Raw genomic sequence first — 72,089 nt, forward strand, 5'->3', positions numbered from 1 at the left:
ATAACAAATGACAAATAACTATGGAAAACTGTCACATATTGGGTAGTAGAGCACTAGAAGCAAAACAAAAGTAAAAAGAAAAAAAAAACAATTTATATTAGAAACAATTTTGTATTTTTCTTTAACTATAAATATTTTTCCTTGATTTGTTGATAAATTTTAAAATTTAGGATTAGATTTTAATTTTTTGATTTTCTATGATTTTCTCATGATTAAAATAAGTTCAAGATTACAACAAGATGTTACATTATGTATATAAGTAATCGACATAGCTATTTTCTTTAATGATAACAGATACAAAAGTATTGTATAAAAATACCAACACTATAACTATATATTTGTCCCAAAAATTGGAGCCCTCCTAAAATTTAAGGTCTCATGTGACCACACTCCTCGTACACCCTAGGGCCACCACTTCTTAAAACTAGTATGATAGTTGGTGAGGAACTTAATATTGATGAGAAATATTTATTTATAAGTTACAAGTTTTGAATATAATGTTGTCGGATGAAGCATACACATTTGAACTTCTTTAGACAGCTATTCAAATTATAGAGTTTCCAAAGAAAATTGACATGTTTCCCAATATGTTGATAGCATCTAAGATTTTGTTGACATATTTTTTTTTCGAAATTAAAATTATTGGAATCATATATTTGAAGTACCATGAGTCAAAAAATATTAAACGGATTAGTAATTTTGAGTATCGAAAGTCACTCTCTACAAAGTCTTGATTATAAAATTTGGAATGTTTTTGCTTCAAAGATTACAGGTAGACATCATATTAGATGATTTTTTTTCTATGTTTTTGTTTGTATAACCATGATTTAATTTTATTATCAAATTTATTTCACTTTTGATATAACCTTTTTTATATATAAGAGCCTCTTTTTAGTATCTCGTCCCGCGCATTGAAAGTAAATTGAAAGGTAAGGCGTTGAAAATGTGTATTTCTTAAAGAGTTGTGAATTCAGTGGTGGACAAAAAATTTAGTTTAGAAATAGGATTTAATAGATATGTGTTAGCTTTAATAAAAAATCTCCAGTCTCTCACTATTAAATAGGCTAAGCCCAATAAATGTTGACAATTGATAGGGTTAGTTCATTAGTGCGTTTTTTGCAATAGGATATCTACCGACCACTTTACACCATCATAGTTCTGTTCCTAATAAAGTTCCTCAACTAAACTGAGATTTTTCATTCCAATTTTTTGAGAAATATAAGTTGAACAAGTAATATTCTTTGTTTTCGATCATTTTTCAGAGGAACTAAAAAGTATTCTTGAAGTTATTCTTGGTGTTTGTTGGCTAGCTCGATATGTGGATATCTTAAATCACTTATTTCTCCTTCTCTTGTATCAATTTTATGTTTCGTTCATAGTTTCAGTCGTGATTCATTCAAATTTCCAAGTATCAACACGAAAAGCCCAAGGCCCAATTGTGTTTGTTTAAGAAACAAAATGATCGAATCCAAAGTCTACGGATCGTTGATTGAACAAGTCTTTGTAATATTTCAACATTTTTTCATTCATTTCATATAGTATTTAACTATGGGATCCCAAATGTTAGATGAAACATGTCCTAGTTTTTCATTCATTTTATATACAACCGCATTTCTACTACTAATAATAATAATAATACATTGACACTTTTGATTCCACAAATATCATTTCCATGTGTTAAATCAAACATTTCCCTAAAACACTAAAAGCACCTCCATTACACATACATAATTTTATTATCTAAACACTAGCAAAATACTAGAAAATGAACATTACAAAGAAAACATAGAAAAACATGGATTTTGTAATAAGCTTACTCAATTCATCTTACATTGTTTGTTCATATTCACAGTCCAAAAATGAGATTAAGTGAATTCATAATTTTTTTTTTTCAAAAATCTACGATTTATTAGGTTTTTTTGTTCAAAAAAAATAAAGACATACCGAAAAAACAAATACACCAAATAGCTGTTATAATAATTGCTTGAAACAATTTACGTTTTATGACATTGCATTTTGTGTGATTTAACCACTTCAGTCGTGACAAGGAACCATGATACCATACCATCGACTTGTTTGTAGCCAAATCGACTTCACAAATAGACATTTGAGAATGTGATGTTCAAGATTTTCAACATTTGATTTAACCTATTTACTTTCGTAAGCATCTGATTTAACCTATCGTCTAAGTCATGACATTTTAACTTAATCGAAACAAAATTATTTATTCTTATGAAAGTATTACTGTAAGGTCACGCCTTAAGATCTGATGAGTTAAACACATAACACATTATCCGCCAGCACCAGCAACAACTTCATCAGCGACAACGTGATCCTCATGATCTTAGTGATCATTTTGTATATTAGACTAATAGTTTGTATATTATGTAGATATACTCTAAAATTATAGAATAGATATCTGATTTGTAATCTTAGTGATTAGGATCAAACTTTACATAGTGGAATTTTCGTTTCTGTAATCGTATATAGTATACTATTAGGGTTAAACCCTAATAAAACATGATGCCTCGCTTTGTGCGTGTAACGAACGACCCAAAAATTTTGTTTTAATATTACTAAAAATCGCATCATCGGATAACATAAACAATAAAAACCATGCAATGAGTAACTCAAATGTCATAGTAACTGTGTCCAAACAAAAACTGTATCAATCATAACATAATCCAAATAAAACTCCCAGGATAAAACTGAGGTTATGGTGTGTGCGATGCCATCATCCCGAGCTCTTCCATTTGCTAGCGTAATTACCTGAAACCAAAACTGAAAACTGTAAGCACAAAGCTTAGTGAGCTCCCCCAAACTACCACATACCATACAATAACATATAAAGCACATACTGGGTCTTGCCTACTGCATTAGACCAAGGTCCGGAAACTGCATCGGACCGAAGTCCGGAAACTAACCAGGGTCTTGCCCTCTACATGGGACCGAAGTCCGAAAACTGCATCGGACCGAAGTCTGAAACTAACTGAGACTTTGTCCCCTGCATCGGACCGAAGTCTGTAACTAACTGCATCGGACCGAAGTCCGGAACTGACTGGGACCTTGTCCCCTGCATCGGACCGAAGTCCGGAACTGACTGAACATAACATAGCATAAACACATAGTAACTAGCATAAACACATATATTGTATACTGCATCAGGCCGAAGTCCGGAACACATAACACAAGGGCATGCTTGAATCACAAAGACGTCAAGCACACTAAACTACTGCATCGGGCCGAAGTCCGGTACTACTGCTAACTAAACGGGCCGATATTGTGGTCATAGACCCGTTCCTACTGGAAGGAAACTCACCTCAAAAGTTGGCTGCTAAAAATCTACTCGGGAACTCTCTACTGCTGCTCCGGTATCTCCCCGGCTACAATTCCCATAAACACACTCAATCAAATACTGATAACTAATCTGAAGGTAAAATGACTATTTTACTCCTGATCAAAGTCAACTCCCTGGACAAAGTCAACTCGCCGAGTCCCTGTCTTCCATTCTAGTCCTCTTCCCGCTTCTACTCGTCGAGTTTGGCAAAGACTCGACGAGTTCTTCTTCGATGCTAACCTCAAGTCTAACTTCATCCGACTCGCCGAGTTGTATAAACAACTTGTCGAGTTCTTCTTCAACATATGAACACTTCCAGTCTGTGACTCGCCGAGTCTGAAGAACAACTCGCCGAGTCATGCGCATGCTATTACTACACAGTCGATTCTAATCGATTCCAGTGCCTCCAAATCATAGATCTGAGCTTCTAGGACTAGTTTTACACGTAAAGTTTCCAACTTTACGTACATGCACAAGAGTATGAAGCTAAAATACCCAAAATCAACACATACTAAGCACTTAGGGTTTGGAACAAGGCCAAGATTGCATAAAGGTGGTTACAATGAGCATATGGGGTTCAATAACGTCCAGATCTAAGGTTTCCATCCAAAGGAGAGTCCATATCTCAAGTTTTGAATCATAAAAGGCTCCAAAGAAGGCATAACAAGCATAAAGGAGGTTTTAATGGAGGAACACATAAGGTTATAACTTCATTACCTGAATGAGAAACAGATGGAAGCTAACTCCTAGATCCCCCTCCTCTTCTATGGACCTTCTTTCCTTCCTTTTCTTCCCAAAGCTTCCAAGCTAGCACAAACACATTCAAACTCAACAATGGGGCTAGGGTTTACAGGGGAAATGTTCTGAGGGTGATAGAGGCGAGGTTGGGGCGCATAAATGCGTTTAAATAGGGTGCAAACCCTTAAAATTAGGGCTTCATCCAGACAGTCAGACTCGCCAAGTCCCAGCGTATGGACTCGTCGAGTAGCCGACTCAAATTGTGTGATCATCCCGTCTCTACTCGACGAGTCGGGTCACAGATTCGTCGAGTACCCCTTAAGAAATGAAAATACTTTATTTAAATCACATATCAGAAATGGGGCGTTAGAACTCTCCCCCACTTATCTTAGACTTCGTCCTCGAAGTCTGTTACTGCTACTGTATCTGAAAATAACTTCGGATGATGCTCCCTCATCTCCCCCTCGGTCTCCCACGTCCACTCTGAACCCTTTCGGTGCTGCCACTGCACCTTCACCAACTGAACCACCTTGTTCCTCATGGTCTTCGCCTTCCGATCTAAGATTGCAACTGGTCTCTCGATATAATTCAGGCTACTATCAACCTGAATATCCTCTAAGGGTACAACTGCTGACTCGTCCACCAAACACTTCATCAACTGTGAAACATGGAAAGTGTTATGGATCTGGCTAAGCTCTGCCGGAAGATACAACCGATAAGCAACCCGGCCCACCCGGGCCAAAACCCTAAACAGACCAATGAATCTGGGGTCTAGCTTGCCCCTCTTCCGAAACCTGATAACACCTTTCCAGGGTGATACCTTCAGGAGGACCATGTCGCCCACCTGAAACTCCAAGTCCGAACACCTCCTGTCGGCGTAAGTCTTTTGCCGACTCTGCGCAGTCTGCAGTCTACTACGAACCTGTTGGATCAACTTTGTGGTCTTGAGCACCCGTTCAGTGCTCCCGATGACTCGCTGACCGACCTCACCCCAACAAATCGGGGCCCTACACTTCCTCCCGTAGAGCATCTCGAAAGGAGGGCGGTCAATGTTAGCGTGATAACTGTTGTTATACGAAAATTCCGCTAACGGAAGATACATATCCCAACTGCCACCGAAATGTAGGACACATGCCCGAAGCATGTCCTCAAGAGTCTGAATCGTCCTCTCGCTCTGCCCGTCCGTCTGGGGGTGGAAAGCGGTACTGAAATGGAGACGAGCCCCCATCTCGTCATGAAACCGCTTCCAAAACCTGGAAGTGAAACGGACGTCTCGATCTGATACTACTGATACAAGCACTCCATTCCGTGCTACTACCTCGTGCACATAAATATCAGCTAGCTTCTCAACCGATATACTCTCCTGGATCAGTATGAAATGCGTGCTCTTAGTCAGCCGATCTACTATGACCCAAATCGAATCAACTCCCTGTGCGGTCTTGGGAAGCTTTGTGATGAAGTCCATGGTGATATCCTCCCATTTCCACACAGGAATGTCTAACGGCTGCATCTTGCCGTGGGGTCTCTGATGCTCCGCCTTGACCTTCCTACATGTCAGGCCGCCTTGACCTTCCTACATGTCAGGCACATTTCCACGTACCAGGCTACGTCCCGCTTCATTCAGGGCCACCAATAATCGGGTCGAAGATCTTTGTACATCTTCGTCGCCCTTGGGTGGATGGAAAATCGAGACTTATGGGCCTCGTCCATCAACATCTGTCGTACTCCGCCCCAGTACGGTACCCAAACCCTCCCATGAAGGGTCCACAATCCCCGACTATCATAATCAAAAGAAGCTACTCGGCCCACGATCCTCTCACACTTCTGCCTCTCCTCCTTGAGGCCCTCGACTTGCGCCTCCCTGATCTGCTCCAACAATGGAGTAATCACTTTCATCCTCAGACATATATCCCTGATCGGGGCCGCTGCTGCCTTGCGGCTCAGGGCGTCGGCCACTACGTTGGCCTTCCCCGGGTGATAAAGGATCTCACAATCGTAATCATTTACCACATCTAACCATCGACGCTGCCTCATGTTAAGATTCGGCTGGTCCATGAGAATTGTTCATGAATGAAGCCCACAAGACACGATACTCCATCCATCCAGGTTCTGATAAAATGTACTTGGATATCAAGCAACATTATTGGTGGCCCAACATGAAGGCAGAGATTGCCACCTATGTTAGCAAATGCCTTACTTGCGCTAAAGTGAAGGTGGAATATCAGAAGCCCTCAGGATTATTACAGCAACCAGTAATTCCCAAGTGGAAATGGGAAAAGATTACTATGGACTTTGTGACTAAAGTACCCAAGACAACTGATGGTTTGGATACCATATGGGTAATAGTTGACAGGTTGACGAAATCCGTTCATTTCCTGCCAATTAAAGAATCCTACAAGATGGAGAGATGGACCAGGATATACATCAAAGAAGTGGTGAGGCTTCATGGAGTGCCAATATCTATCATCTCCGACCGAGATAGTAGATTCACTTCGTGTTTTTGGCAATCACTTAAAACGGCTATGGGAACACATCTAGACATGAGCACTGCTTATCATCCACAAACGGATGGTCAAAGTGAGCGAACCATTCAAACCCTTGAAGACATGCTTCGCGCATGTGTGATAAACTGATGCAAATAGAGAAGAGAGGACCACAGTAAATGTCACACCTAAACCGTTATTGGTGTATTCTAGAAAGGGACCAGGGGTAAAAAGGGGAAACACTATCATTAGTTAGTTATGTAGAGAAGAGAATATATATAGAGAGAATAAGACAGTATGAGGTCATGTTTTAGTTGTTATGATTGTATTGGCTCCTGAAGATTTGTTTCAGTGAGAGAGGGATCATTCCCTGGGCAATCTTCGGATTGAATTATCAATACAAGTTCATTCTCCTTTCATTCATTCATCACATTTCATCATTCCATCTATTTCTTGTTTCTTTTACACTTCATATTCGCATCATTGGTCCGACCTGCCCCTGACCTGCTGCCGGGGAATCCATGGTTGGGACTCGTTCTACCTCTCAACGTTTGGATGATCATGATGCAACTCTTTCTCAACTTCAGATAGACATGGGAGAGATGAAGGTGAATATGGAAACTTTGAACACCAATTTTCAGAAAGAACAACAGGAGAACATCGCGTTTCGTAAGCAAATGTTGACGTGGATGGCCAAATTTGAGAAGACGCCGGTTTCGGAGCGATTCGTTGAAACTGGATCTGGATTTGGTCTAGTCTTTCCATCTCCACCACCGCCTACAAGAGAGCCTTTGTTCCCTTCCGGTGGTGATTCCCGTCTTCCTCCACAGTCTGAGCAGCAATCATCTGGGTTACCTTGGTCGGTGAAGAAAATTAAGCTTCCAGAGTTCAATGGGTTCGATCCTCAAGGATGGATCCAGAAGGCCAATCTCTTCTTCGACATCAATGGTACGCATCCCCAATTTCGTTTACGATTAGCTCAACTGAGTATGGTGGGTGTTGCTCAACATTGGTTTACCATTGTTCTTCAACTTCATTTGTCACTTTCCTGGGAACAGTTCCAAGAGGAACTTCTGCAACGTTTCAGTGGATTAGAAGTTCAAAACCCTTATATCCAGCTGGCTCAAATTCAACAATCTGATTCCATTCTGGAATATATTGATGATTTCGAGTATTTGCTCTCTCTTGTTCCCAAGCTACCGAAAAGACAAGCTATCGGGTATTTTGTGGCGGGGCTCCAGGATGATGTTCGTCGTTGGGTTTGTTTGCAGCGACCCCGTACAACAATGGAAGCAATGTACGTTGCCAACAATGGAAGCAATGTACGTTACACATGATCATTGTATCAATTTGATACAAAATCAGGACCCAATTTGTGTTCGTCCGTATCGTTATCCCCACTTACACAAAACAGAGATTGAAAATCAAGTGAAGGAATTGTTGTCCTTAGGAATGATTCATCCAAGTAAGAGCGCTTATTCTAGCCCAGTGATCTTGGTTCGTAAAACAGATGCATCTTGGAGAATGTGTGTTGATTACAGAGCTTTGAACAAAGCCACTATCCCCGACAAGTTTCCTATTCCGGTAGTCGAAGAGTTACTTGATGAATTACAGGGTGCAAATTTTTTTTCTAAATTGGATCTGAAATCTGGCTACAACCAAATTCGTATGCATCCGGACAGCATTGAAAAAACGGCATTTCGCACACATGAGGGTCATTATGAATACTTGGTTATGCCTTTTGGGTTGATGAATGCTCCTTCTACATTCCAAGCCGTTATGAATGATGTTTTTAGATCCCTCTTGCGGAAGAAGGTAGTAATTTTCTTTGACGATATTCTGGTATACAGTGCCACGTGGGAGGCTCATCTCGCTGATTTGGAGTTGGTTTTTCGTTTATTACAACAACATCAGTTTGTAGCCAATCAAAAGAAGTGTCATTTTGCTCAAACCGTTGTGGATTACTTGGGCCACATCATTAATGGTACAGGAGTTGCTATGGATCCAAGTAAAGTGGAGGCAGTGCTTGGGTGGCCGGCTCCCAAAAATATCAAGGCTCTTAGAGGTTTTCTTGGACTCACGGGGTATTACCGTAAATTTGTCAAAGATTACGGTAGTATTGCTCGACCATTAACAGACCTTACCAAGAAAGATGCTTTTTGTTGGACCAAGGAGGCTCAGCAGGCATTTGAGCAACTCAAACAAGCTTTAGTTTCTGCCCCTGTTTTGGCTCTCCCCAATTTTTCGATTCCGTTTGTCATTGAATGTGACGCTTCGGGAAGGGGAATTGGTGCAGTTCTTATGCAAAACAATCGACCTATTGCTTATTTTAGCAAAGTTCTCAGTGATCGGAATCTTTCTAAGTCTGCTTATGAACGTGAGATTATGGCATTGGTCTTAGCGGTGCAGCATTGGCGTTCGTATCTATTGGGCACAAAGTTTATAGTGTACACCGACCAAAAAAGTCTTAAATTTCTTCTCCACCAGCGCATTACTACTCCGGATCAACAAAACTGGGTGGCCAAGCTTTTGGGATTCAATTTCGATATTTGTTATAAGCCAGGAAGGGAAAATAGAGCTGCCGATGCGTTGTCACGTCACGAAGAGGAAGGCAAATTCAATCAAGGGATCCCTTCTCCCGTTTGGGTACAAGGGGCACAGTTAGTGCAAGAGGCACGACTTGATCCGGAAATACAAAAACTCATTGTGGCATGTGAGCATAATTCACCTCATCCGGTGGGGTACACAGTTAAACAAGGAATTCTTTATTATAAGAACAGATTGGTTATTTCTCGGGCTTCTAAATTTATTCCAGCACTGTTACAAGAGTTTCATACGTCTACTTCGGGAGGGCATTCTGGGTATTACCGTACGTATCGCCGTTTGGCTAACAATTTATATTGGCCCGGTATGATTGGGTGTGTAAAGGCGTTTGTGCGAGCATGTGATGTGTGTCAGCGTTGTAAAGTTAGTTCGCTATTGCCTGGGGGTCTGTTACAACCTTTGGACATTCCAGCTGCTATTTGGGAGGATCTCTATATAGATTTCATCACGGGTCTTCCGAAATCCAAAGGCGTTGATACGATTCTGGTGGTGGTTGATCGGCTATCGAAGTACAGTCATTTTCTTTGTTAAAACATCCGTTTTCCGCAAAATCGGTGGCCGAGTTGTTTGTGCGTGAAGTTATTCGTCATCATGGCATTCCCAAGTCCATTGTAAGTGACCGGGACCCTTTATCTTTAAGTGATTTTTGGAAAGAGATTTTTCGATCACAGGGAACTCAATTGAACATGAGTTCAGCGTATCACCCGGAATCGGATGGGCAAACTGAAGTGATCAATCGTTGTTTGGAGGCATATTTACGTTGTTTTGCTATCGATCAGCCTCGTTCCTGGGCTTCATGGATTCCGTGGGCGGAGTTTTGGTATAACACTACGTTTCATGGGTCAACGGGTGTTTCTCCTTTTGAAGTGGTCTATGGTCGTAAACCACCGTCAGTGGTGCAATTTGAGTCAGGTGAAGTTCGTGTGCCAGCAGTTGCGATCGAATTACAAGATCGTGATGAGGCATTGAAGCAACTGCGTTCTCACTTGTCCCATGCTCAGGCGTTGATGAAAACAGCTGCGGATAAGAAAAGAAGAGAGGTGCATTTCACGGTAGGAGAATGGGTGGACGTGAAGTTAAAACCGTATCGACAAATATCGGTTTCTCGTCGTATTCATCACAAGCTGGCAGCCAAGTTTTTTGGTCCGTTCCAGGTCGTTGAGAGAGTGGGTCCGGTTGCGTACAAATTGCAGTTACCCCCGACTTCAAAGGTACATCCTGTTTTTCACGTGTCTCTCCTCAAGAAAGCGGTGCAAACTCTAGCAGATTTTGTCTTCCCTCCGGAATTGGAATTGAATCAAGATGAGATTTTAGTGCCTAAACGGGTTTTGGCTACCCGACTAATCAAAGATCAACAAGCTGAGTTTGAGCAATGGCTGATTCAGTGGGATGGACAAGGGAAAGAAGAAGCTACATGGGAAGATGCTATCATGATTCAGGGACAGTTTCCAGAGTTGAGTCTTGAGGACAAGACTCATTCTGAAGAAGGGAGTAATGATGCAAATAGAGACGAGAGGACCACAGTAAATGTCACACCTAAACCGTTATTGGTGTATTCTAGAAAGGGACCAGGGGTAAAAAGGGGAAAGACTATCATTAGTTAGTTATGTAGAGAAGAGAATATATAGAGAATAAGATAGTATGAGGTCATGTTTTAGTTGTTATGATTGTATTGGCTCCTGAAGATTTGTTTCAGTGAGAGAGGGATCATTCCCTGGGCAATCTTCGGATTGAATTATCAATACGAGTTCATTCTCCTTTCATTCATTCATCACATTTCATCATTCCATCTATTTCTTGTTTCTTTTACAATTCATATTCGCATCATAAACTTTGGAAAGTCGTGGGATACCCACTTGCCTTTAATTGAATTCTCATACAACAATAGTTATCACTCAAGCATCAAAGTTGCTCCCTTCGAAGCACTATATGGGCGTAAATGCAGATCACCGTTGTGTTGGACGAAGGTAGGTGACACTCAGCTAGCAAGAGGACAGACACCAGGCAATGCATTAACGGGACCAGAAATCATACGTGAAACGACCGAGAAGATAATTCAGATCAGAGCCCGACTACAAGCATCACGAGACCGACAGAAGAGCTACGCTGATAAACGGCAAAAGCCCTTGGAATTTCAAGTCGGGGATCGGGTGTTGTTAAAAGTCTCTCCCTGGAAAAGGGTGATTCGTTTTGGGAAACGGGGAAAACTAAACCCACGATACATTAGACCCTTCGAGATTCTTTCCCGAATCGGTCCAGTGGCTTATAGACTGCAGCTACCCGCCGAGCTCAGCAGTGTACACCCCGTGTTCCATGTTTCCAATTTGAAAAAGTGTTTATCCAAAGAAACTCTCATCATTGCACTTGAAGAAATCGAAATCAATGAGAATCTCATGTTCGTCGAAGAACCAGTCGAAATCATGGACGGGGAGGTGAAGTGTACTAAGCAAAGTCGCATTCCGATTGTGAAAGTTCGGTGGAATGCGAAGCATGGACCAGAATTCACATGGGAACACGAAGACCAGATGAAGCAGAAGTACCCTCACCTGTTCTCACATTCTCAAATATAGCTTTAAAAAGAATTTCGGGACGAAATTCCCTCTAACGGGGGGATGATGTCACAACTAGGAATTTTGATGCTTTGTAAACATTGAACAATGATAACATGGTGATTAAAACTTGAAAGCATGTATGATGCTTATTCAATGACAACAAAATTTCATTAAACACTCTATACCAACACTTCAAATAGTCAACAAAGAATTGGAAACCCTAGAAATCCCGGTTTAGGTCCATCATGGACTAGGATTTCTTTATTGGGCCTAATGGGTCAATAAGCTTCCAAATTGACTATTTTGGGCTTAGAACTCTTAAATGGGCCCTAATTGGGTCCACATTCATGAAACTTAACATTTTGGACCATAATAGATCTAAAATGGACTAGTTTATCCCTAATGGTCCTTATTGTGTCATAACAAATCTAACTAGCCCAAGTGGGCCATGAGACTCATACTTTAATTTATTTTGGGCCGTGAACCATCTCCAAAGACCTATTCAGCCGAAAAATCATCAAAATGGGCCATAATATGGATTTAAGCACAAAAAGGCCCAAATTCTTTCTTTCTTCTCCCTCTCTCGACCCAACTACAAAAAATGAGGGGAAAAGAGTTGACTTTTATATGCCACCTCATATTTGTCCATTGGAAACCCATGCACAAATCCCATACTTCCATGCATGTCAACTCAATTCACACTCTCTTCTCTCCCCTCCTCTTAATTCGGCCGAAACACACACACCTCATCACCATTTCAAAGTTTCTTCAAAACTCTCTCTAAAACTCCTTCACTTTCCTCCAAAATTTCGAGATTCACAATGGGCTACAAGGAGATCTTTTCTTAATATCACTAATCCTTGGTAAGTTGTTGTTTGATCCATACTTTAACTTCTTGATTACCTTAAAAATCTCCTTTAACTCATACAAAAATTCGTGATATTGCTTTTTAGATCACATCTGAGCCAAAGATCTTCCAAGAAGCTTGCTAGGCCAAAAAATCTCACCATTTTCTTTCATTCCTTCTTCAAAACCGAGATCCACAAGAAAATGTGAGTTCATACCCCTCTATTTTCGGTTTTCATATGTTTTATGGGGGAGAATACAAGTAAAATGTGTAGATCTATGTGTTTTTGTATGATATGTGTGATTTCTTGAATTTATTTGATAAATATGTGTGAAAAATCATGATCTAACCATCAATCCAAGTAAACAAATACAGGTCGATAATCAATAGTAATCAAATTCATTTGGGATTAAGTGAGTAATAACAGGCGGCACCAACGTGTGTCGATCGTAGTCTGTAGTTATAATCAAAGATTCCTGAAGGGAGAGCGAGAGTTTTTGTATAGATCTATACGGGGGTGACTCCCACACACCTCAGCTGTTCGCTACAGTTAGACTCGGCCAGTCTAGGTGACAAAATCTTAAGATCAATTCCGACGTTCACTAGAGTGCCAAGACAAACGAACTAGTCATTATCATTCATGGTTATAACGACTCGCATAAATAAATCCAATACTATACGTGTAATCAAGGCAAATCAAAATCATTCGTTGTGATGGAATAACAATTCGAACAGTTATATAATATTTCATTATCAGAAAACATCGGGTTTTCCGGGGGAGATCAACATTTTTCACTTGTAATTTCAATACAAAGCTTCTCATTTATACACGTCTTGAAATCATCATGCATATATTTATGGATCTTCACACTTTATCTAAACAATTGCCGTTTCAGAAAATATCGGATTTTCTGGGTTTTACAATTTACACAAAACATTTTCATATCAAACCTGCTTATGAACTCACCAACATTCTATATGTTGACGTTTTTCAAAATAACTTGTATTCTCAGGTAACACGTAAGCTGAGGAGTAATACCAAGTATGTTAGGGAATTATGCTTTTGGAAAACTATCAAACAATTTATGTTATGGATATGTAATGTTTAAACAATGTACTTGATGTGAACAATGTCAGTTGTGATGTATTGATGCATGGTGATGGTTATGTTATGATTCATGTAAATTCATTGTAATGATATTCAATTTAAGTCACGCAAGCCCTCGAACGTTTCCGTCGTCTGGTTCGGGGGTGTGACAACATGTTCTTCGGGACAGCCTACATCAACTTCAAAAAGGATTATCCTTTATTTCAGAGTTTGGTGCAAAATTCAAATCCATATGTGATCAACTAGCCGCTATTGGCAGTCATGTTGATGATACAGATAAAAACCATTGGTTCTTATGTGGGCTTGGAGCTTCATTTGAAACATTCTCCATTACTTATCGTGCTCTCAAACTAGCTCCAAGCTTTCGTACCCTCGTATCCTAAGCTGAATCTCATGAATTATTTCTAAAAACGATCCATGGAACTACTATTCACACTATTGCTTAAGGTGAACATTATACGCCTTATAAACCTTTTGCACAGGAGAAGAAAAAGAAGGTTGTGTAGGCTATCGTAGTGATAAATTAAAGGGAATTAAATTAAAAGGAATTGTTTAAAGATGATATACTAAATCTTATGGCCCAAATTTAAAAGTCCAAAGTTATTTCCAAATGACGTAAGACATCTTTTATCACGATAATACTAAAATTAAAGACTCAGTGTTTATCAAAACTATAGGTCAGTTACTCTAATCGGGTGCCAACGCAATTTTTTTTTTGTCAAATCGGCATTCTTCAATCATTAATGAAGTGGTTAGCAATGAACAATCAACTTTTATTAATGGGCGTCAAGTTTTATATGGTCCTTTAATGATAAACAAGATTGTTGGCTGGTATAAAGAAGAAATCGACGGTGTTTAGGTAGACATCAAAAGAGCTTGCGATTCGTTGTCATGAGACTTTCTTGTTGATGCTAAAACAAGATTTGGTTTGCGTGTAAGTGGCGCATTAGGTTTATGGCAGCACTAACTTCTTCATTGGCTTCTATTTCGCCAAGAATTTTGCATCCGCCCCCGATTAGACTAATTCACTTATAGTCTTTGATAAAAGTTAGGACTTTAAGTTTAGGCATAACCGTAATAATATAGGGATCACACACTTTAAGAATACCATTGGGCTCTTGGAATTCGGCCATAAGATTCACTAACCTTCTCCAATGAAGTCCCACTTTAAGAATATCATTGGACTCTTGGAATTCGGCCATAAGATTCACTAAACCTTCTCCAATGAAGTCCCAAACCATGTAGTGTTCCTTCGTCCTTTTCGCTCCAAACCTTTTTAATGGCACGTGTCAATTGTTGGATAGGGGCCCATTCCATGTCATCTTCATGTTTTTGTTTTCAAAATGTTTGAAATGGTTGCTTACTGTTCTTGGAGATTTGAATTGTGGGTGTGTGGTTTACCGATGAGTTGTTTTCCACTATAAATGATGAAAAGATTATGACATTTTCATGATCTATAAGTCATTTCTTGGCCATTACCAATATGGTTGGAAATGAAAACCGATGTTTATTAAAGGACATTCAATTTTCAACACTCCAATGTTAAAAGACCGTCTAAACTGCGGTGATCTTTAATAATTGATGATTATTAATTGATAACCGAATAAATGGTTGCCAATGATCTTGAAAATATTATAATCAAAATTAAAAAAGTTTGGAGTGAAAAAGTCGAAATTAAACTACGTGGAGTTTTGAAGAAAAGAAGTGATAGGTCTGATATAGCGGATTATACACTACTTCAAAACCTATGTTTGAATGAAAATTTTCAGAACTCGTTTTCGGCTCATTATGTGACTAACTAATGTAACTTATTAAATAAAAATCTCTAATATCAAATATTAGATTTGTAACAGATACCTCTGGTTGTGTTATTATTATTATTATTATTATTATTATTATTATTATTATTATTATTATTATATTTTATTTTAGTTGAAATTGGTTAACCCTAAACTTTAGATTTTACAAATTCAAGTGAATTACCAAAGATGCATCAATTGAGAGAGACTACAAATGTCTTAATTCATTTAAATTTGGTTCTTCCAAATATTAGTTAAATAAGAAAATAGTACCAAGTAGGAGACTGGCCATTTAATTAGACTAACTGGATACTAAAATAAATTATCCTCAAGTTAGTTGTAGTGGCTGAAAAAAGATTGTTTATTAAGAAATCATACATCTTATAACAATAGTAATTGCTATTTATTTTTGAAAGTAAAAAGAGTAAATAAAATGTTGAATGGAAGTACCTTAAATATTAAAAAATTACTTATCACTAATGATAAAATAAATCATAGTTATTAAATGGTTGGTTTGACCAGATCAGTGGTCATTGTCAGTGGAGGTGAAGATATAACAAAAAGAAAGCCAAAAAAGATTAAATTATTTTTTTTATCATCAAACATTTAATAATAACATCAAATCAATTTTTATTTTGTCCGTACTTTAGTCTTTCATATTAAGATTATTTTTTTTTCAGAAAAATGACCATTTTCTCTTTCTCTTCTCCATTTTTCCCCTTCTTTTTCCAATAAAAACCTAAAGTTAAACCAAAACCTTAAAATAAAGTAAATAACCAAGAGAACACTTTCAAGAATCAAGCTTATATGTTTTCAATCTCAAGAAGTATATTCATCGAGTTTAAAACAATATTTAAATTATTTATGATTTTTATTTTACTTAAATAAAAATTTAAAAACCACAAAAAGTCTGTTTAATATTTTAATTATTTCTACATTACTTTTTTTTAAAATAATTTTCTGCTAAATCCCACTACTATATATATATATATATATATATATATATATATATATATATATATATATATATATATATATATATATACACTACAATTTTGTGGTTCACAAGAACACTAACCATGCATACAACCTCTATAAATATCACAAACACCATGCATTTTAAGCATCTTCATTCTTATCAATTGCCTATTTCTCTATCTAACACTCATTTTTTCACACACACACATACTCCATGGCTCTAAAAAACTTAACCCTAGTTACTTTCATCCTCATTTTAACCATAACCCTTCAGATTCACTATCTTGATGCAAGAAACTTAAAACAAAACAACATCAGCCAACTTAATGCAATTGAAGCTCTACAGACAAAACCTATCTCAACTAACACTACAGTCGAGTCTCAGCCACCACCACCACCACCACCACCGCGAAGTGCTCAAGACTTCCGGCCAACAACACCTGGCCACAGCCCTGGGGCGGGGCATTCTATTCACAACTAGGTCAAGTGAAACTTATATAGTTATATATTTGTAAACTCATTTCAGCATTTTATATCTTGTATTAATGTAATGTCATGTAATTATAGTTTTATTTTTATCTAAAAGGATATAAATTGCAAGAAGATATAAACAAGAAAACTTACCTGATTGAAAGTCTGAAACTATTCCATAAAGTGTTAAAGAAACAATACAGCAGTCAAGCTGTAGTAACTTAGAAATCCAAAAGTAATTGAGGAAGTATCCTTTCCAGATGAGTTGCTTCAATTTTATTTCCACCTTCAGCTTCAGCAATAGTAGCAGCTCTATGAACTGCTTCTGCATTGACAAAATAAAAACTTTTTATAAACTACACAGGAAATAAGTATACATCACAAATGGATACATATGCAGTTTTCTTTATGCTAACAGTAGCTATAATCAAGGTGGATTAACCTGAAACAAAGAGGCGAAGTTTTTCACAACTCAGCTTCACAGCATTTGAATTGGCTGCAACAAGAGTAGATTGTAATCATGATTTGTAGAAATCAAGCAAAAATAAATTGAAAAAAAAAAAAAAAAAAAAACATGTTAGAATACATTGGAGATAAATCATTTGAAATCTAGAAGAACAATTTTATCTTAAAACTATCAGAAAGAAGAAGTGGTACTGGATTTTGTATCTAATTCAAAGTAACACCATTAATTTAACTTGAAAAGGATCCTTACCAGAAGTAGGTCGGTTTTTCTTGGATGTTCCAGCTCCTTCCTGCACAACAAAATCATATACACTCAAGAAACGGAGCTAATTTATGCAAATCAAGACACATGAAACATAAAATACAGAATCGATTGTTCACACAAAAGTGGCGAAGTTTTGGAACAACTTCGATTAAACTTAGCATGATAAATAACAGCGTTTCACACAATCTAGACGCTAAAATTGAACAGAAGATGTTTTCGAGAGCTGAAGTTATGATAATCAAATGTGTTCTACCTCGCCCTTGGAAATCTCGTCGTCGACGTTCTTCTCCCGCTCTGAAACGGAAACGGAAACAAACGTATTTCGGTAAATACAAAAATCGTATCGGAATTTGAGAGTTTAAGCAGAAAATCTCAATCGGAAGTAGATCGATTGTAATAGAAATCTAACCGATTGCTTTTTTGCTCCACACCGTTTTGAAAATTGCGTAAATCAAATCCTGTTAATTTCACAATAAAACCGAACTTCACGTATTATCTAAAAACATATCGTAAACAGAAATCAAACACAAGTTTAGGGTTTCATTTCACCTGATCAAAATTGTTCTCCATGGTGGAACAACGAAGGATGAACGATACGATCTGAAGAAAGAACGAAATAATTAGAGGGACCAAACTTATCAATTTGACAAACTATTGTGGCCAATTTCAAATCACCAAAAGTTTACTATTCTTCACTTATTTCACAATTACTATATATATATATATATATATATATATATATATATATATATATATATATATATATATATATATATATATATATATATATATATATATATATATATATATATATATATATATATATATATATATATATATATATATATATATATATATATATATTAAATTGGTTTTGTCATTAGTATTTAAGTTTTCTAACAAGATTAGGTATGTATAAGTATATTAACGAGTTACACAGCAGTAAAGTGTAGAAAGTATTATTATATAGAGTAAATTGCAAAAATGGTCCCTGTGGTATGCAAATTTTTGGGGTTTTAGTCCAAACAGTAACTTTTTTGGTTTCGTAGTCCTTTTGGAGTGGTTTGTATGTGAAAATGGTCCCTCCGAAAATTGAAATGACTATAATACCCTTGGGGTATTTATTTTTCATTTTTCTTTCATTATTCTTAAAATTTAATATTTATTTATTTATTTTAACAATTAAAAAAATAAAAAAGGTCCCACCTCTCTCTCTCTCTCTCTCTCTCTCTCTCTCCTATACGAAGCACCCTCCCAGTTCATCTTCTCCAACCTATTCTTCTTTACTCGTTTACCCTTAACTCTTTTTTTCTCTCTATTGCAATGGTCGTGTTCTTACTGAAATTAAATTAGTGGATCTTCTTCTCCATCCTCACCAGAGCATACTCCGATTCCAATTTAGGGTCCTCAATTTAATGGAGCTTCTTAGTAAGGATCTGTTTTCGATGAAGAAACAAACGGACAGAAGGAAAATCAGGATTCTCCGGTGAGGCTGAGAGATCACGAAAAAGGGCAGGCGTCGACCTCCGACGACCCTCGTAGGTTCAATCTCCGTCTGATCGGGAGGGAGAAGTACGAACGAAATCAGAAAATGAGGTGGTCCGGTGGGGTTTAACAGATTGCGAAGAGGGAATAATTGATCGCAGACGAGCCATCATCTTTGCCCTAGTCATCGTCTTCATCTGATTGGAATGGATATCGTACAGAGTGGTCAAAAGTGGTGGTTCGGCGGCGACTGAAATCGATGAAGAAGAAGAGGGGTTGTTGGATTTCCGACAGCCCTTCTCTTGTCTGTTCGTTTCTGGCTAAGGCGAAAAGGGAAGGGAAGACTTCGGCCCTCACCTGTTTGAGAAAGAACTAGATAAAATCAGAAGTCGAGTGGAGGCATAGGACCTCGTCTTCATCAGATTGAAGGAGAAGAAAATGAGAGCAAGGACATGGGGTGTTTGGGGGTTGAGCTTCGACGGGAATGGATCTGTTGGAGGTTGGGATGGAGGCATAAGCTCCTCTCTCTCATCTTCGTGTTTTCCAGCGATCGGAGGACCACCCACCTCCGGTGTGTGAGTCTTGGCAGTCTAATGAAGAAGAAATGGGGACAAAAATAGCAAGTATCAGGGGTGTCTGTATGGTGCTAAACGAAGAAGAAAACAGGAGAGAGAGAGAGAGAGAGAGAGAGAGAGAGAGAGAGAGAGAGAGAGAGAGGTGGGACCTTTTTTATTTTTTTAATTGTTAAAATAAATAAATAAATATTAAATTTTAAGAATAATGAAAGAAAAATGAAAAATAAATACCCCAAGGGTATTATAGTCATTTCAATTTTCGGAGGGACCATTTTCACATACAAACCACTCCAAAAGGACTACGAAACCAAAAAAGTTACTGTTTGGACTAAAACCCCAAAAATTTGCATACCACAGGGACCATTTTTGCAATTTACTCTATTATATATAAAAAAGATAAAAAGATATAGTATAATAAAACCATACCCCACAAAATTAAGTCACTTTCATCCAATGATTTTTCAAAAACAATATTAAAAGTTTAAAGTTTAAAAATTAAAACTACAGCCTAGCATAATGCATAATAAAGAATCTTATTCTGTTTGTCTCTTGTTAAACTATTAACCACTTTTCCAATGTTATAAATGTAGTGAGAGTGTGAGGCTTCCAAAGGTTATGGAGCCAACTATGAAATTTCTTAAAAAGGAAAAAATATATAATTTTTTAAATTACACCATGAATACAAATGTCGGCATTCATTTTTTATGTTTTGACTTCTTTTTAGTAAACTAATTGCAACTTGCTTTGTTAATGTTAAGAGTGGTAGGGTCACATCGACGATTGATTAGTAATTTTATAATTTAAAATCGATTATTGCTTCTTTATATCCTTGACCATGAATTTTTCCGAAAGGCCAAATATAAAAATTTGGCGATAAATCAATAATCGTGTTTTATTTTAAGAAAATCAAGATCCACTAATGGTGTGTTTGGTTAATGGTGTTTTTGGTTGTGGAAAATTTTCCTAGTTTTCCAAAAAAACGGAAATTTTGAAAATACATTTGGTTCGTTCAGTTTTCCAAAATTTTCCAAGAAAATGAAAATTTTTAGTTTTCCAAATTGTATGTAAATTAGAAAATTGATTTTTATAGTTTTCCAAAGTTTTCCAAAATTTTCAAGATGGAAAATGAAAACTCCCCCGGTTTCAACCAAAACGCGTTTTCTAAAATTTTCATTGAAAATTGAAAGCGAAAACTCAACTCTATTTTCTGAAAACATTTTCTTAGAAAATAAAAACAGTTTTCTACAACCAAACGCACCCTAAATTTGTGGTTTGGGAGTTGAGTATAAAGTTGTTGTTTGATGTAGAAGTCAACTCCACTAGTCAAGATAGAAGTCAAAACATGAAGAAAAAAAAAGTCAATAAATTGATAGGTTGACATATATAAAAACATAGGAGTGATTGAGACTAATCATAGTTGGTCAAATTCAAAAGATATTTGGTCAAACTATGACTCTGTGTAAGCCATTCATTGAAAAGCGCATTTTGCTATTTTATGATAGAATATTAATTGATAATTTACAAGAAAAAGAAACACTACAAGTAGTAGAAATAACTTTCAAGGACTTAAACAAGTTTCAACAAAGATTTATATGCATAACACAAGCTAACAAATCAATGTTTAAACTGTTTTCCAAAGGTAATCAATGTAAAAGAACATATAAAGATTACACAGACAGTTGTATTTCACTTAATTTTGTCATCTTTTCTCAACCATCAAACCTAAAATTATAATTTATAAAAATGACTCAGTGGAAAGGACTAAGAATCTATTTGGTGGTGGTGATAATTGACAATTTGATAAAGCTACTTCCTTTGATATTATAACTTACAAAATCTAAGCATCAGTCACATCTAACATTCTAAAATAAATGATTTTGCATAATCATTTAATCATCACCTAAAAATAGTGCAAATTCTATGGCTAGTAAGCATTCAAGGAGTCAAGAGTCAAGACCACTAATGGCTTCACTAAAAGATTTGCATAAAAAATGAAATTAATCAAAGGACCTAAATTTTCTACATTAATATCATTTCCTTAATAACTTGAATACCTGATACTATAAATACCAGAAGAGTAGAATAACATTCCATATTGCTTCCATAACCCTTTCTCATTTTCACAATCTGTTTTTAACTTTTAAAGCTTGTTTTTGTGTAGTTAGTTAGTCATGGTACATTTCCAGATATACCCTTGTGTTTTTTTCCTTCTGATAATCAGTTTCCATGGATTAATCCCATTGTTTGAGGGAAGAAAACTAAAAGATGTTACTGCCTTTAGGCCTACAACACCAGGGAATAGTCCAGGAGCAGGGCATTCTTTCACTGAAAACAGACCTTATTTCAGATCAAAAGAAGTAGAAAGTAAAGATTCTGGAATTCATCATCCAAATTCAGAATCTGCAACTGGTTTTAGGCCTACAAAACCAGGAAACAGCCCTGGTGCTGGTCATTCTATACACAATCAAACTGCTATGCCATAAGCGTATAATGCCAAAAAAGTATAGATAGATGTAAGGGAAAATGAAATTGATTGTTGTTATATCTATTGTGCATTGTGAATGTCTCTTGCAGTTGCAGAGATCAGTTGTTATTTCAAAATTTCAATCGCTGTAATGTAACTGCGATAATGGTGTTTAATAAATGTTAGAATGTACATATCTCCTTCAATTCGTGTAGTAGATGTAGGATTATCAAACGCAAAAAGCAAACAAAAAGATGGAAGATGTAATATATGATATGTCGAATCAAACATGCAAAGGAATTAGTGTATCAATTTTGGATGAGAAAAGTTACAGCTTTCAACAACGCATACTTACATTATTTTAATCATATGTAACCATTGCGCTCTTTTCCGTAAGTTTACTGAACCTTTTTACGAACCCTAAAAGTAAACCAGCGCAATGGTTGACGCTAATTGTTAACGAAAACCAAATAATGTTAACAGCATCAAGTTGATCGATCGTTATTCGCTATATAAACAATTTAAGTACGAATTTCTGATTTGTGATACGTGTAAGCAAAACTAAATAGCTGATCGCGAAAAAACCCTAACCTGCAAAGTTGGGGAACTTCTGATTGAAAGTCTCCGTTTATGGAGCTTATGGATTTCCTCCGAGTTATTCATCACCACATTTGAAGAACATTAAAGCATATCGATGAATCTTGGATTTTAGAAGGTATACACTATAATTTTTATTTTATTTTTATTAATTTTTTTGTAAGCTATAAAACTTGATGTACAAATCAAAAATGCATAAAACATAAAAAAGGATTGGATGCGTTAATTATGGATATAATTTGTTACTTAAATTTTAAGTTTTAAATAATACAAGTACTAAAACTCTAGGTACAAGCTTTCTATGCAAAAACAAACTAATATTTAAAAAAAAAAAAAAAAATTCAATAAAAATAATTATGTTTTTATAAAAATCCATTTTGAGGGGCTGCATTTTTATATCTCAAATCGAACATTATTTTAGTAATTTGTTACAATTTTAACCACTTAACCGAATAATTGACTTGTCAAAACAGATACATCAACATATTAGGTCAATTGATAACCTGATTGACCGGTTAATTGGTCGGAATTGTAACAAATTGATAAAAATAATGTCCAATTTAAGACAAAAAAACAATGTTAAAATCAATTTTTTTTTTGAAAATTTAGTGATTTTTGTAAATTTTTCATACAATATATATATATATATATATATATATATATATATATATATATATATATATATATATATATATATATATATATATATAAATAACGAATTTTGATAACAAATACCTTAAAATATTATTAATTTTATTAAATATTATACTTACCACCATTTAATATGGAAATATATTTCATTTCTCTTAAATATATTGATTGTACTCGATTAGCATAAATTAAGGTATTTACATTATGCACTTATGGTAACTAATAAACTAAGGACCCGTTTGATAGTTTATGTTCGGGAAAGTGTTGTATAGGAAAGTGATGTATAAGAAAGTTTTCTGACTGGGAAAGAAACATGTTGTTTGATTGTACATCTGATCGACTGTGCTGAAGGATGAAAAATAACAATATTACCCTGTTGTTCTATACTGTGATGGATGAAGTTGCTGTATAATTATAAAAACATATAAATTGTTATAGAAAATCAAAATTACATAATAATCATTTAAATTCCAAATAGAATGTCCATCAAGTTGTTTTTAGTTTTTTTTCAAGTTAATGTTACGTCGTTATTCTTTCTGGCAATTTTTTTTTATATAACTCAACATGTGATTCTTGACTTGGTTTATGTCTGATAGCGGTGGAATGGATGGATTTTTCAAAATATATTAGGATGATGGTAGTATTGTACAAAAAAATACGAACTATTTCAATAAAAATGAATTAAAAAAATTAACTAAAAGAAATTAATAATCCACTAAAGTAATATTTATTAATAAATAAATAATATATATTTATAATTAATATTCTTTTAATATATAATAATCTAATAAAAAGAATAGTCTAAAAAGAAATAAAAAAAGAATTATTTAAAAGAAATTAATAATCTAATAAAATAATATTACTTAATACATAAATATTATATAATTAAAAAATAATATTTATTAATATACAATAATTCAATAAAAAATAAATTAATAATTATTTAAAATAAATTAATAATGTAAGAAAAAAAGAGGCAGAGTTTATGGCACAATTGTCTTTCCAACTTATTCAGTCAGAAAAATATGATTTAAGCTTTCTGAGAAAGACAGAAAGATATGATTTAAGCTTTCTGGGAAAGACATATCTTACTGAGAATTCTTACTTCAAAAGGGATATTGTAACAGCCCGGAATCTCAGGTATTATTAAAATTATGTTTTGGGGTGGTTTAAGAGGGGACTCGGCGAGTTGGAGCCTAGACTCGCCGAGTAGGATCGCGGACTTGGTCGCGGGTCCGCGACTGGACTCGACGAGTCCAGATATGGACTCGGCGAGTCGACGCTGTTCAGCAGAAACCCTAACCGTTCAGTTTGGATCGTATTTAACGCCTCTTAGGCCGTCATTTTCAGTCTTTTGGTCAATTAAGAGGAACCCTAATCGCTGTGGACGCCTAGAGCAAGGGAGAAAGCTTTGGAACTTGGAAGAATTGGTTAGGCAAGAAGAAGAGGGTTTTGGCTAAAGGAATATCAAGGAGGATTGAGTCCTGAGATTTGGGGGACACAGAGAGTGCGTTTTCAGGTAATACTCGGACCAAATCTGTTATTTTGATGTATTTATGAAATTAGGGTTTATAGAACCCATTTAGTGATTTGATGAAGTAATGCTTTGTTACCCCACGATTATAGTCTTGTATTAGGACCTTTAGAGGTCCAGAAGGTCCCATGCATGTGTACTTTGGGACGAGACCTATCTCAGGAAGCAGTTACTCGTCTGCATGGCATGGACTCGCCGAGTTGTTCTTCAGACTCGGCGAGTAGCTTGAAGATTTGTTGGGACTCGCCGAGTTGTTCATCAGACTCGGCGAGTGGAGTCGGGGTAGCCCCGCGATTCTTCCACGAGGACCTCGTCGAGTCAAGAGGAATACTCGACGAGTAGAAAGGGAATGTTCAGGAATTTGTGAGGACGACTAGACTCGCCGAGTCGCCATGGTACTCGCCGAGTCCAGTCGAGTTGACCGTTGACCGTTGACCAGAGTTGACCCAAGTCTGACTTCTTAAGGATAGTCACACTTAGATGATATGAGTGATAATGAGTTATGTAATGTTATAGGAGGGTTGTAGCTCGTTGGTTTGTGCGCGAGTGATTTCAGGAGTTGCTAGCTTTCAGCACTTACGAGGTGAGTCTTCTCACTATACTGTACCCGGAAGGGTTTGACTGTGTGACCGGAAGGTCGGATATGATATGTGATATGTATGCTATATGTGGTATGTTATATGTTATATGTGCTATGTATTATGGGCCGGAAGGCGATATGATGTGTGATGGACCGGAAGGTCGGCGTGGGTAAGGCCGGAAGGTTTACCCAGCAGGGACGGAAGTCCCCTGAGACACATGGACCGGAGGATGTGTGATGGACCGGAAGGTCGGCGTGGGTAAGGCCGGAAGGTTTACCCAGCAGGGACGGAAGTCCCCTGAGACACATGGACCGGAAGGTCGGGCCTGGAAAGGCGTATGTGCGTAAGTTGTATATTGGGGAACTCACTAAGCATTTATGCTTACAGTTGTTATGTATGTATGTGTTTCAGGTACTAGCGAGGACCGTGGGAAGGCGCCGACATGATCGATACACACTGAAGAATGTTTCATGATCTTGGGAGTTTGAATAATTGTATTGACTGAATAATTAAACTGTTTATGCCTTGGTTTTTAATGGAAATATTTATGTTTTAAAAATGAAAAATTTTGTTTGAAATTTGAGTTGTTACAATTGGTATCAGAGCCTTGGTTTGAGGGATTCGGGTGCACCTTCGGGGGTAACTGAACTCAAACCGAGGATTTGAGGAAACTTTTCAAATAAAGGCATAAACTTTTGTAAATGGTTTTGTGGTAAGCAAGAAAGAAGCAGTGTGTACGATCAGTCAGCGCCCGAACGGTAAAGATCCCCAAAATACCTTACAATATTATATGATATGAATTGTTATGCATGCTAGAAGACTAGGTATTCATGATAGGACTAGAGTGGCCTGATTTGTGATGCCTTAGTCTAGGGAAGTTGCCTATATGAGATGCTTTGCTAGTATGCGGGTAGATAGAGCGTATCAGAAGTAGAGTACTCACTATCTGGAGTTTGGGGAGGAGGACTTGGGATGAACATTGATGCGGTGTGGTCGGTAGTATTGGGCCCGTACTACCGAGGACACCGGGTCAGTGGGAGGCCCAAGTAAGAATCCCTGGATATCTGGGACTGAGTAGGGTTGCGTGTCGAGTACGATTATACTCGGTAGAATCTCTGATAGTTTTTTGTTGTATTTCAGAGATATCATGGTTAGACCGCGGCACGGGGCAAGTTCGAGCGGTATGAGTGACGAGGATATTCGTCAGATGATCCACGAGGAGGTGGCGGCGGCGATCCGGGCTGAGATCCCGGAGATGTTTGGGTCTATCAAGACCACCCTGATGGAGACGTTCGACGAGCGGTACGCCGCATTGACCGAGGCTGCAACCGCCGCAGCTACCGCAGCTGTGGCCGCTGCTAGGCCACAGGGGAGTGATTCATTGCTGTTCCGAGAGTTCAGCAACACGAAGCCACCAGAGTTCGATGGGACGCAGGATCCGATTGCTGCGATGAGGTGGATCGCGGATATAGAGGGGTGCTTCTATACTTGTTCATGCCCGGAGCACCTGAGGGTACGGTTCGCTTTGAACCAGCTCCGTCTGGGAGCGAAGGACTGGTGGAAGTTCGTGACAGCGAATTTCACTTTGGCAGAGACTACAGCGGTGACATGGGAGGGGTTTACTGCCATGTTCAGGGATGAGTACGTTCCCCCGGTGGAGAGAGAACGATTGGTGCAGGAGTTCTTAACCCTCAAGCAGGGTACCGATTCTGTGGCGGTGATTACACGGAAGTTTCATGAGAGGGCGATGTTTTGCCCTGAGCTGGTGTCCTCAGAGCAGGCTCGGATGAGCCGATACTTGGGTGTCTTGAGGAGGGATATTCGGGAGTTTGTGTCAAACTCCACTTACCACACTTTTGCTGAGCTTCAGGCGAATGCCAGGAAGCGCGAGATCGAGTTGGAGACTCAGGCTAGGGAGGAGGCCGAGTCTCAGCGGGTGGATCGGCGACCGGCTCAATTCCAGCCGGCAGCCAAGCGGACCAAGTCCGCTGATTCGAGGACAGGAGGTTCGAAGGGTCGCACTTGCGGGAAGTGCGGCAAGAGTCATGATGGAGCATGTCGATCTGGTGCTTGCTACAAGTGTGGCAAGGAGGGGCACATTGCTAGGGAGTGCCCCAAGGGATTTTCGGTTTGCTTTCATTGCAACCAGACTGGCCATAGGAAGGCCGAGTGCCCTCAGCTTCTTCAGGGATCTGCACCTGCTGCCGGAGTTACTGCGACTCGACCGGTGAAGGCCGAGGCCCCGAGGGCTCGGGGAAGAGCCTTTCAGCTGACAGCGGAAGAGGTCCGCGCTGCGCCCGATGTTGTGGCAGGTATGTCGTAATTCATGTAATTATTTTAATGTTGATATGTTATGCTTATGTTGTTATGCGCGTAGGTACTTTCCTTGTGAACTCTGTGCCTGCCTTAGTGTTATTTGACTCGGGTGCGAGTAGGTCCTTTGTGTCCTTGGCTTTTAGTCAGCATGTTGGCGCTAGTCGTGAGTCGTTGAGTCGACCTTTGAGAGTCTCTATAGCTGACGAGAAGGTGATTTGTGCTACGGAGGTTCTTCGGGGATGTGTACTAGAGATTTTCGGGGTTGGATTCCAGATTGATCTGATTCCTATCGCGATGGGGGATGTCTGTGTCATCGTGGGCATGGACTGGCTGAGCCGGTTCGGCGCTGTCATCGACTGTGAGCGTCAGTTGGTGACTATACGAGACCCTAGAGGGGGAGTTCTTTCGGTATATGGCGAGGGTACCCGTTCGGGATCAGCTTTTTGTTCGGCCGCTAGGGCGAGGCAGTGTCTACGACAGGGCTGTAAGGGTTTCGTGGCGTATGTGATGGATACGCGGGAGGTCTCTGAGAGACCGAAGTCAGTTGAGGGAGTTCCGGTGGTGCGTGAGTTTTCAGATGTCTTTCCCGAGGAGTTGCCGGGAGTACCGCCTGTGAGGCAAGTAGAGTTTAGTATCGATCTGGTTCCGGGGCCAGCGCCTATTGCCAAGGTGCCCTATCGTCTTGCACCTCCAGAGATGCAAGAGTTGTCCTCGCAACTCCAGGAGTTGCTGGGAAAGGGATTCATTCGGCCGAGCAGCTCGCCATGGGGAGCACCTATTCTGTTCGTCAAAAAGAAGGATGGTTCACACCGGATGTGCATTGATTACCGGGAGTTGAACAAGCTAACGGTCAAGAACCGTTACCCGTTGCCGAGGATCGATGATTTATTCGATCAGTTGCAGGGAGCATCTTGGTTTTCCAAGATCGATCTGAGGTCAGGATACCATCAGGTGAGAGTACGGGATGAAGACGTCCAGAAGACAGCGTTTAGGACGCGATATGGACATTATGAGTTTGTGGTGATGCCTTTTGGACTCACCAATGCCCCGGCTGTGTTCATGGATCTCATGAACAGGGTATGCAGGCCGATGTTGGATCGGTCGGTGATCGTATTTATCGACGACATTCTGGTGTATTCGAGATCGAGAGAGCAGCATGAGGAGCATTTGAGGGAGGTTCTTGAGGTATTGAGGTCGGAGAAACTTTATGCAAAGTTCTCCAAATGTGACTTCTGGTTGCGGGAGGTCCAGTTTCTAGGACATGTGGTTAATCAGAAGGGGATATTGGTCGATCCGGCCAAGGTTGAGGCGGTGATGAGTTGGGAGGTGCCGAAGTCACCCTCTGAGATCAGAAGTTTCCTTGGGTTGGCAGGGTATTATCGGAGATTTATCAAGGATTTCTCCAAGATTGCAGTGCCACTCACCAGATTGACCCGGAAGGGTGTTACGTTCTCATGGGGGCCCGAGCAGCAGACCTCCTTTGAGACACTTCGCCAAAGATTGTGCGAAGCCCCGGTATTAGCTCTTCCAGAAGGGATGGAAGATTTCGTGGTATATTGCGATGCATCGATTTCGGGATTGGGTGTAGTGTTAATGCAGAGGGGTCATGTGATAGCTTATGCGTCGAGGCAGCTGAAGCCTCATGAGGCGAGATATCCCACGCATGATTTAGAGTTGGGGGCAGTAGTGTTCGCTCTCAAGATTTGGCGCCACTACTTGTATGGGGTTCGATGTACGATATACACGGACCATAAGAGTTTGAAGTATTTGATGGATCAACCCAACCTAAATATGTGTCAGAGGAGGTGGTTGGATGTGGTCAAGGATTATGATTGTGAGATCCTGTACCACCCAGGCAAGGCTAATGTGGTAGCCGATGCATTGAGCCGCAGGGCGGAGAGCACTTCATTGCGAGACGTATGCTTGAGACTGACTGTAATGACTCCAGTATTGGACGCTATTCGTGGGGCCCAGGCGGAGGCTGTGCGACCAGAAATGCAGAAGAAAGAGCGGGTTGTGGGGTTAATCTCAGAGTTTGTCAAGGATAGTCGAGGCCTTATGACATTTCAGGGTCGGATTTGGGTACCGTTCGTGGGCGGTACGCGTACTACTTTGATGGAAGAGGCTCATAGATCGAAATTCTCGATCCATCCTGGTGCTACAAAGATGTATTTGGATTTAAAGAAGGAATATTGGTGGCCCTGTATGAAGAGGGACGTGGCATGGTTCGTTGAGAGGTGCTTGACCTGCCGTAGGGTTAAGGCTGAGCACCAGAGACCGCATGGCAAGTTACAGCCATTGGAGATCCCCGAGTGGAAGTGGGAACAGATTACTATGGATTTTATCACCAAATTGCCTAGGACTGCTAGGGGAGTTGACGCAATTTGGGTGATCGTGGATAGGTTGACAAAGAGTGCACACTTCCTTGCCATCAGTGAGAGTTCTTCGGCGGAGAAATTGGCGGAGATATACGTGAGAGAGGTGGTATCTCGGCACGGGGTGCCGATCTCGATTGTGTCAGACCGTGATGTGCGCTTTACTTCTAGATTCTGGAAGAAATTCCATGAGGAGCTGGGTACTAAATTGCATTTTAGTACCGCATACCATCCCCAGACAGACGGTCAGAGCGAGCGGACAATTCAGACACTGGAGGACATGCTCCGAGCGTGTGTGTTAGACTTCGGGGGTAGTTGGGATGCGTATTTACCCTTAGCAGAGTTTTCCTACAACAACAGCCATCATTCGAGCATTGGTATGCCGCCTTTCGAGCTGTTGTATGGTAGGAGGTGTCGGACTCCCATTTGCTGGGGAGAGGTGGGACAGAGAGTGATGGGCAGCACGGAGATCATACTCCAGACGACAGAGCAGATTCAACAAGTGAGACAAAGATTATTGACTGCCTAGAGCCGACAGAAGAGTTATGCAGACAGGCGCCGATCCGAGCTTGAATTTCAAGTCGGCGACTTCGTTCTCCTGAAGGTCTCTCCTTGGAAAGGAGTGATTCGGTTCAGGAAGAGAGGCAAGTTGGGGCCCCGGTATATTGGGCCATTTCGTGTGATTGCAAGGATAGGTCGGGTAGCCTATCGGTTGGAGTTGCCAGCGGAGTTGGGTCAGATCCATGACACTTTTCATGTGTCGCAGTTGAGAAAGTGCATAGCCGATGAGTCGGCAGTGGTTCCATTGGAGGATATTCAAGTGGATGCGAGCCTGAATTACGCGGAGAGACCAGTGGCTATCAGGGATCGGAAGATCAAGGTTTTGAGGAACAAGGAGGTACCTCTGGTGTTGGTTCAATGGCAACACCGTAAGGGATCAGAAATGACTTGGGAACCGGAGCGCGAAATGCGGGAGCAGCATCCGGAACTATTTGCAGAGTGAGACTTCGAGGGCGAAGTCTAATCCAAGTGGGGGAGAGTTGTAACAGCCCGGAATCTCAAGTATTATCAAAATTATGTTTTGGGGTGGTTTAAGAGGGGACTCGGCGAGTTGGAGCCTAGACTCGCCGAGTAGGATCGCGGACTTGGTCGCGGGTCCGCGACTGGACTCGACGAGTCCAGATATGGACTCGGCGAGTCGACGCTGTTCAGCAGAAACCCTAACCGTTCAGTTTGGATCGTATTTAACGCCTCTTAGGCCGTCATTTTCAGTCTTTTGGTCAATTAAGAGGAACCCTAATCGCTGTGGACGCCTAGAGCAAGGGAGAAAGCTTTGGAACTTGGAAGAATTGGTTAGGCAAGAAGAAGAGGGTTTTGGCTAAAGGAATATCAAGGAGGATTGAGTCCTGAGATTTGGGGGACACAGAGAGTGCGTTTTCAGGTAATACTCGGACCAAATCTGTTATTTTGATGTATTTATGAAATTAGGGTTTATAGAACCCATTTAGTGATTTGATGAAGTAATGCTTTGTTACCCCACGATTATAGTCTTGTATTAGGACCTTTAGAGGTCCAGAAGGTCCCATGCATGTGTACTTTGGGACGAGACCTATCTCAGGAAGCAGTTACTCGTCTGCATGGCATGGACTCGCCGAGTTGTTCTTCAGACTCGGCGAGTAGCTTGAAGATTTGTTGGGACTCGCCGAGTTGTTCATCAGACTCGGCGAGTGGAGTCGGGGTAGCCCCGCGATTCTTCCACGAGGACCTCGTCGAGTCAAGAGGAATACTCGACGAGTAGAAAGGGAATGTTCAGGAATTTGTGAGGACGACTAGACTCGCCGAGTCGCCATGGTACTCGCCGAGTCCAGTCGAGTTGACCGTTGACCGTTGACCAGAGTTGACCCAAGTCTGACTTCTTAAGGATAGTCACACTTAGATGATATGAGTGATAATGAGTTATGTAATGTTATAGGAGGGTTGTAGCTCGTTGGTTTGTGCGCGAGTGATTTCAGGAGTTGCTAGCTTTCAGCACTTACGAGGTGAGTCTTCTCACTATACTGTACCCGGAAGGGTTTGACTGTGTGACCGGAAGGTCGGATATGATATGTGATATGTATGCTATATGTGGTATGTTATATGTTATATGTGCTATGTATTATGGGCCGGAAGGCGATATGATGTGTGATGGACCGGAAGGTCGGCGTGGGTAAGGCCGGAAGGTTTACCCAGCAGGGACGGAAGTCCCCTGAGACACATGGACCGGAGGATGTGTGATGGACCGGAAGGTCGGCGTGGGTAAGGCCGGAAGGTTTACCCAGCAGGGACGGAAGTCCCCTGAGACACATGGACCGGAAGGTCGGGCCTGGAAAGGCGTATGTGCGTAAGTTGTATATTGGGGAACTCACTAAGCATTTATGCTTACAGTTGTTATGTATGTATGTGTTTCAGGTACTAGCGAGGACCGTGGGAAGACGCCGGCATGATCGATACACACTGAAGAATGTTTCATGATCTTGGGAGTTTGAATAATTGTATTGACTGAATAATTAAACTGTTTATGCCTTGGTTTTTAATGGAAATATTTATGTTTTAAAAATGAAAAATTTTGTTTGAAATTTGAGTTGTTACAGATATTTTCAATAAAGCAGGTAAATTTGTAATTGTTTTATAAGTTTTATTTTTTTCTTTGTTTTTTTTTTATTTTGTTCATAATTTTTATCCAAATTTTTGGTTTTATCTATCTTGCCTTTTAACACCCGCTTCTAGGTTTACTTAAAATAACACATGCAAGAAAACTCTTAAGTTTATCATTTTTTAGGGGTTTTTCATCATTATTATTTTTTTTCAATTTTACCTTATAATTTTTATGTAACTTGTGATTTTCATTTATTTTAATTTTTTCAGATCAATGTTGGTTAGATAATTTTTTTATTGATGTGACATGTCATGTCAACTTCTTATAAAGAATTGAAAGAGTGATAAGAAAAAAGACACATGTTTATTATTACAAAATGGATTTGTTTGAGAAACTTATAAAAATGGGATGGTTTTGTAAAGGTTTACAATAAAGGATTGGTGGCTGGTCACTATAACAAACATTTATCTGTTTTATTTTTGTTTAGGTCTCTTATAAGTTGTTTTTTTAGAACAACTTACACATACATACACTACTTTACTTCTAAATTTATAAATTTCATTCATAATACGAAACTAGAACCCTTAACATTTGGTTGATAGGCATCTATCTGTCAACTCCTAATACCGTTAAACTAAAGCCTTTTTGGTCTATATATTTTTTTAATTGTTTTAGTTACATTCAATATTATTTTATATAAATTTCATTGGTATTTTGTTTAAACAACATAGCCAAAATATAGCTCCTACATTAACCTTAACCTAGAACTAGCGATTTTATTTGACGAGATCAACCCTTTTAAGGAAATCGTTTATTTGATGAGATCGAAATCACTATTAAAAAAAATGTTGTTTCCGAGGGACGAATCCCTTGTAAATGTTAAAGAAACAATAGTTGTTCAAAAAAAAAATCCTTAAGAGATCACTTAATTAATAACTTAAGAAATGGTAAAGGCTTATGAAACTTGATAGTGGCCCCCATTTGATGCTTACTTAATCATCTAATCATTTGAACATTAATTTAATTGATGCTTTGAAGATTATTTAATTAATATTTGCTGATTAAATTTTTATTTAAAACTAACATATAGTTACTGAAAGTCTGAAGTAAAATGTTGTTGTTACTCGGAGCCAGGAGCCTGCTAGCCTAGAACAAAAGAAAGTGATGACATAATTAAGATATGAATTTTTCAACATTTTTATGCTTGAATCCTTAAACTAGTTTTATATGTATGGTTTAAAAATCTAAAAAAACAATAAAGATACTAATGTAGTGTTAATGTAAGTTAAAAAGGTTGAAAATAAAATTTTAAAAGGGTGCAAAAGTGTAAAGTGTAAATTGTAAAAACATGTTTGATTGGAATGTGGGTCGCCAAAGCTTACAAACCTTTCTAAAAACTAGCTCATCGGTATCAGGTGTTGTCCTCCCTCCTTAAAGTCAAGGTTTCAAGTCCCGTTTGGAACCTAGGTGGTTATAGGTGTATTTTAAGATTAAATCATATTTGTCGTTCAAAAAGAAAAATTATGGGAAATCAACTGAAAAACTCTTATGGTTAGACCTCACAATAAATTTAGTCTTTATCTTTTTTTTAGACAATTAAGTCCTAAAAACCGAAAATTAATATTTATTTTGTCATTTTTATCTAATTAGCAGGTCATCCAACTTTTAAAAATTACACTTTTGGCCCAGATTTTAAATTTTATTACAAATTTGTTCCAAAACTTACACTTTTAACCCATATTTTAAATTTTATTACAAATTTAGTCTAAAATTTACACTTTTCGCTCAATTTTTAAATTTGATTACAAATTTAGTCCAAAATTTATACTGTTGGCATAGATTTCAAATTTTTGTTACATATTCATCATAAATTTGGTTTTTTTACATTTTTTTTCTAAATTTTGTTTCGAATATGTTTTTTTGCTTTATAAAATTATATTTATACAAAAAAACCATATTTTCACATAAAAACACTCTTTTTTCTTCATATTAAAAAAATATTGTTGTATGCGAAATACATATTTATAAAATTAGGTATTTATTAAGTGCATAAATATATACAAATCCATTTTTTATAAAAAAATATATACACACACGTATTTTATAAATATATATATATATATATATATATATATATATATATATATATATATATATATAATACATGTTTGTATATATTTTTTTTATAAAAACATGTTTATATACAAATGCATTTAGGTGTTTGTATAAATGCATTTGTATATAAACATGTTTTTATAAAAAAAATATATACAAACATGTATTATATATATATATATATATATATATATATATATATATATATATATATATATATATATATATATATATATATATACAAATTCATGTTTTACAGAAATATACACAAAAACGTGTTTATAAAAAAATGTATACTAATACACATACAAAAGTGTTACAAAAAAGTATTATAAAATATTTGTTTGTATACATTTTTATAATTAGGTAATATAAAAATATATATTTACTAAGTACATAAATAAATATTAATCCGTTTTTATAAAAACAAAATGAATACAAACATATATTTTATAAAAATAAATGTATACAAAAACCTAATTTATATAAAATAAAAATGCATTTGTATATAAACACATTTTTAAAAAAAATATATACTTTTGTAAATTACGTGTTTGCATACATTTTTATAAATAGGTATTACAAAAATATGTATTTATTAAGCACATAAATAAATATTAATCCGTTTTTTGATATATCTTTTTATAAAAGCATGTTAGTATACATTTTTTTGTATAAATACGTGTTTATATACAAATGTATTTATTGTAAAATAGGTGTTTGTATATTTTGTTTATAAAATACGTGTGTGTATACATTTTTTTTACAAATAATATATATATATATATATATATATATATATGCACTTAATAAATACCAAATTTTATAAATACTTATTTCGAATACATAAATGTCTTTAAAAATTATATAGAAAAAAAAAGAAGGTTTTTATTTGAAAATATGATTTTTTGTATAAATATGATTTTATAAAGCAAAAAAATATATTCAAAACAAAATTTTGAAAACAAAAGATGTAAAAACTAAATTAATAATGAATTTGTAACAAAATTTTGAAATCTATGCCAAAAGTGTAAATTTTGGACCAAATTTGTAATAAAACTTAAAATTTAGGCCAAAACTATAAATATTGGACCAATTTCGTAATAAAATATAAATTTTAGGCCAAAAATGTATTTTTAAAAGTTGGATGACCTATTGACTGGGTAAAAGGGTCAAAGTGAATATCCTTTTCGGTTTTTAAGAATTAATTGAATAAAAAAAATTAATGACTAAATCGATTATCTGGCGTAACAGAAGAGCTTTTTCAGTAGATTTCTCTATTTTTACAGACAATTTTCAAACTAATATAAAAAAATCAAAGGAAGCACGAACTCAAATCATCTTAGGCATATGCTTACATTTAAACACTATATTTTTTTAAATTAATATTAACTACAAGAATATATAATTATTGCTAATTTAATTATATTATTATAATTAATACATTGCATATCGATTAAACTAACCCAAAATCTTTAACAAAAATAACTAATTTCGAAGGTTTTACAAAATAATCACCTTCTTTGTATTCCAAAGTACGCTTAGATTCCATAGTAGACATTTAAACATTATTTGTTAGGAACTCCTACATACTATTTTATTATTATTTCGCCAACACCCACTTAACTAATTATGATTTCTTATCTACCACTCAAAATCATTAAAAATTCTCACCAACAACCATATTCAAAATCAATTTAAATCAATTTAGGTCTTGAAACAAGCCGTTCTTCAAGCTCTAATAGTGAGCTAAGGTCTTGGGACATCTCTAAATCTAAGAGGAAGATCATAGAAGGCAAAGAAGTAGAGTACGAAAAACTGAAAATGAAATCTAAAAGATCAGAAAACAAATACATGATGACATGCTATCCATTGAAGACAAGAAAAAGTGGATAGTAGAGATGAAAAATGAAATTTAAGTCGATGAGAGTTGGATAAAGAAAGTTGATTGTGAAAATGTGACTATAGAAGATGAGTTTTGACAAATTTGTGAGAAAATCGATGAAATGAAAACATGATTTGATAGAAAGAATAGGGGCGACACTACATGTATAGAGAGGGTGTCCATGAACACCCCTTGCTTTGGAATTTTTGTTGGAGTATATAAAAGAAAATTAATAGGCCCTTAAAATTTAAGTTGTAACAAATTATAACCATAGAAAGTGAGAAAAGATAAGAAAAAATAAAGAAAAAAATCAAAAACCCTAATAATTTTGGCAAAAAATGTTGATAATCAAGAAATCAACATAATTGGGTTTCTCAGATAACATGCCGTTGGTTGTCTCCATAACCTATGCCTCTCTGAATCTCCGGCCACCACCACTATATTATGTTGTTGATTGCCACTTTACTGGGATCTACCATGTTTTCTATCCATCTTACTTTTACATGTCTCCTTGGTGACTTGTGCGTCGTCTACGAGAGTTCCAAAAGTAGTTTTATTATTGAAAATGAGGTAGGTTGTCTTCCTCTTTGATGACTACTTTAAAGTTTTAAGAGAGAAAAATGAAGCGCTAAAGTTCTTCTTAGGTATGTAAATTATAAAATGAAACAACTTTTTTGAAAGTGAATCAATAGTCATAAATTGTCTACCAAGTATGTATAGCTATCAATTTTACTGTTCATTTGATAAATTGGCTTTAAGTATTTTTAAATTCACACTCAAATGCAACTTGTACGTGTATTGCTGTTGGTTTCAATGATTAGTTAGAGTTTGTAATGTTAAATCGTTAATTCATTCGTTTTAAATTTACTAGTACTTTTTAAAATTATTTTTGATACTCCATTAGTAAATTTAATATTATATTTGGCTTAAATGTTATATTGATAATCCGAGCAGATAAATTTTTTTGACTCATTTATTATATGTACTTCATTTGAGTTGGACACTGAATTTGAATCATGGATTCGCCACTGAGAAGGAAAGTGAAATTGTCGTACTATTATCTAGAATTCAATTCATAAAAGGAAAAGATAAATGATTTTTTGTTTTTATGGCTATTTTTTTATCAATGATCATTTCTATTCGTTTAAGACTTATTTAACGATAGATTGTCGTTTCTTAAATAAATATAATTATATGATTATAAGTAAAATCATTTCATATTTTCTACAACAACCAAGAAACACACTGGAAAAACAAATATCCACATGTGTTAAAATTATATATATATATATATATATATTAAATTGGTTAGTCTAATACATTAATGTCCATAACAGAACTTGAACCCTTAACCTCATAGAATCTAAATAGATCACTGTCTTTGACGTGTATCCAATGCTATACGTACAACCTTTGATATGCGTCGGCTCAAGTGGTGGTTAAAAAGGGCAATTTGTTTCAAGATAATGTGGGTAATACCATGAAAAAGAAGAAGCTATTACATGTATTTGAACAACGCATAATACTAAAATTGAATTGTCTCACAACAACACCGTAAATAATCGTAGCATGTAATTAAAAAGCATGTATGACCAGTTTTCCAATGGAAGATTATGAAAATAAGAAAAGTAGTCTAAACTTTGATAATCCTTTCGGTAATAGATCCATATCATTTATATCCTCTCTATTACTAAACTTTTTATCCAATTAAATCACATCAACACCAACAGAGAACTTAAATACATCCTTTACAATGTTCTTCACTTCATTTTATATTAAAATTTGTTATTCATGCCTTGTTGTGGCCATGTAAACTCAAAGCAAGTTATGAAATCATTTGTTCATTCATACATGCAAAGGAATTACTCTATCTATTTTTATATAAATAACAAGTATAAAGCAAGATGAGAAAAGTTACCGTCATAAATAGTCAAATGACTACATTTCATATTTCCATTCTTAGAAAACACCAAAGAATCAAAATGCACATGAATGCCATTATCAATATATACTTTGATTATTTTAAATGTTTTTGACCTTTGACATCTTTCCTTTAAGTTTCAAATTCTAATCAACAAACGTAATAACAAGAACCAGTTTTTGGGCCTAAAAGCAAATTGGGGAATGGTAAAAGCTAAATGTTGACTTTGATAACCTTTAACAAGTTAGATTTATTTTAGTATAGCATCATATTTTTAGTTTGAAATCAATGTAATTTACAAATGTTGATGTGTTTTTTCATTGGACTTAAATAAGGTAACTAAGGGGTTGGTTCCTTTGCCGTAATGGGCTTAAGGGGTTAAGCAATTAATATGGATATTATAACTTACTTATTTATGCCAAAAATCTTGACATAAGATATTAAGGCTATGTTTGGCGGACTAGCTGAAAAGCTAGCTGATGGCTGAAAAGCTAGCTGTTAAATAAAAAGTAGCTGATAGCTGAACAGTTGGCTGATAAAAAATAGCGTTTGGTAAAACTAGCTGCAAAAGCTAGCTGAAATATATAAAATTACATAAAAAGACATGTAAGAATATGTGTTTCTATAATTAATTAAGGGGTGTATTTGGAAAATTTTAAAAAGACTCCTAAAAAGCTAGTCTAAATAGCTTTTCAAAAAGCTAGCTTATCAGCTACTTTTTGACTTACCAACACGACAACATAAAAAAGCTCAAAAAATAAGCTAGCTAATCAGCTAGCTGTGGCGCGCCAAACACAGCCTAAGACACCAATCTTTTACCTAATTTTGATTATTTTTCTTTCAAACTTTCATGTTAAACTAGATACGCATTATGAAATTTGTTTTTCTAAAAGTAAGGATTAGATGATCATTTAGTCTCATTCATATATCGTTTGTTCGGTCTAGTTTATAAAAGAAACTGACATTTTATATAAACCATTGTATCCATGCAAACATTATTACTCTTTCGGTCAATGTATTCAAACAAATATTATTCAATCTATAAAAGTATTAGACTTTGTGTATAAAGCACTATATCCAAAAAAAAATATAACACTAAGAAATATTATCCAAACAATTAATATTACTCATTCAATCATTCTATCCATTCTTAATGTGGGAAAAACTGAAAAAGTGACAGTTAATTGTTTCTTTTTTGTAATTTGACAAACAAGCATAAGAAAGGAAAGAACAAAATATCACCATATTTAATAAGCCATAAAAATGAAAAGAAATTAATTTTAAATAGATAAGCAATCTATAATTAACCTAACTAAAAATATAAAATAAAAACCTAATGAAAAATGACTCCATTAACTTATTATGCTAACATCCTTCCTGAAGCCCACAGTACGATAGTAATGAACATTGAGATTATGTCACTCGGTAAACGAAATCGAGAGATTGATTGACCTTCCGTAAAGACATAAAAAATTTGGAAGACTAGGGTAACAAACTGTATCGATATGGTTTTGAGTTATACATGATGGAAAGTGAAATGCCAATCAATCTCAATATGTTTTATCATATATATCAGCAAGAATCCATTGCAACCAAAGTCAGAACTGTAGAACGAAACCCAACTTCTATAGAAGATTGAGAGACAACATCCCATTTCTTATTTTTTTTTTCATAAAGTGAATCTCCAAGGAAAATACAGAAACGAATAGTGGATTTGAGATCATTAGGATCACCATCTCAATCTACATTACTATAGACATGAAATTCTAAAGATGACATTGAAGGGAACAAGACACTATGAATTTGAACACCATGAAGATATATCAAAATAAGAAAGAATAGCTCCCCAGTGAAGAATAGTCAAGAAGTAACAAAATGGCTATAAACACATGAGTTATGTCCAAGCAAGTGATTGTAAGATAAATCAAAGTACCAATAATAATATGATATAGGCTCAGATGTAATAACAGAACACCATTAGTCAGAAAATATCAAGAATTTATCTCAAGGGGCATGTTAATGGTCCTAACAGAGAGCCATGCACATTCAAATATATCCTACATGTATTTTGTCTAAGAAAAATGATATTTCTTTAATATTGAGAAACCTCATTACCCAAAAAGTAATGCAGCAACCCAAGTATTTGATAGTAGAATGGTGAGCCAAATCATACTTCAAAGTCTCAATGGCATCACAATCATCATGTGTAATAATCATGTCATCTACTAAACAATGCCAAATCATGATTAATCAAAAGAAAACCAAGAAAGGTAATTATCATAGAGAATTTCTCAAACCAAGCTCAGGGATCTTGTTCGAGATCCTATAATGCTTTTTGGAGCAGAAAAAATTCACCTGATCGGTAAGCAATACCCAAGAGAGGAGTCATGTAGATATCTTCATGAAGATCATCATTCAAGAATGCATTCTTGACATCTATTTTGAAGAGCTTCCACAAAATGATAAATGTAACCACTATTATAGTATGAACGGTCATCATCTTTGCAATCAAAACAAAAGTCTTCTTATAAGCCATACCATACTTTTACAAGTACCTTTTTGTAACACTATGGCCTTGTATCTATCCAGTAATTCATTAAAAGCCTTATTCTCATAAGAAACATCACCTGTCTACTTCTGTTACAAATTCACATGTCAATAAAACCTCCTACACCAAACAATCATGGGTGCCAAAACTTGTTGGATTAGGTGTCTAATCTCATAACTATAATTGGTATGAACTTGATTTGATAGTAGCATGGTCCTTTTGGGTTGCCTTCACTTTAGCAACTTGACAGGATGACTTTGCGGAGAGAGAGGTTGATAAATGATTTATTAACATATTATGAGAATAATATATTAATTAGAAATCATATGATTTAATTATTATTTAATCAGAAATTAATTTGGAATTAATTTTGGGATTAAAGGAATTGATTAAAAGAACGAGGATTGTTTTGCAAATCATTGATAGTTGCAAAACTGGGCTGCTGGACTCCTTTTGGATGGAGTGGACGAAATCTATAGGGAGGCTCTATAGAATTCGTCCAAGGCCTCTAGAAGGGGAAGTACATGGACTGCTTAGGGCCTAAGCAAGAGATTAGGGTTTCCACCTGAAAACCCTAACAACCTCAGTTATTTAAGGACCCCTTCACCAAGGATTTCCGGCCACTGCTTCCTTGAGAAAACCCTAGCCGAAATTCATAGTGTTTCCTACCCTCTCCTTATCATCCTCTTGCTACAAGTTTTTGTGAGCCATTAGAGGTGCAACATTTGGGGCACTAAAGCCTTCAAATGCAAGATCAAGCAAGGAATACTTGTTATTACTATATAGCAAGCAAGGTAATCTTCATAACCCTTTTTATATGTGAATTTCGAATTATATAAGCTAGATCAAGGGTTATTGCTTTGGATTTTTTTTTTTGCATTTTCAGTTAGTGAAAATCTTAGATCCAAAGCAATTAGGGTTTTATTATCACATAGGATGTTGTTATGCTCCAAACCCAATATCGGTATCAAAGACTAGGATGTGTTTCAATTGAATTTGATGCTCTTGTGATTTGTCCAAAGCTGAAGCAAACATAATTCACATTCTGTCTGTTGAACTCGACGAGTTCATTGCCTGACTCGAAGAGTTAAATCGTTAGATGCCTGATTTTTCGATTTCCAAATTTGTTTGGATTCGGATAATTACCATAATTTGGTTTTAATACCTTAAACTGAATTTACTGAATGGTAATCTGATTTCCTTATCAAACAAGATTGATTTGGTCAAATTTTAAGATAATGATAAATTTTTTTGATTAATTTAATTATTTAAAATTTGATATAGTAATTTTGAAAAGTTTCAAATTACACCATTTAGTTTTGGAATTTAAAATTTAATTAGAAGTTTAATTTTGAAATATTAAGTTCTAAAACCCTATTATTTAAAAAGTTTAAAATACACCATTATACTATTATAATATTAAAAGTTTAATATATATATAAGAAAAGGCCAGTCTTACCGTTATTAGGCCTCATTCACGAAGCCGATCTATAAGGGTGTATAAGGAAACTATCTATAAAATGGCGGGTGAATGGGTGTCCACTCTCAACCACCGCTTCCTTGATTTATGAAGGGTTGTTAGCCGAACGGGTATGATAGGACATTAATCTTCATTATTAAGTATAATGATAAATATAAAGTAACTAAATGTTTTTATAAATTCCCAATCTTATTTACTTTAGGGAAATGTGAATATGATGTTAATCCATGAAATTGCACATTGCACTTTGCCAAGTCGTTAGTGGAGCGTGTGTGGTTAATCGACACACTAACTTGGACTAACAAAAAGTGGCAATGGGTAACTCGTAAATTATCATTGATCAATGGAGCGTGTGTGGTTAACCGACACATTGATTTGGTGGTAAATGACATCGAGAGTACCAAGCTAATTTGCATGGTTATTCATACCTTGTTTGTGATCCTCGGCATCCCAGTCACAAACTTGAAGGGCATAATCGAGATTAAACATGCCATTGAATAGTTCAATGAATCTCAAAGAATCTAGGAATTTCATTTCATGTAAAATCTAATTCTTTTAATTTCGTTTTTCGTGGTGGAATTGGTAAATTGTCATTTACCTACCTTCAAATAATTTACAATTGGATTACGACATCCCTCTTCCGAATTGTGAATTATTGTGTTAGGTATTTAGCCATAATATTTCATTTTGGGTGTTATATTAAGGATTCCTTATCTAATCAAAACCTGTCCTTCTTCTTTTGCAGATGTCAACTTCCAACAACGCTTCCGGTTCCTCCAACAACTCTGCTAACTCTTTTTCGCTCTTGAACATTTACACGAGGATCACATTTGATGGTTCCAATTTCAATGATTGTATCCGAAAAATTCGAGTGGCCTTGTGTTACGAGGTGTAACACCGTAAAATTTAAGACAATTTTTCACATTTTAAAACACATTTCCAACCACATTCATTAATAAAATCTCATTATATCATATCAGTGTTCACAAAACATTTCCCAAGATCAACTCATAATAAACTCTGCGGGCGTGTGTACAAATCATGTCGACGCCTTCCCGCGATCATCACTGGTACCTGAAACACATAACACTGTAAGCATAAAGCTTAGTGAGTTTCCACAAAATACCACACATAACACATACTAGCCACTCGAGGCTATAACTCTGTGGGCCCTCGGGCCCTACTCTGTGGACCCTCTTGTCATAGCTCTGTGAACCTTTCGGTTCTAACTCTGTTATACTCTGATATACACATGACATAAATCACATAGAAATAATGAAGTGCAACACATCACATAACTAGCATACAATAACTCTGTCACATAACTCTAGTTACCACTCAAGGTAAAGTATAGTGAGAAGACTCACCTCAATTGTCTTGGTAAATCTCTGACTCCATAGAAATATGGTCTAGCCTCCACCTAATCACAAAAAGTAAATACTGTCATAAATATAACTATACTCAACCCTCTCTTAGCACCCTCAGAAGGATAAAAGACCATTTTACCCCTCTCCTGGCTTGAAGGCCTCATTCTTGACCAAACCTTAAAAGTCAACAAAAGTCAATGGTCAAACTTTGACCCGACTCGTCGAGTGCACTTGGGCCACTCGACGAGTCTACACGTGTCTGCTAACTCTTTTAGTCCCGCTTGGCACGTCGAGTTCCTCCCCTTGCTCGACGAGTCTCGCCTGGCATGAATCGCGGGGCCACCCCGACTCAAGTCGTCGAGTCTCAAGAATAACTCGACGAGTTCCGCCTAGAACTCCACTCCTCTAATCCCCCCTGACTCACCGATTTATTTCCCAACTCGGCAAGTCTACTCACTAAGTGATTTACGGGAAACCCTAACCCTACTTGCCGAGTCTGATTGTGACATCCCCAAAATCTCGGCCAGAAAAGACCGATTTTCATTTATGCTTTTAAATATTTTCAGAGTAAATCCTTTTGATTTGAAAGAGTTGCGGAATTTGTTCCCAAAAACAAAACATGATAAAACATTGTTTACCGAAGCATTTCATAAAAGAAATGTATTTTCATTATAATCAAAACTCGGGGTGTCATGTTCCGATACAGACCAATAAGCATAAACGAATACATTACAAGTCATATAACAAATATAAACATATGCAGACTTGTAAACAAAACAACTTGATGGTTCATCCATCTCATGCCCTTCCGCCACTACCTGTAATACAATTTAAAACTGAGTGGGTCAGGCTTGGGAGCCTGGTGAGCATATAGGGTTTTCAACCCACAATAAATATCATATTTAATTTTCACCAACCAACAATAACCCAATTACCCATTCCCGTTATTCTCACTTTAATGTCCCTAAAACAACTAACATAAGGGACCTAGTCTAAGAATATTTCATCGGGGCGACAACACATGCTTCGGGGGTACCTCAGCAATATAAGTTAAATAAGGCAACCATGAGGGGGATGGAGTACAGCGAATGAACACCCAAGTTCATTAACACCTACAGGTGGCGAACCTGCTAATGTTTCCACAAGACTGTCTAGAATAGCCAGTGGTCGTCATCTAAACTCCGCTAGATGACTCAATCAAACAACAACGAGGCCTCTCATCTGTTTATTACACACCAACTGTCTACCCATGTTCTACCCAACATATTAGTAGATAAAAATATGCATTTGTATACATAGTTTAAAGAAAACCTGTATAGCATGCTTTAATCAACACATATATCACATAACAGATGAGGCACACACACACATAACACGTATCTCATAAAGAAATAAGCAGATCTATAAGATAGAAGAGAGTGAATACTCATTCACACATAACACAACCAAATATATACACATAGCACGTATTTTTATATAAAATACTTCGTATTATTGTATTAGAAGAAAATAACTACACACTCACACTTATAAACAACAATATAATTAATACACTCGAACCAAACTCGTATTATTATTGTGTTTAAGAAAGTTAGTATACACTCACTTGATCAGAAGATGATCGGACAGCACTACGGCTTATAGGAGTAGTATTCCTCAGCAGATCTGGAAGATCTTCACAAAAATCGACTTTTCGCGGGCAGAGCTTCGACTCGGGAACCGCACTTTTCGGGATCTTCGGGATCTCGGGACTTGCCTCGGGGCTAGAGTATAATACCGGGGCTTCGGGGTGTAAAAATGCAGAGCTTCGGCGCAAAGAAGAGAAGAAATGAGCAAATAATCCCTGAACCCTCGCATCCTATTTATAGTGAAAATATCTGATCTACTCGCCGAGTAGGGGACACCTACTCGCCGAGTCGGCCATACTCGCCGAGTAGGGGACACCTACTCGCCGAGTCGGTCCATGTGGCGGCTTTCTGCTGGTGCCACGTGTCAAACTCTGGGTGGAGCCACGTCACCCCTATCGCGTGTTAGCCTTCGAATTTAGAAAAATCATAACTTTCGCATACGAGCTCCGTTTTTGACGTTCTTTATATCCACGCGTAGGTAAAATCAAGATCTACAACTTTCGTTTAGACTCCGTCGGCTAAATCTTGACCGATCTCAAATTTAACAGTAGGAGGTGTTTAGACTGTTAAATGACCGCGAAGAATTCGTAACTCCTTCATACGAACTCCGTTTTCGTCCATATTTTTACCGTTGAGTTCCTATTAATGAGACCTTCAACTCTCATTTAGGTCGCGTAAGCCAAAAACCGCTCGAACTAAAATTCGAGTTTCGGGCCGTGCACTGCTAAGCCGAATCTTAGAAAAATCATAACTTCCTCATACGAAGTCAGATTTGGGCGTTCTTTTTATTGACGCTCTTATCTTAACATATTCTACAAGTTTTGTTTAGATTGATAAGGCTAAATCTCGCTCTATCGTAATTTCACTATTTACGCTTCCCGGTGCCGTGCCGGTTTTGCCGTAAAACTTCGACAGGTCATAACTTCTTCGTTATAACTCGGATTTCGGCATTCTTTATATCTTCGGAATCCTTGTTTCGACCACTACAACTTTATCCAATGATATCAAGTTTATTTTAAACTTAAATTTCGACGCTTATTTTTATTCTTAATTAATCAAACCACATAATTAAGCAATTAAGCACAAAACACATAATACTCAAATAATACATTATTATTATTTCAAAACGGGTTACAAAGGTTAACCTAGACTATTACATTGCTACAAATGGCAAGCCCGAAACACAGGCGTTACACTGATCTTTGGGCTCGGCGAGTTCATGCCATGCACAAACTCCATAGACCTCCTGAGGTCAGATCTGTTCCTTTAATCCATAGATCTGACCTTCCCAAGCATGATAATCACGTAAAGTTCAGACCTTGACACTCATATAACATCTAGATGGTCTTACTTGGTGATTTAGCCCCAAAAACAACATCCTAAGCTCATGGCTCTCAAAATAACTCAAAAAGCTCCAAGGGTTAAGGTCTCTGGACCTCTTTGAGTCCAGATCCAAAGCATAAACTCGAGAAGGGACCAATTACTCCACATATCCATCCTCTAAAGGGGGTTAGAAAACCCTAACTCTAAGAATCAACATCAAATCTAAAGAAGGTCCGAATAAATACCTCAAGATGAAGTCTATGAGCTCTAAAATCACCAGAATCGCACCTCCTTCAGCCTCCTCTTATCTTGGTCACCTCCTTCTTGCAATTACACCAAAAAAAATGATCAAAAATGGCCTCTCCTTCCTCACAAACACTCTAGCTCTCTTAGGGTTTCTCTCTGGGGTTTGGTAGCCGCAAATGACGGCCCTAAGGGCCTTTAAATAGGTCCTAAAACAAGAAATTAGGGTTTCATTAAACAGCGTGGACTCGCCGAGTCCACTCATGAACTCGCCGAGTCCAGCTGTGAACCTGGATAAGAATCCGCGACCATACTCGGCGAGTCTAAGCACCAACTCACCGAGTCCCCTCACAACTTCAAAAGTAAGGAATAAAATATTATACCTGGGAATCCCGATGTTACAATTCCCCCCACTAGAATTAGACTTCACCCTCGAAGTCTTACTCTGCAAACAACTCTGGATGTTGCTCCCACATCTCACGCTCCGGCTCCCAAGTCAACTCTGACCCTTTTGCTGCCACTGGACCTGCACCAGAGGCACCTCCTTGTTCCTCAAAACCTTGATCCTCCCATCCCTAATCGCCACCGGTCTCTCAATATAGTTCAGGCCCACATCTACCTGAATATCTTCTAATGGCACCACTGCCGACTTGTCGGCTATACACTTTCGCAGCTGCGACACGTGGAAAGTGTAATGAATCTAACCTAACTCTGCAGGTAAATCCAAACGGTAGGCTACCCTGCCTACCCTCGCGATCACCCTGAAAGGACCGATATATCGGGGCCTCAACTTGCCCTTCTTCCTGAATTGAATCACTCCTTTCCAAGGAGAGACCTTCAGGAGTAAGAAGTCGCCGACCTGAAACTCGAGCTCGGACCGGCGTCTGTCCGCATAACTCTTCTGACGACTCTGAGCGGTCAACAACCTCTGCCTGACCTGCTGGATCTGCTCTGTCGTCTGAAGCACAATTTCAGTACTACCCATCACACGCTACCCTACCTCTCCCCAGCAATTGGGGGTCCAACACCTCCTCCCATACAACAGCTCAAAGGGTGGCATACCAATGCTCGAATGATGGCTATTGTTGTAGGAAAACTCTGCCAAGGGAAAGTATGTGTCCCAACTCCCGCCGAAATCCAACACACATGCTCGGAGCATGTCCTCGAGCGTCTGAATCGTCCGCTCACTCTGCCCGTCAGTCTGTGGGTGGTATGTGGTACTAAAATGCAGTCTCGTACCCAATTCCTCATGAAACTTCTTCCAGAATCTGGAAGTGAAACGTACATCTCGATCTGAGACAATCGAGATCGGCACTCCATGCCGCGATACCACCTCTCTCACGTACATCTCTGCCAACCTCTCCGTGGAAGAGCTCTCAAGGAAATGAGTGCTCTTCGTCAACCTGTCCACAATCACCCAAATTGCGTCAACACCTCTCGCAGTCGTTGGCAATTTGGTGATGAAATCCATGGTAATATGTTCCCATTTCCACTCGGTAATATCTAACGGCTGCAGCTTACCATGTGGACGCTGGTGCTCAGCCTTAACCCTGCGACAGGTCAAACATCTTTCTACAAACCATGCGACATCCCTCTTCATACAGGGCCACCAATACTCCCTCTTCAGGTCCAAATACATCTTAGTGGCCCCGGGATGGATCGAGAACTTCGATCGATGAGCCTCTTCCATCAAAATGGTACGCGTCCCGCCCACAAACGGTACCCATATCCGACCCTGGAATGTAATAAGCCTTCGGCTATCGGTAACAAATTCCGATACCATCCCGACAACTCGCTCTCTCTTCTGGCTTTCTGGCCTCACGGCCTCAGCCTGGACCCCACGAATAGTGTCCAACCGGAATCATCACTGTCAGTCTCAAACAAACATCTAGCATCGGGGCGCCCTTCGCCCTACGGCTCAGTGCATCGGCTACAACATTAGCCTTGCCCGGGTGGTACAGGATCTCACAATCGTAATCCTTCACCACATCCAACCATCTCCTCTGGCGCATATTCAGGTTGGGCTGATCCATAAGATACTTCATGCTCTTGTGGTCCATGTATATGGTACACCGAACCCCATACAGATAGTGACGCCAGATCTTGAGGGCAAACACCACCGCCTCCAACTCCAGATCGTGGGTGGGGTACCTCATCTCATGAGGCTTCAGCTGCCTTAATGCGTATGCTATCACATGATGCCTCTGCATAAGCACCGCTCCCAACCCCGATATCGACGCGTCACAATACACTACGAAGTCCTCCATCTCCTCCGGAAGGGATAACACCGGGGCTTCGCATAGTCTCTGGCGAAGTGTCTCGAAGGAGGCCTGCTGCTCTGGACCCCATGAAAAAAGCAACACCCTTCCGGGTCAACTTGGTGAGTGGCACGTCGATCTTGGAGAAATCCCTGATAAGTCTCCAATAATAACCAGCCAACCCTAGGAAATTCCTGATCTCTGTAGGTGACCTCGGCACCTCCCAACTCATCACTGCCTCAATCTTGGCCAGATCGACCAATATCCCTTTCTGGTTAACGAGGTGCCCAAGGAACTGGACCTCCCGTAACCAAAAATCACACTTAGAGAATTTGGCATAAAGCCTCTCCGATCTCAAAACTCCGAGGATTTCTCTCAAATGTTCCTCATGTTGCTCTCTGGATCTCGAATACACCAATATGTCGTCGATTAACACGATCACCGATCGATCTAACATCGACCTACACACCCTGTTCATGAGATCCATGAACACCATCGGTGCATTGGTGAGTCCGAAAGGCATCACCACGAACTCGTAATGCCCATAACGAGTCCTGAACGCTGTCTTCTGGATGTCCTCATCTCGCACCCTCACCTGATGATATCCAGACCTCAAATCGATCTTGGAGAACCAAGATGCTCCCTGCAACTGATCGAACAAATCGTCGATCCTCGGCAACGGGTAACGGTTCTTGACCGTTAGCTTGTTCAACTCCCGGTAATCAATGCACATCTAGTGTGAACCATCCTTTTTCTTGACAATGAGGATAGGCGGTCCCCATGGCGAACTGCTCGGCCGAATAAACCCCTTCCCTAGCAGATCCTGAAGCTGCGAGGATAACTCTTGCATCTCTGGAGGTGCAAGGCGATAAGGCGCCTTGGCAATAGGCGCAGCCCCCCCGAAACCAAATCGATGCTGAACTCAACCTGCCTCTCGGGAGGCACACCCGGTAACTCTCCCGGAAATACATCCGGGAACTCACGCACTATCATAACCTTATCTACTGACCTCGTTCTCTTTGAATCAACCCTTGTATCCATCACATATGCTACAAATCCCTTACAGCCCTGCTGTAGGCTCTGCCTCGCTCTAGCGGCCGAACAAAATGCCATCCCAGAACACGTACCCTCGCCGTATATTGTCAGAACTCCCCAACTAGGGTCTCGTATGGTCACCAGTTGTCCCTCGCAGTCGATAACTGCTCCAAATTTGCTCAACCAGTCCATGCCCACTATGACACAGATGTCACTCATCGCGATAGGAACTAGATCAATCGGAAACTCAACGCCGAAAATCTTGAATACACACCCTCAGATCACCTCGGTGGCATACACCGCTCTCTCGTCAGCTATGGAAACTCTCAGAGGTCGACTCAACGCCTCTCGACTAATACTGATGTGCTGACTAAAAGCCAAAGATACAAAAAACCGACTCGCACCCAAGTCAAATAACACCAAGGCAGGTACATAATTCACAAGAAAAGTACCTACGCATAAAATAAAATAAACACAATATCCCAACATCAAAAATAAATACAAGAAAGGATACATACCAGCCACGACATTGGGCGCCGTGCGGACCTCCTCCACAGTTAACTGAAAGGCTCTCCCTCGTGCCTTTGGTACCTCGGCCTTCACTGGCCGGCTCTCAGTAGCTTTGATAGCAGCAGGGGAAAATCCCTGAGGTGCTCCCTGGGCTGTCCCTCGTAACTGTGGACACTCTGCCTTGCGGTGTCCGGTCTGGTTGCAGTGAAAGCATACTGCAAACCCCTTGGGGAAATCCTTGGCCATATGCCCCTCTTTGCCACATTTGTAGCAAGACCCCGCTCTACACACCCCATCGTGGCTCTTGCCGCACTTGCCACAAGTGAGGCCCTTCTGACTCCCAGATCTCGAATCAGCGGGCTTGGCCCGCTTGGCTGTCAGCTGAGACTGTGCCGGTCACCGATCCTTCCCTTGAGACTTAGCCTCCTCCCTAGCCTGGGTCTCTAGCTCTATCTCCCTCTTCCGGGCATTTGCCTGAAGCTCAGCAAATGTCTGGTATGTCGAGTTCGCCACGAACTCCCGTATATCCCTCCTCAAAATACTTAGATAGCGGCTCATACGTGCCTTCTCGGAGGACACGTGCTCTGGGCAAAACATCACCTGCTCATGGAACTTCCTCGTAATCACTGTGATAGAATCAGTATGCTGCTTGAGGGTCAGAAACTCCTGGGCCAAATGCTCCCTCTCCACCTGGGGAACGTACTCATCTCGGAACATAGTAGTGAACCTCTCCCAAGTCACTACAGCAAGCTCAGCAGGCGAATAATGCGCCGTCACAAACTTCCACCAGTCCTTCGCTCCCAAGCGAAGCTGGTTCAACGCGAACCGGACTCGCAAATGCTCTGGAGATGAGCAGGTGAAGAAACACCCCTCGATGTCTGAAATCCACCTCATCGCTACAATCGGGTCCTGGGTCCCATCAAATTCCGGTGGTTTTGTGTTGCTGAACTCCCGGAACAACAACGCATCACCACCCTACGGTTTAGCCGCAGCTACAGCTGCAGTGGCCGCAGCAACAGCAGCATCAGAAAGAGCAGCGTATCTTTCCTCAAATGTCTCTATCAAGGTGGTCTTGATAGACCCGAACATCTCTGGAATCTCAACGCGGATGGCAGCAGCCACCTCATCATGAATCATCTGGCGGAGCTCCTCATCGCTCACACCTCCTCCACTGGTCCCTGGTCTGTGGCGCGTCCCCACCATGACACCTCTCTGAAAAAAACAACACAAGATATCAAAGACTCGCTCGAGCATACACACACTCGATATCCCCAATCCTACTTGGTTTCTGGTACCCTAAGGATTCTTACCTGGGTTGCGCACTGACCCGGTGCCTTCGATAGTACGGGCCCAATACTACCGACCACACCGACTCAACACTCATTCCAAGTCCTCCTCCCAGAGTCCCAAATTCCAAGCACTCTACTCTCTAAAATCATGTGCTACTCACTAGCAGATATCTCATAAGCACCTCGCTGCTATCTAAACACTCTCAACATTTCTAGCAGCAAAACCCCTAGACTAAGGCATCATATATCAGACCACTCTAGTCCTAATAAGAATACCTAGTCTACTCTAGCATGCGTATCATAATTCATCATATAGCATAACATAACATATCCAATAGCACTTATTATAAGGGTATTTTGGGAAAATCACCGTTCGGGCGCTGGCTGATCGTACACACGGCTCTGCTCTGTTTGTCTCAAAACTCTTTTTACTCTTTTCAAAAATTTTGCTTTATTATAAAAAATTTCCTTAAATCCTCAGTTTGAGTTCAGATACGCCCGAAGATGCATCCGAATCCCTCAAACCAAGGCTTTGATACCAAATTGTAACACCGTACGCGTAAAATTTAAGACAATTTTTCACATTTTAAAACACATTTCCAACCACATTCATTAATAAAATCTCATTATATCATATCAGTGTTCACAAAACATTTCCCAAGATCAACTCATAATAAACTCCGTAGGCGTGTGTACAGATCATGCCGGCGCCTTCCCGCGATCATCACTGGTACCTGAAACACATAACACTGTAAGCATAAAGCTTAGTGAGTTTCCCCAAAATACCATACATAACACATACTAGCCACTCGAGGCTATAACTATGTGGGCCCTCGGGCCCTACTCTTGTAACACCGTAAAATTTAAGACAATTTTTCACATTTTAAAACACATTTCCAACCACATTCATTAATAAAATCTCATTATATCATATCAATGTTCACAAAACATTTCCCAAGATCAATTCATAATAAACTCCGCGGGCGTGTGTACAGATCATGCTGGAGCCTTCCCGCGATCATCACTGGTACCTGAAACACATAGCACATAACACTGTAAGCACAAAGCTTAGTGAGTTTCCCCAAAATACCACACATAACACATACTAGCCACTCGAGGCTATAACTCTGTGGGCCCTACTCTGTGGACCCTCTGGTCCTAGCTCTGTGAACCTTCCGGTTCTAACTCTGTTATACTCTTATATACACATGGCATAAATCACATAGAAATAATGCAGTGCAACACATCACATAACTAGCATGCAATAACTCTGTCACATAACTCTAGTTACCACTCAAGGTAAAGTATAGTGAGAAGACTCACCTCAAATGTCTCGGTAAATCTCTGACTCGGTAGAAATATGATCTAGCCTCCGCCTAATCACAAAAAGTAAATACTCTCATAAATATAACTACACTCAACCCTATCTTAGCACCCTCATAAGGGTAAAAGACCATTTTACCCCTCTCCTGGCTGGAAGGCCTCACTCTTGACCAAACCCTAAAAGTCAACAAAAGTCAATGGTCAAACTTTGACCCGACTCGTCGAGTGCACTTGGGCGACTCGACGAGTCTACACGTGTCCGCTAACTCTTTTAGTCCCGCTTGGCACGTCGAGTTCCTCCCCTTGCTCGACGAGTCTCACCTGGCATGAATTGCGGGGCCACCCCGACTCAACTCACTGAGTCTTAAGAATAACTCGGCGAGTTCCGCCTAGAACTCCAGTCCTCTAATCCCCCCTGACCGACTGATTTATTTCCCAACTCGACAAGTCTACTCATTAAGTGATTTACGGGAAACCCTAACCCTACTCGCCGAGTCTGATCTTTGGGCTCGGCGAGTTCATGCCATGCACAAACTCCATAGACCTCCTGAGGTCAGATCTATTCCTTTAATCCATAGATCTGACCTTCCCAAGCATGATAATCACGTAAAGTTCAGACCTTGACACTCATATAACGTCTAGATGGTCTTACTTGGTGATTTAGCCCCAAAAACAACATCCTAAGCTCATGGCTCCCAAAATAACTCAAAAAGCTCCAAGGGTTAAGGTCTTTGGACCTCTTTGAGTCCAGATCCAAAGCATAAACTTGAGAAGGGACCAATTACTCCACATATCCATCCTCTAAAGGGGGTTAGAAAACCCTAACTCTAAGAATCAACATCAAATCTGAAGAAGGTCCGAATAAATACCTCAAGATGAAGTCTATGAGCTCTGAAATCACCAAAATCGCACCTCCTTCAGCCTCCTCTTGTCTTGGTCACCTCCTTCTTGCAGTTACACCAACAAAATGATAAAAAATGGCCTCTCCTTCCTCAAAAACACTCTAGCTCTCTTAGGGTTTCTCTCTAGGGTTTGGTAGCCGCAAATGACGGCCCTAAGGGCCTTTAAATAGGTCCCAAACCCAGGAAATTAGGGTTTCATTAAACAGCGTGGACTCGTCGAGTCCACTCATGAACTCGCCGAGTCCAGCTGTGAACCCATATAAGAATCCACGACCATACTCGGCGAGTCTAAGCACCAACTCGCCGAGTCCCCTCAGAACTTCAAAAATAAAGAAATAAAATATTATACCTGGGAATCCGGATGTTACACGAGGAAAATGAATTTGTCCTCAACAAGGAGTTGAACGAGATAGCTAAAACCAAAGCAACTCCCGGAGAGATAGCTGAGTATAGGGCTCACTGCAAGGATGCTACTAAAGTGTCTTGCATTATGGTAGACAGTATGACTCCTGAGCTACAACGGTTCTACGAGGACTATTGGCCTTACAAGATGTGCAAGGACTTGATGTAGAAGTAACATCAAAGAGCATGTCAAGAGAGGTACGAAATAGTCAGGTTATTCATTACCACCAAGATGAAAGATGGAGAGTCCATCACGGCCCACCTGCAAAGGATGCAACGCTATGTGGACCGTCTATTGAAGTTGAATGTGAAATTTGATGAAAGAGTTGGCTTCAAGACCTTCTAAGAACTGCTGAAAGTGGATTAAAACGAAAAAGTATCGAATCCACTCCTACTCCTACTGCTGCTCCAGCCCTAGCTATTGGACAAGGAAAAGGGAAAAAGAGGAAAACTCCCTCTAAAAGCTGGAAGGGAAAGTCTCATGATGGGTCCTCGTCTAGTGGATCCAAAGCAAAATATGGTTTTGCTCCCCCTGCCTCAGATCCAAAAGATGCAATATGTTTCTAGTGCCAAGACAACGGGAATTGGAAGAGAAGTTGCCCTAAGTACCCGCAGGACATCAAGGATGGAAAGATCAAGCCTTACTTGGTAGGTATTTGCACTATTTTGTCTAAAAATTTATCGCACTCTAATTCTTCGTTCCTTGATATAGGATGTGGTTTTCACATTTTCTCTGACTTGCAGGGACTAAGACAAAGTAGGAATGTGGAGCTTGGGAAGATGAACGCGATAATGGGAAATAGGAGATCGTCACCTGTTACCAAGATCAATGTTTATTCTTTAAAGCTTAGTAGTGGATTGCCACTGAGGCCCAATAGCACTTGAAAGCCAATAAGGGTCCCTTAAGCATGTAATTGGATCACCGGAGGCCCAATAAACATTTATTTTCATCGTTGGGCTCAAAAGTTATGTTAATGGGTCACGAAGGCCCAATAAGCATGATTTGAGACTTTCAAGCCCAAAGATTTGAATATTTACTTGTTTTAGGTATTGTATAATTGTTGGAAAGTTTGATTGAACGACTATTACTTTTGTATCGGCACGAGGCCGGTCGGTTGTTTATAACGATATTTGGAATTATACGTATATTCATCTTTCCATTTTCATGAGTTGTAGTTTGGTATTTTTGAATCAAATATATTAATAATAAAATAACTGGTTCAAAATATTGGTTTGACCTTTTCAGCCATTCTTTAATAAAAAGGACAATTTTAGTCCCTTATTTAAAAAAAAGACATTTTAGGCCCTTAAACCATTTTCTTGACATTTTTGACCCATAGACTTGTTTAAGTGATGTTTTTAGTTCACAATTTACTCTTTGGCAGTTTCATCCCCTCCAGTAAAGAGTTTTTTAGTTGAAGCCCAAACTTTTCGCAACTTTTACAATTTTGGCCCAAAATCCAAAAAGTTTACATTTTTGATCCTTGTTTGGAAAATAAATCATTTTAACCCATGAATTAGTTTTGTTTACCCTTTTACCCCATGTTTTGAGAAGTTTACCATTCCAATCCCTTGAAAATTGTATTTTTTGCAATTTTTGGTTCAGTGGTCCGAAAAGCCCAAAATTTGGCCCATTAAGCTACAAATTACATTTCTAGTCCTTAAGAGAGTATGATATTCATAAAAACATTTATTTTTACTGTTTTGAATATTTTAGTCCTTAAGAAAACCATGGATGGAAATTTTCAACCCAACTTTTGTTTATTTGACAAATTAAGTCCAAAAATGGGTTTTATGTTGTAACATGCTTATTATAACCTTAGATGATAAATTTTATTAACTTGTTAAGTGTAATACATCCTAGATCACATATTTTACCCCATGAACTATAGATCTCAAAATAATCTTTCATTTTTGGCACATATTTACCACATAAACACAAGGAATCACACATAACATACAATTACATATAGATCTACACATTTTACTTGTATTCTCCCCCATAAAACATGTGAAAACCGAAAATAAAGGTGTATGAACTCACCTTTGCTTGTTGTTTTCGATTTGAAGAAGAAATGAAAGAAAATGATGATGTCTTTCGGCCTAGCAAGCTTCTTGGAAGGTCTTTGGCTTAGATGTGTTCTAAGAAGCAAGATCACGAATTTTGCATGAGTTAGGGGAGATTTTTGAGGTAATCTAGAAGTTAAAGTATGGATCAAACAACAACTTACCAAGGATTAGTGATATTAGGGAAAGATCTTCTTGGAGCCCTTGTGATTTTCGAAATTTTTGATGGAAGGAGGGTGAGTTCTTGAGATATTATTCAAAGAAAATGAGGTGGAGTGAGTGGGAATTGGCCGAGAATTAAGAAGAAGAAAGGAGAAGAGAGAGAGGTGAAGAGATGGTGCATGGAGACATGTGTTGTTGCTTGGAAGTCCATGGTGTAATAAGGAGGTGGCTAACCCTCCTTATTTCATATTTTTTTTGTTTTCCTCTTGGGCCGAGATAGAGGGAAGAAAGAAAAGAATTTGGGCCTTTTGTGCCTAAGTCCATATCATGGGCCCATTTTGATGATTTTTGGCCCAATTGGTCTTTGGAGATGGTTCACGGCCCAATATAAATCAAGGTATGAGTTTTATGGCCCATCAGGGCTAATTAAATTTGTTATGGCCCAATAAGGCCCATTAGAGATGAACTAGTCCATTCTAGGCTTATGAGGCCCAAAATGTTAATTTTCATGCAAATGGGTCCAATTAGGTTGCATTTAAGAGTTCTAAGCCCAAAATAGTCAAATTGGAAGCTTATTGGTCCATTATGCCCAATAAGAAAATCCTAGTCCAAAATGGACTTAAACCAGAATTTTTAGGGTTTCCAACTTTTTTTGACTATTTGAAGGTTTGTATAAGGTATTTGTTGGAATTTTGTTGTCATTGAATAAACACCATACATGTTTTAGCTACAATGTCATTCTTTGTTAAGTGTTTACAATGCATCAGAATTCCTAGTTGTGACATCATCTCCCCGTTAAAGGGAATTTCGTCCCGAAATTCTTTTTAAAGCTAGATTTGAGAATGCGAGAATAGGTGAGGGTACTTCTACTTCATCTGATCTTCACGTTCCCATGTGCATTCTGGTCCACGTTTTGCGTTCCACCGAACTTTCACAATCAGAATGCGACTTTGCTTGGTACGCTTCATTTCCCTGTCCATGATTTCAACAGGAGATTCTCGTTGATTTTGATTTCATCTAATGGAATGACGAGAGTTTCGTCGGATAAGCACTTCTTTAAATTAGAAACATGGAACACAGGGTGTACATTGCAGAGCTCAGCGGGTAGCTGCAGTCTATAAGCCACTGGACCGACTCGGGCAAGAATCTCGAAGGGTCCAATGTATCGTGGGTTTAGTTTTCCCCATTTCCCAAAACGAATCACCCCTTTCCATGGAGAGACCTTTAACAACACTCGATCCCCGACTTAAAATTCCAAGGGCTTTCAAAGTTTATCAGCATAGCTTTTCTGCCTGTCTCGTGATGCTTGCAGTCAGGCTCTGATTTGAATTGTCTTCTCGGTCATTTCGCATATGATTTCTGGTCCCGTTAATGCATTGCCTGGTGTCTGTCCTCTTGCTAGCTGAGTGTCACTTACCTTGAATGGGTCAACTTTGATGCTTGAGTGATAACTGTTGTTGTACGAGAATTCGATCAAAGGCAAGTGGGTATCCCACGACCTTCCAAAGTCTATCACACATGCGCAAATCATATCTTCAAGCGTTTGAATGGTTCGCTCACTTTGACCATCCGTTTGTGGGTGGTAGGCAGTGCTCATGTCAAGTTGTGTTCCCATAGCTTTTTGAAGCGATTGCCAAAAGCGTGAAGTAAACCTACTATCTTTATCTGAGATGATAGATAGTGGAACTCCGTGGAGTCTCACGATTTCCTTGATATAGGTACTTTTCAATCGTTCCATCTTATATGACTCTTTTATTAGCAGGAAATGAGCAGATTTTGTCAACTTGTCAACTATTACCCATATGGTATCCAAACCATCAGTCGTCTTGGGTAGTTTAGTCACTTTCCCATTTCCACTCGGGAATTACTAGTTGTTGTAGCAATCCCGAGGGCTTCTGATATTCCACATTTACTTTAGCACATGTGAGGCACTTGCTAACGTAAGTGACAATTTTTTCCTTCATGTTAGGCCACCAATAATTTTGCTTGATATCCAAGTACATTTTATCTGAACCCGGATGGATGGAGTATCGTGTCTTGTGGGCTTCATTCATGACTACTTCTCTGAATCCCCCAAGTTTAGGGATCCAAATGTGGTTCACGAAATAATATGTTCCGTACTCTTTCACTTTGAAATTCTTTTCCATTCCACGTAACGCTTCGCTTGTTTTGTTTTCTGCCTTCATGGCATCAAACTGGGCTACCCTGATTTGCGAGGTCAGGTGGGATTGAATGGTTATGGAGAGAGTCTTCACATGACGATTCAAGTATTCTTTCCGACTCAAGGCATTAGCTACCATGTTAGCCTTACTTGAGTGGTATTTGATTTCGCACTCATAATCGTTTAGCAGTTCAACCATCTTCGTTGCCTCATATTCAACTCCTTTTGATTTAAAATGTGTTGGAGACTCTTGTGGTCCGTGAAAATGGTGCACTTTGTACCATAAAGGTAGTGCCTTAAAATCTTCAAGGCGAAGACCACAACTCCTAATTCAAGATCATGGGTGGTATAATTAACCTCATGTGTCTTTAGTTGTCAAGACGCATAAGATATCACCTTCCCACGCTGCATAAGCACACAGCCTAAACCTTTATTCGACGCATCGCAGTAGACTACGAAGTCCTCTGTTCCCTCTGGTAGTGATAATACCGGTGCACTGCAGAGTGCTCGCTTTAGAGTTCGGAATGCAATTTTTTGCTTATCTGTCCATTTAAAGGTTACATCCTTTTGCGTAAGCGAGGTAAGTGGCTTGGCTGTTTTGGAGAAGTTCTGAATGAACCTCCTGTAATAGCCTGCGAGACCTAAAAATTGACGAATCTCTGTGGGTGTTGTTGGGATCGCCCTTCCTTCGATGGCTTTGACCTTAGAAGGATCCACGTGTATCCCTTCTTGGCTAACAACATGACCCAAAAAGTTCACACTACAGAGCCAGAACTCACACTCCGAGAGTTTTGCATATAGTTTTTCGGTTCTTAGGGTTTCTAAGATTTGCCGGAGATGTCGTCCATGCTCCTCTTCGCTTCGAGAATAGACTAGAATATCGTCGAGAAAAACGATGACAAAGTTGTCGAGGAATGGTCGGCAGATTCGATTCATTAGGTCCATGAATGTGGCAAGGGCATTCGTTAGATCGAAGGGCATTACGACAAATTCATAATGTCCATAACGAGTTCGGAAAGCGGTTTTGGGGATATCCTACTCCCAGACTTTGAGTTGGTGGTATCCGGATCGCAGATCTATCTTAGAAAAGTAACTTGCTCCTTGGAGTTGGTCAAATAGATCGTCGATTCGCGGAAGTGGATAACGATTTTTGATAGTGAGCTTCTTTAGTTCCCTATAGTTGATACACATCCTAAAGGAACCATCTTTCTTCTTAACAAAGAGAACCGGAGCTCCCCAGGGTGAGAAACTGGATCGGATGAATCCTTTGTCCAAAAGTTCATCGAGTTGGCTGGACAGCTCTTGCATCTACGCAGGAGCCAATCTGTAGGCCGATTTGGCGATGGGTGTAGCTCCTGGTACAAGATCAATTTGAAACTCGACTTGTCTTTCTGGGGGTATCCACGGAAGATCTTCAGGAAGGACATCCGAAAACTCGCAAGCCACTGGGATGTCTCGAATATTGACCTCTTCTTTGGACTTATCCACAATATGAGCCAGAAACTTCAAGTCCTTCCTTCGTAGATACTTTTGTGCCTTAATGCACGAGATAAGGCGAAGGTTCATGCTGGGTTTGTCTCCGTATATAATTAGGCTTTTGCGATTTGGGAGGTGAAGGCGAACGACCTTCTCGTGACACATAATTTCAGCATGGTGGGGTTTTAACCAGTCCATGCCGATAATCACATCAAAAATCCTAATGGAAACAGGCATTAAGTTTATTTGAGAGACGTGTTGGTTCAAGATCAGGGTACATCCGATGTAGATTTCCCCAGTGGATTCTGTTTTCCCGTTAGCCATTTCCACCGTAAAGGTTTCATTGACCATCTGGGGTTGTTGTTTTAACAAGTGTTGGAACCTATTACTCACAAAACTTCGTTTTGCCCCGGTATCAAAAAGAATGCATGAATAATTGTGGTTTAGGAGAAACGTACCGGTGACAACAGTGGGATCCTGAACCGCTTCTCCCTGACCCATGGTCAGCACTATTCCTGTTCCTCCATTCCCAGGGTTGTTGTTGTTGGGGCAGTTTCGACGGAAATTCCTAGTATTTCCACATCCATAACAGGTGTGGCTTGGTCCTGCATTATTGCCTCCATTGTTGTTGTTGTTGTTGTTGTTGTTTTTGTTGCGGTTGTTGCTGTTGTTGTTGTTTCCTTGCTGCTGGTTCTGGGAAGGATAGGTCCTGCAATATTTTTCCGTGTGACCCTTTCGATTGCAACTGGTACAATGCATCTCCTTGCACATGCCATTATGATGGAGACTGCACTTGTTGCACTTTGGGAGATTCCCGGAATACTACCTAGGGGAACTCGGAGTAGCTGAGAATGGAGCATGTGGTGTGGAGGGAACTTGGGTGGTTGCTGCGTTGACTGTCACTGTTTGTTGCTTCTTTGACGACTCCAAGCCTTGTCGTCCCTTTCTCTTGTTATTCTTTCCTTTCTTGTTGTCACTCTCCTTCTTGCCTTTAGCTTCCCCTGGCTTCTCTCCCTTCTTGTTGTTATGTTCGTACAGTTTCTTAGCCAACCTCTTGGCACTGTCGAAGGTTTTGGGATTTGCAACTATCACATTCCCTTGAATTGGGGAGGTTAATCCCCAGATGAATCGTTCGATTTTCTTTCCCTCTGAAGTAATCATGCAAGGGCACAACAGTGACAGTTCGCTAAACCTTGATATGTATGCATCGATGTTACAGTTTCAGACAGTGAGATTCCATAACTCTTGCTCCATTTTCTAGATTTCGGCTCGCGGGTAGTACTCGGCCATCAACATTTCTTTCAACTCCACCCAGGGCATGGCGTTGGCTATGGGGAGAGTCATGGCTTCTACGTGTCCATTCCACCAGGTGAAAGCTTGGTCAAAGAACGTGCATGTGACAAACTTCACTTTCATCTCCTCGGGGCATTCACATATCTCAAATACCGATTCCACCTTCTCGATCCATCTTTTTAGGGTTATCATTCCACCCATGCCATTAAAGGTTCGTGGCTTGGCGTTGGTGAAATCTTTGTAGGAGCATGTCTTGGTAGGTCCTTGATTTATCCCGTTGTTCGAACTTCCAGCCCCTTTCCATTTCCTCCCCCATTGTTCCCTTGGTGGATTTGTGCCATGGCTACGGTGACCGCAACAGATACAGCTGCTTGGAATGCAACTGAGTTGACTTCGGGTGGGGTTGGTCCAGGGTTTCCACGGGTTGGTCGTTGAGGCATCTTTTTGTCATGGAATGGAAAGATGTCGAGTGCCTATGATCTTTGTGAGTTTGTGGTCCTATGAACTAGGTGTAGTGCATGTACTTAACTTGTTTCACATGTTAACATATAATCATGGATATAATAGATAACAACATCGCTATAGAACACTTTATTTTCACTAATAATACCCGTACTTTGATACATGAAAATTTTCTCGAAAGAGCATACATAAGTGGTGCAAGTTCTGCAGCGTAACGACTCTATGAGTAGTGTAATCAATTAAACATAGAGTCGACGGTACATAACATAGATCATAGTACTAGTAAGGTAAGGCTGGTCCTAACACTCTAAGGAGCGTCCTATGACGGCAGCGAGGTCATATACCGAAGTGTTATGCCAACAACTGGGCCATCTCAGTCATTTCTCCAATGACTTCATCTCTTTCCTATTCAGCTTGCACCGCTCGTGCTTCCATGGCGAATAGCTGTTGCCGCAGAGCAGCAATCTCAGCTTCCGGAGAGCGATTCTCCCTCGCGGGATTCCCTGGTGGGGCAGGGTGGTCCTACTACGCCTCGTTGGCAGGTGATGTGGCAGAATCCTCATGTAAGTCTTGTTCTTTCTCCATGTCGTCATCGATCCCATCAAACTCGTAGTCTGTGTCTGTGTACTTGTTAGGCCCCACGCCGTGTGCTCCCCCTGCTCTCCCTCAGGCTCATCCTCGATCATCCCGTGGGCCACTAAGACCTGATGAAACTGAATGCCCTGGTGCTCCCCTTCCATAGAGACTGAGAGGAGGTATATGAATAACTATTATTACTCCTAAGATGTTTTAATTATTGTATAATTTGAGTTGATGTTCTCTTCTTGGTAATAAAGGGGTATGTTTTTAAGTTTACCGACCATCGCGATTTCCTGGGGGCATGTGATAGTTGTACTTCGGAGGAAATGTAGTTGATCAAGCTACATTCACCCCTTAATACAACTATGTACAGTCCTGACTTAACCGAGATGCCAGTATCATCTTATTTGATTTGGTATTATATTCTTTTTCCTATATCATACAAGTAGAGGTGTTTTATCGTTGTGTTTTATTTGTTTTGTTAGAAGTTGTTTTATTCCCTCTTTGGTTTATAGTTGCATATCAATGTGTGGTTAGATATGCCAGTTCACTATAAACAGAGCTTGGATACCAACCTGTCACACCCCCGAACCAGTCGACGGAAACGTCCGAGGGCTCGCGTGACTCAAATTGAATATCATCACAACGAATAAACATGAAACATAACATAAACTTCACCATGCATCAATACATTACAACTGACATTGTTCACATCAAGTACATTGTCTAAATATTACATATTCATATCATAGATTGTTTGAAAGTTTTCAAAAGCATAACACCCTAACATACTTGGTACTACTCCTCAGCTTACCTGTTACCTAAGAATATAAGTTATGTTGAAAAATGTCAACATATGGAATGTTGGTGAGTTCATAAGTATGGTTGTTTTGAAAATGTTTGTATAGTTTATAAAACCCAGAAAATTCGATATTTTCTGAAAAGACAATTGTTTTATACCAAAGTGTGAAGATCCATAGTTTTGTACGTGAGTGATTTCAAAGCGTGTATAAATGAGAAGTTTTTGCATGATAGTTATTGAAAAGTACGAGTGTATGGTGTTGATTTCCTCGAAAAACCCGATGTTTTCCGATAACATAATATAATATAATTGTTTCGAATTGTTATACCATCACAACAAATGATTATGCTTTTCCTTGATTACTCGGACAATATTTGGATTTATTTATGTGAGTCGTTATAAACATGCATGATAATGACTAGTTCGTCTGTCTTGACATTCTAACGAACACTGGAATTGATCTTAAGGTTTTGTCACCCTAGACTGCCCGAGTCTAACTGTAGCGAACAACTGAGGTGTGGGGGAGTCACCCCCGTATAGATCTATCACAAACTCTCGCTCTCCCTCCAGGAGACTTTGATTATAACTACAGACTACAAACGACCCATCAAGGTGCCGCCCGTTATTATTCACTGAATCCAAATTGAATTTGATTACCATTGATTAACGACTTGTATTTGTTTACTGAATTGAAGTTAAGCCTAACAAACGAGAAGAAGAGGATTACAAAGTCCTGCTAATTACGTGTATTATTTAAGGCTGTTGGGTATATGAAGGACATGTTGGCCCATTTCGCATTTGATTTACTTGGACCTTACTAGCAATGCTAATGGGCCACTGAGGCCCAATAGCACTTGAAAGCCATTGAGGGTCCCTTAAGCATGTAATTGGGTCACCGGAGGCCCAATAAACATTTATTTTCATCGTTGGGCTCAAAAGTTATGTTAATGGGCCACGAAGGCCCAATAAGCATGATTTGAGACTTTCAAGCCCAAATATTTGAATATTTACTTGTTTTAGGTATTGTATAATTGTTGGAAAGTTTGATTGAACGACTGTTATTTTTGTATCGGCACGAGGCCGGTCGGTTGTTTATAACGATATTTGGAATTATATGTATATTCATATTTCCATTTTCATGAGTTGTAGTTTGGTATTTTTGAATCAAATATATTAATAATAAAATAACTGGTTCAAAATATTGGTTTGACCTTTTCAGCCATTCTTTAATAAAAAGGACAATTTTAGTCCCTTATTTAAAAAAAGACATTTTAGGCCCTTAAACCATTTTCTTGACATTTTTGACCCATAGACTTGTTTAAGTGATGTTTTTAGTTCACAATTTACTCTTTGGCAGTTTCAGCCCCTCCAGTAAAGAGTTTTTTTAGTTGAAGCCCAAACTTTTCGCAACTTTTACAATTTTAGCCCAAAATCCAAAAAGTTTACATTTTTGATCCTTGTTTGGAAAATAAATCATTTTAACCCCTGAATTAGTTTTGTTTACCCTTTCCCCCCTGTTTTGAGAAGTTTACCATTTCAATCCCTTGAAAATTGTATTTTTTGCAATTTTTGGTTCAGTGGTCCGAAAAGCCCAAAATTTGGCCCATTAAGCTACAAATTACATTTCTAGTCCTTAAGAGAGTATGATATTCATAAAAACATTTATTTTTACTGTTTTGAATATTTTAGTCCTTAAGAAAACCATGGATGGAAATTTTCAACCCAACTTTTGTTTATTTGACAAATTAAGTCCAAAAATGGGTTTTATGTTGTAACATGCTTATTATAACCTTGGATGATAAATTTTATTAACTTGTTAAGTGTAATACATCCTAGATCACATATTTTACCCCATGAACTATAGATCTCAAAATAATCTTTCATTTTTGGCACATATTTACCACATAAACACAAGGAATCACACATAACATACAATTACATATAGATCTACACATTTTACTTGTATTCTCCCCCATAAAACATGTGAAAACCGAAAATAAAGGTGTATGAACTCACCTTTGCTTGATGTTTTCGATTTGAAGAAGAAATGAAAGAAAATGATGATGTCTTTCGGCCTAGCAAGCTTCTAGGGAGGTCTTTGGCTTAGATGTGTTCTAAGAAGCAAGATCACGAATTTTGCATGAGTTAGGGGAGATTTTTGAGGTAATCAAGAAGTTAAAGTATGGATCAAACAACAACTTACCAAGGATTAGTGATATTAGGGAAAGATCTTCTTGGAGCCCTTGTGATTTTCGAAATTTTTGATGGAAGGAGGGTGAGTTCTTGAGATATTATTCAAAGAAAATGAGGTGGAGTGAGTGGGAATTGGCCGAGAATTAAGAAGAAGAAAGGAGAAGAGAGATAGAGGTGAAGAGATGGTGCATGGAGACATGTGTTGTTGCTTGGAAGTCCATGGTGTAATAAGGAGGTGGCTAACCCTCCTTATTTCATGATTTTTTTTTGTTTTCCTCTTGGGCCGAGATAGAGGGAAGAAAGAAAAGAATTTGGGCCTTTTGTGCCTAAGTCCATATCATGGGCCCATTTTGATGATTTTTGGCCCAATTGGTCTTTGGAGATGGTTCACGGCCCAATATAAATCAAGGTATGAGTTTTATGGCCCATTAGGGCTAATTAAATTTGTTATGGCCCAATAAGGCCCATTAGAGATGAACCAGTCCATTCTAGGCTTATGAGGCCCAAAATGTTAAGTGTTGGGTTGTATTTTGTGTTGCGTCTATTGGGCTCGTTAGCTATTCCAGTATGTATCTCCGGTATGGGCCTGTCCATCCGTGAGTTTTGTAGGGTTTAGTATAAATAGATGCTTGCATGCATCCTAGAAAAAAGGACGATTAGTAACGATTAGAGAATTATTGTTCAGCAAATTTATCGTTCTTGTTTTGTAACCCTAGAATCCTCTACAGTGGAAGTTCTTAGTCGAGCTCTGCTGATGATCGAGTAATCAAATCATTCGACACATCTTGATTCATACTTGTGTTTTGTTTACTGTTTTCACGTTCATCGCATACCTATTACAAAGATCTAATCAATCAAAGAGTTAATTAATAACTCATCAATTGGTATCAGAGCAGGAGGCTGTGTAATTCATACACATCTTTTCTGTGAAAGAGTTTGCGATTAGGGTTATTCCGCATTAACTAATAATTATTGAGCTGTCATTCCATTATTGACGTAACTCAGCATTTATTTGTTTGTCCTAATATTAAATATTACAAGTCTGATCTTTCAAACAGGTTTAAAACGATCAAGCATGGACGAGTCACAATCTAATCCCATCAACATCTCTAACATCATTGGATCGACGACGAAGATTCCTATCCTTTACACCCAGGATTTCGAAGTCTGGGCACATAACTTTGAAGATTATGTCATCGGATCGGAAGACAATGGATACCTTATTTGGGAAGCAATCGTTTCTGGACCATTTGCTCACTCTGGAACGTCAAAAATCATTAAAACTCAGAAGGAGTACAATGATCTGTTAAAGGACGTAAAGGATGTTGCTCAAGACGAAAAGGAAAAGTTTCAATGCAACATTAAAGCATTGAGACTGATTCGATTCGCTCTGCAATCAGATACATTCAGGCTAGTGAGTTCATGCAGCACTGCTAAAGAAATATGGGATAGGCTGCGAGAGCTATATTCCACAGATGAAGATTTGGAGCATTCTATTCAGACCTTGCTCTTGTCTGAGTTTGGTGAATTTAAGCAGAATTCTGTTGAAACTGTTACTCAGACGTTCGATCGCTTCAATCATCTTCTTAGCAAGATGATCAAACACGATATAGAAAGGAAGCTGATTGAACAAAAAGTAACCTTTTTGAATGGCCTTAGATCCGAGTGGAGAGCGGTTGTGTCCACTGTTAAAGCTCATGAGCAATTTAAATCCTATTCGTTGGCAAAGCTGGTGGGGATTTTGGAATCCCAAGAAAAAGATTGTTTTGCAAGAGAAAAATGTGGTCTCTAGTTTAGGGTGCTTGGCCCTCTTGTCCAAAAGCAAAAGTGTGGTAGAAGATGAAGATCTCAACTTAGAAGACTATGATCTTACTTCTGAAGACTATGCAATGATGGTGTCGAATCCAAAAAGGTTCATTAAGAAAAGGTTCCCTACCAATAAGAACCGAAATTGGCAGGGAAGCTACAGCTCTGAAAAGGTTAGAGAGGAACCGAAGACAGAGGAACCAAAGAAAGAGGCGAAAGTTGAAGGAGATTCAGGTGTAAACTGCTATTATTGTGGAGGAAAGAACCACTATGCCAAAGACTGCGTTCTAAAGAAAATGGCAGAGAAGGATGAGGAAAAAGATGAAGAGGCCTTGTTGATGAAAAAGCTGGAAGAGATCAAGAGAAAGAAAACTACTGCTAACCCTTCAATGAATTCTTTAATTGTGCAGGGTTCGGCAGCGGATGATGAGTTTGGTGGCGTGCAGGTCTGGTCAACCGACTCAGAGGATGATGAGGTCAGGAAGCCATCTCATGGAAAGGCATACGTTGCAAGAGGTGTAGAAAGTGGTGGGATGTGTTTGATGGTGAAAGATGTATCTCAAATGAGGGGATACAATACGGATGGTGGGAATGAAGACACCAAGGAGCGAGAGGACCTATGCTTCACAGCAAAACCTCTCAGCGTGCAGTTCAATGAGCTAGATGAATTGATCAAGAAGGTACAATCCGTTTTTGTTTCATTTAAAGTCCCACAAAATTCGTATGAAAAAGAATTAAAAAGCTTAAATTCAAGAATCTCAAATCTAGATAGCAGTTTAACTCAAACACGGGTCACCAATTCTAACCTAACCGACCAAATAAGCAGGGTGTCTTCCAAGAGTGAGGAACGGAGGATGTGGATAGAGCTGATTAAATCCAAAGATGAAAACATTTATTTGCAAAGAGACAATTTAAAACTTTTGAAACAAAGAAATGTCTTTTGTTTAATTGCACGTCTTTATGCTAACATCACTCAACTTCATCTGAACTGTGAAATAGGGCAGAAAATTCATCGCATGATTTTGCCCTTCCTTGAATTTAAGGAAGATGAAATCGACGCTGAAGCATATAATTGTGAAAGTGTAGTTTCGTCTGATGATGTGAATCCGACTTATATGTATGGTCTGGACAAAATTGAATCTTTTATAAAGTCCAAGGACCATAAGGACATGTTGAAAAACCTTTTGGATGAAAACGATAAACTGAAACTAAGGACCGAAACCATACAAAAGTTTGACTCATTGAATGCCAACTTAAGCTCAGAAAATAAAATTGATGTTGAAAACGCATCTGAGCTCAATGAGGATGATGATATGAGTGAAATTTCTGTAGAGGATGAAGTCGACTGTTCTGAGTTTGTCAAGAGCGAACCCGAAAACCACAAAAATCTTATTTCTGAAAATTCTGTGGAGTTTGCTCGTTTGTCCCAAAATAAGTCCCCGATTCTAGAGGAAAAGGCAGTTGTGTACCAAAAGGTGAGAACAACACCAAATCAGGTGTATAAGGTCACAAGAGTAACCGAACATCAGATAGACGAACTCACCGCCATTGTAAACGAAGATAATGCAGATGGCTGTGATGAATTTTTCTGGTTTGCTCCTATAGATAATGCTGACGAAACCGTTGGTATGTCAGAGCGAACGTCCTGGAAAACCAAAGGCAGATATGTGCCAGAGCCACTCAACAAGCCTGACAACTTCGATGTGCCAAGTACCAGTGGTGCAAAAGAAGCTCCTGTAGAAGAAGTCACTCCTTCATGCGAAACATCATCAGTTCAAAGTGAAACGACTGAAAAAAAAGCAAAAGCAAAAAGCCAACATCCACCGACAGCCGAAGCAAGTAAAGGATCAAAAGCAGTAAAGGAATCTAAGATACAAAAAGAATCTCTCAGAGTGAAAACAGTTTTGGCGATCTCAAAACGCCCATTTTTCTGATTATGACAGAAGGTCAGAGAAAAGTACTGTCAGTCCGCAAGAAAGTAATAACAACCGAAAGGACAGGTTCGGTTCTGAAAGGAACTACAACCGAAGGGAAAGGTTCGGTTTAGAGAACACCAGCTACCGAAAGCATAGGTTCGGTTCCGAGAACAAAAGCTACCAAGGCTCAAGGTTCGGTCCCACTAATGACCAAAAACAAAAGGGCCACCTAGAACCTCAAGTCAAGAAAACTTCTCAGTCTAAATTCTCTCATTCTGATTCTTCTCAACCTCCTTCTAAATCCAATTCTGTTCAAACTCAAAATCCAAAATCTTCAACAGATTTGAAAGGAAAATCGAAGGTTTCCTCAGTCAAGAATGATCAAAAGCATTCTAAGGCCCAAACGCCTGAACCTGAATCCAAACCGGCTGTAACAAATCCCAACAAAATTAAAGTTTTCACTATTAAGAAGAAAGATGAAACAACTTTAATAAAAAGAACATATCTTGTTGACATTTCTCTTACTATTCCCGTTCCTGTGAAAGGCTCACGTGGACCCAAGAAACTTTGGGTTCCTAAATCTGCTTGATTTTTGCAGGTTATCAGTGACGAGCAGTTCGACGAAGAATGGTATATTGACAGTGGTTGCACACGTCACATGACAGGAAGGAAGGAAGAGCTGAGGGAATTCCGATCTCTTTCAAACGGCGGGAATGTCAAGTTCGGGAACAACTCATACGACACGATAAAAGGTTATGGGATGATAACAAATGGAGAATTCACGATTAGAAAAGTTGCATATGTTGAAGGACTACAACATAACCTCATCAGTGTATCTCAACTTGTTGGAGGTACCGGTCTTAAAGTTTCGTTTGATGATGAGGGTTCGGAAATAATAGAGAAGAAAACATAAAGAGTGATTCTCAAATCATAGCGCAAAGGCGAAATGTTTCCTCTCAATCTCAAACCTATCAAAGGAAATCCAGCTATCTGTCTGTTATCCAAAGCACATTCTGACGAAAGGTGGCTGTGGCACCGAAGGCTCTCCCATCTCAATTTCAAGGATATCAACAAACTTGTCACAGGAGGTCATGTTAGGGGTCTTCCATTACTCAAGTTTGATCGAGAACATTTGTGTGCTGTGTGTGAAATGGGGAAGCAGAGTCGTCAAAGTCACCCATCCATAATAAACACTAAAGTCGTTGAACCACTTGAGTTAATTCACATTGACTTATGTGGTCCATCTTCTATCGAAAGCATTCGCGGTAGCAAGTATATTCTTGTTATTGTCGATGACTTTTCACGTTTTACGTGGGTGTTCTTTCTGAAGCACAAATCTGAGGCTACTCACAAGCTAAAGATGTTTATTAAGCAGGTTGAAGTGCAGCTGAGGAAAGTCGTTCGCAACATCAGAAGCGACAATGGGCTTGAGTTCAAGAATAGAGAATTTGAAGACTTTTTAGCAGAAAAAGGAACCAGTCACAACTTCTCAGCTCCCTACACCCCTCAACAAAACAGGATTGTCGAAAGACGAAACCGATGTTTGTGTGAGGCGGCCCGAACCATGCTAAGTTTCGCTTCTCTACCTCTATATTTCTGGGCCGATGCTATTGCTGCAGCTTGTTTTACGCAGAATAGGTCCTATCTCAATAAGCGTTTCACACTTACTCCTTATGAGATCATCAACAATAGAAAGCCAAATGTCAAATTCTTTCACGTATTTGGCTCATGATGCTTTATCTTCAGTTCTAAAGAACATCGTAACAAGTTCGACGTTAAAGCTGATGAAGGAATTTTTCTGGGATGCTCTCTTTCTTCGAAAGCATACAAGGTTTTAAACAAGCGTTCGAGGAAGATTGAAGAAACGTATTATGTGACTTTCGACGACTGCTACGTCAAGAAGCTGAAGGTCACGGAAGAAACAGTTGGAGAAATTTTCTCTCAAACAGGCCAAGTCACAGCCTCGATTGCAAATTTGTTTGAGCAGTTTGTGGAGTTATTCGATGAACCAGAGAAGGCTACTCTCTCAGAAGCCAATACAGCAGACAACAAAGTTGACCATGTAAAGAAAATCATCGATGAA

The 72,089-nt window shown here is 38.9% G+C and overlaps 1 protein-coding gene across 3 annotated transcripts; it reads right to left on the reverse strand.

The window, feature by feature from the left end:
* Positions 1-2,550: 2,550 nt before the first annotated feature.
* LOC111881379 (protein MHF2 homolog) lies at positions 2,551-22,917 on the reverse strand. Of its 3 annotated transcripts, none has more exons than XM_023877781.2 (8): positions 22,763-22,917; positions 18,197-18,247; positions 18,057-18,105; positions 17,901-17,941; positions 17,633-17,672; positions 17,360-17,413; positions 17,071-17,236; positions 2,551-2,769 (listed from the first exon to the last, which is right to left on the reverse strand). In XM_023877781.2, exons 1-7 carry the CDS (start codon positions 22,832-22,834, stop codon positions 17,139-17,141), a joined length of 405 nt encoding a protein of 134 aa, XP_023733549.1. In that variant the 5' UTR covers positions 22,835-22,917; the 3' UTR covers positions 2,551-2,769; positions 17,071-17,138. The 3 variants fall into 3 exon arrangements, with proteins under 3 accessions (XP_023733549.1, XP_023733543.1, XP_052625369.1); XM_023877775.3 differs by having other exon boundaries at positions 17,071-17,242; positions 22,763-22,914; XM_052769409.1 differs by lacking the exon at positions 22,763-22,917 and adding an exon at positions 22,527-22,550 and having other exon boundaries at positions 17,071-17,242.
* Between the last annotated feature and the right edge of the window lie 49,172 nt (positions 22,918-72,089).

Source organism: Lactuca sativa, chromosome 3 (genome assembly GCF_002870075.4).
Source record: "Lactuca sativa cultivar Salinas chromosome 3, Lsat_Salinas_v11, whole genome shotgun sequence".
NCBI classification, from domain to species: domain Eukaryota; kingdom Viridiplantae; phylum Streptophyta; class Magnoliopsida; order Asterales; family Asteraceae; genus Lactuca; species Lactuca sativa.

Excerpts from the sequence above, each read along its gene's own strand:
- LOC111881379 (XM_023877775.3), bottom strand. The coding sequence starts at position 22,834 with ATGAATAACTCGGAGGAAATCCATAAGCTCCATAAACGGAGACTTTCA. Across the intron at positions 18,106-18,196 it reads TGGAGAACAATTTTGATCAG|GATTTGATTTACGCAATTTT; the intron begins GTGAAATGAAAC and ends TGAAATTAACAG. Across the intron at positions 17,673-17,900 it reads ACGAGATTTCCAAGGGCGAG|GAAGGAGCTGGAACATCCAA; the intron begins GTAGAACACATT and ends TTTGTTGTGCAG.